The sequence below is a fragment of the Macaca thibetana genome, chromosome 16 (genome assembly GCF_024542745.1).
Source record: "Macaca thibetana thibetana isolate TM-01 chromosome 16, ASM2454274v1, whole genome shotgun sequence".
NCBI lineage: Eukaryota > Metazoa > Chordata > Mammalia > Primates > Cercopithecidae > Macaca > Macaca thibetana.
In genome coordinates, this window is record NC_065593.1 from 65216481 (window position 1) to 65287191 (window position 70711).

The following is a 70711-nucleotide window of genomic DNA, read 5'->3' on the forward strand; positions in this document are numbered from 1 at the left end:
ACACATTCACACACATACACAAACTACACACACCACCCCACACACCACATACATACACAATGCACAGACACACACACACACACACACACACACCACACACACACACACACCCCTACACATGCACACACACCACCCCACACACCACATACATACACAATGCACAGACACACACACACCACACCACACACAGCACACCCCTACACATGCACACATAGACACACACTACACACACCACCCCACACACCACACATACATCACTCATGGACACACACACACCACACACACTCCCACCCCCACACATGCACACACATACACTACACACACCACCTCACACACCACACACATACACCATGCATGGACACACACCCCACACACCCCACACCCACACATGCACACACATACACACACTACACACACAATGCATGAACACACACACACACCACAGACACGACACCCCCACATGTGCACACATATACACACGCTACACACATCACCTCACACACCACACACATACACCACTCATGGACACACACACACCACACACACTCCCACCCCCACACATGCACACATATACATACACTACACACACCACCCCACACACCATACACACCACATGTACACACATACACATTACACACATCTCACACACACCATGCACTCTACACACATCCTACCCCACATACCGTACATATGCACCACGTGTACACACATCTCACACCACACACATGCACATACACACACTACACACACACCACCTGTGCACACACACCACACATGCAAACATACACACTACACGCACCCCACCCCACACATCACACACATACACCACATGTACACACATACACACTACACACATCCCACACACACCAGTCACACACACACACACCACTCACATCACACACACACTACACACACACCACCCCCCCACACATGCACACCCATACACTACACACACGACCCCAAACACCACACACATATACACACACTACACACATCTCACACACACCACTCACACCTCACACACCACACACACCACTCACACACTACTCACACCACACACACCACACACACCACTCACACCACACACACCACACACACCACACACACCACACACACCACACACACCACTCACACCACACACACCACACACACCACACACACCACTCACACCACTCACACACACACACACCACTCACACCACACACACCACTCACACACACACACCACTCACACCACACACAACACACACACCATCCCCCCACACATGCACACACATACACTACACACCTGACCCCAAACACCACACACATATACACACACTATACACATCTCACACACACCACACACCACACATACACACACTACACACACACCATCCCACACACCATGCACATACATCACATGTACCTACATACACACATAGCACACATACTACACACACTACACACACCACACACACTACACACATATCCCACATACCACACACATATACACACACATGCACACACACAGAAATATGAGGACTCCGAATGCAGAAAAAAAATGAACAAGCAGGAAATACATTTACTGAAACACCAAAGTAAGAGGAGACGTTTGATAACAGAATGCCAGGGTTTTAGAGTTTCCTAGTTCCAGGAATCTAAGTCCCTGGATGAGGCATTCTGAGGCTGTGCTTGCATTTATAAATCCTCCACAGCCATTCTGTGTATATCGGGCACACTTCTGGCCAGGTTCCCGGAGTTAGCTCTTGATATATTGGAACTGTTATATGTGGTCATCTTGGGCGACAAAAAGAGCCACGCAGGTCAAAAGCAAGGCTTATAGATGGTCCACCAAGCTCTGCGTGGTGCCAGGTCTGTGGAAACGGTCAGGCACTTGACCAAGACAAGGACCTCTGGGGTCTGCTGAGGTCAGAGCAAGACCAAGGGGTTAAGAGGTCAGAGGCTCTGAGGTTGCACCCAGCCTATCTGTACCACCAAGGATCAGAGATAGACCAGCGGGCATTGTGGGTGTGCCCCTATCCCGTGCAGTCTCACAGGCCCCGCTCTTAGAAGGGTCCCACGTTTAATGCTTGGTTGTCACCATCTTGAAATTCTTAATAATTTTGGAACCCTATGTTTCATTTTACACTAGGCTCTGCAAATAGCTGGTCTCATCCGGTGAATGCTGAGCCATACCCTGGGGCGGCTCATGCTGGCCACAGAAAACTGGCCATTCACAGAGGGGAAGACCTGCCCAGAAAATCCAGATGGCAGCTGGCCCAGTCTCACTGGTCCTGGGCCGTGCTGTGATTTGGAGAAGGGCAGGCCTGTCAGCTGTGGGTAGTGGGAGGGACGCGTTGTCTTTACTGGGAACAGAAAGGGGAACAGCAAATGCAAACATATTTTATTAGGAAGAACTTCGTCCAAGTTCTCGAAACTGTTTCACCTAACCACATAGCGCCCCGTGGCCCCAGCTTCCTCCATCCTGGCACCAGCTCTGAGAACCAAACCCAGAAGAGGCCGGAGAAGGAAACAAAGAGGCCGGAGAAGGAAAGGAGAAGTGTCCAGAGCAGCAGAAGAGGGGACAGAAGAGTGGACAGACGAGGGGACAGACGAGCTGACCTTCTGCGACTGGGCTCCAGCCTCAGACCCTGCTGCCACGAGGGACGTCCATGCTGGTGAGATGACCCAGAGGGCTGGGGCTGCCCTGCTGCCGTCAGCTCTGCTCCTTCTCTGTGTCCCAGGTGAGCAGGGCAGGTCCTGGGTGCAGGGGGGTCTGCTCTGGCGGGTCAGGGTGAGGCGGGCATGAGAAAAGGCTGGCAAGGGGCAAGAGGAAGAAATGATATCAAGAAAGAGGGAGTGGGGTGTGCATAGAAGCTTCTCAAATCTTCTCATCGGGATAGGGTGGGGATTAAACGGTAAACTGCTTCCCACACAGTAAGCCCTAAGTAGATTTGGCAACTTTAATCATTATTACCGTCATTATTAAGATCAGGAATGCCTCCACGATCCATCAAAAAGAAGGGGAAATAGGGGGCAGAAAACCAGTACTTACTAGTCTAATCACTGTAATACATGTCTTGTTTCCCATTACCTAATTTAATTCTCATTGCAGTCCTGATGAAAACAGGAGACTGAGGCTCGCTTATAGAGGTGCAAATAATTTAGATTAAACAGTTTATAAAAGGCACAGTCAAGGTCCAAACCTACATACTTTTATTTCCAAGATCATTGTTCCTTCTATAATTCAATGTCAGTTCCTGCTGCGCCTCCTTGTAAAGCTTCACTTACCTATCTGGAGGCACTGCTGCATCCCTGTGTGGGAACCCTGGGTGTCCCCACAGGTCTGGGCTGGCCCCAGGGCTGCTACATAATGGGCCCCCAGAAGGGTGAGACAGCTGGGAACTTGTGGTCAGCCCTGGTCCAAGAATTTCCGTAAATGATGGTGGAGGGAGAAAGTGAGTTTCTTTGCAGGGCTGGGTAGGCGGGGAGTTTGCTGGGTGGCAGCGGGGTCGGGGTGGAGGTGGAGGGGGCTGCCCATGTTGGCTCAGGGTCAGGGTCTGGACTGAATATCCAAGGGGAGGGAGACTCTGTGGTGGGATTCAGTGTGTGCCCCACAGTGTTTTTCCTCCCAGATCTGTGCAATCAGTCCCAAATCATCAAGAGAGAAATTTAAGGACCTGAAAGAGCAGGCTAACAGCGCCCCCAGAGCCTGAGCTGAGAGCAGCAGCAATAGCAGGAGAGGACAGGGGGTGCCCACCCCTTCCTTGCCCCCAAGCCTGTGCCTAGGAGGCAGTTAGCTCCCTGGAAAAGGCTCCTGGACCTCAACACTGTGGACATTTGGGGCTGCATTATTCTGTGTGTTGGGGGCTGTCCTGTGCATTGTAGGATGTTTAGCAGCATCCCTGGCCTCTACCCACCAGATGCCAGCAGCAATTCCCCACTCTAAGTTGGGACAACCAAAAATATCTGTAGTCATTGCCAAATGTTGCCGCCGCCCTCCAACCCAGGTGAGAATCACTGCTTCAGAGAGGCAGACAGCGTTCTAATGCAGAATAGGTCAGTGGGCCACCTGAGCCTGCTTTCTGGGAAATACGGTGAGAAAACGTGAGACAAGAAAATGAAGATGCAAAAGATACAGTTTTTCTGCTTTTTTTCCTTCCTTCCTTCCCTCCCTCCCTCCCTCCCTCCTTCCTTCCTTCCTTCCTTCCTTCCTTCCTTCCTTCCTTCCTTCCTTCCTTCCTTCCTTCCTTCCTTCTTCTTTCTTTCTTTCCTTCTTTCCTTCTTTCTTTCTTCTTTTTGACAATCTCATTCTGTCGCCCAGGCTGGAGTGCAGTGGTGCGATCTTGGCTCACTGCAACCTCCACCTCCTGGGTTCAAGTGATTCTCCTGCCTCAGCCTCCTGAGTAGCTGGATTACAGGCGCCCACCACCACATCCAGCTAATTTGTTTGTCTTTTCAGTAGAGACAGGGTTTCATTGTGTTGGTCAGGCTGGTCTCAAACCCCTGACCTCAGGTGATCCACCCGCCTCGGCCTCCCAAAGTGCTGTGATTATAGGTGTGAGTCACCACTCCCGGCCAGATTTTTCTTTTAATTCACAATAAAACATAGCAAAGCCTCGCTATCACTGGATGGCAATATATTACCTAGATGGATGGGTGGGTAGATGAAAGATGGATGGATGGATGGATAGATAGATGATAGGCAGACAGATTACATCCACAATTCCTTTTCAGGAGCTTGGTATTTTGCCAAAACCATTTCTCAATAGCGTTTTGCCCTTTGTTAACCACCTCCCTGTTAAGAGCAGATGAGACAGCAGCTGTTTAGGACTGGTGAGGCCCCTGAGGCAGGAAGCAGAGAGTTTATGGGGCTGGGTCCTAATCATTTGGACCCAGAGCCTGCAGAGTGGGTGGACAAATGAAAGAGGGGACTGGAAGAGGGGGAGTAATGTCAAAATATTGGAGGGGGCAGAGGATCTGGAGAAGAGGCCCAGGACATGCCAAGGCGGGTGGGTGCTGCAGAGAAGTGGGGATGGGAAGGAAGCTCTGATGGGTGTCAGCGTGGAGCTGAGCTCTACAGATGTCAAGCAATGGCTAGTGTCGCCACAGGATTCTGTCCCGGGGGAAAAATCCAGGCGTAAATGTCCTTGAATCACAAGAACAACCCCTTTCTACATGGTTCCTTGATATCCCCACGGGCAGCCCCCATATTCTTTGTGATCCAGACCTGGAAACAGGAGGTCTAATCTATATGGGCATGGACTGCAAGTATGAGGCCCACAGATGATTTGGGAAGGAGACAGAGCCAGAAGCCCCAGGCTTCCTCTTTGCCCTCCGTACTGGGCTGCTTCTGGTTTTTCCTGGTTCTCAATATTATTTCCTTTCCTATTTCATCCATCCATCCATCCATCCATCTGTCTGTCCATCCATCCATCCATCCATCCATCCGTCCGTCCGTCCGTCCGTCCATCCGTCCATCCATCCATCCATTCATCTCTCCATCCATCCACCCATCCATCCATCCATCTCTCCAACCATCCATTTATTCAGAGTGTACTTAGTGGCTTCATTCAATCTTTGGTGTTCAATGAAGACAGGTGTTTCTTCTCAGGACTGACACTTCTGGGGGACCCAGAACCTGCCTGAGGCCATCGAGGTTAAGCCTCTCCCCTCTCTAAGATGGCTGAGCCCACCCAGGCTGGGCATGGCCTCTGGAGTCTCAGCATCCCACACCGGGCATCTCCTTGGGTGTCCCCCTGCAAATAGCCCATAGCTCCCTGGTTCCTGACTGCTCCCTCCTCCAGCCTCAGGCAACACTGGGTGTGCAAAGGACCTAACACTCAAGGTTCCACTGGTCCAGGCTCTTCCAGGTGAAGATGGGGAAACGGACTTGTGTTTTCCAGGCTGTCTGACTGTGAGTGGCCCCAGCACTGTGATGGGCACCGTGGGGGAGTCCCTGAGCGTTCAGTGTCAGTATGAAGAGAAATACAAGACATTTAACAAATACTGGTGCAGACAACCATGCTTGCCAATTTGGCATGAAATGATGGAGACCAGAGGGTCCGAGGGAATGGTGAGGAGTGATCGAGTGGTCATCACAGACCATCCTGGGGACCTCACCTTCACCGTGACATTGGAGAACCTCACGGCAGACGATGCAGGAAAATACCGATGTGGGATTGCAACAATACTGCAGGAAGATGGCCTGTCTGGCTTCCTGCCTGATCCCTTCTTCCAGGTTCAAGTGCTGGTCTCCTCGGGTAAGAGCCTCTTTTCTCAGGCGTCTGAGGCCATCTCTGCAGAGCAGCCACGGAAATTTTGGCTCAGGAGAGAAGAACTGGGCCTCGTGTGGGGGCCTAGTGTGGTGCATCAGAGCAGGACAGAGTGTGTTGTGTGAATGTGTGTGGGAAATACGTGTGTGAGTGAGTGAGAGAGTGTGTGTTTAAGTGTGTGAATGTGAGTGGTGTGCAAACATGTAAGAGTGAGTGCAGGTGTGAAGGTATGTGTGTGAGCAGGTGTGTGAGCGTGTGTGCAAGACCAGGTGTGTGTGAGTGTGTGTGAGAGTGTGTGAGAGCAGGTGTGTGTGAGTGAGTGAGAGCAGGTGTGTGTGCAAGAGCAGGTGTGTGAGAGCAGGTGTGTGTGTGTGACAGGTGTGTGTGTGTGTGAGAGTGTGTGCAAGACCAGGTGTGTGTGTGCAAGAGCAGGTGTGTGAGTGAGTGTGTGAGAGTGTGTGCGAGAGCAGGTGTGTGTGAGTGAGTGTGTGTGAGAGCAGATGTGTGTGTGTGCAAGAGCAGGTGTGTGAGTGTGTGAGAGTGTGTGAGAGCAGGTGTATGTGAGAGTGTGTGTGAGTGTGTGCAGGAGTAGGTGTGTGTGAGTGTGTGAGAGCAGGTGTGTGTGAGAGTGTGAGAGCAGGTGTGTGTGTGAGTGAGAGTGTGTGTGACAGCAGGTGTGTGTGAATGTGTGTGAGAGCAGATCTTTGTGAGTGCGTGAGAGTGTGTGAGAGAGCAGGTGTGTGTGAGTGAGTGTGTGAGAAAGCAGGTGTGTGTGAGTGTGTGCGAGAGCAGGTGTATGAGTAAGTGTGTGAGAGTGTGTGAGAGCAGCTCTCACGCAATGAGAGCACATTGCGTGAGTGCACATGTGAGAGTGTGTGTGCAGGTGTGAGAATGTGTGTGTGAGAGACAGTGTGCACTGGAGGGTAGTGGCGGTGTGTGGATACACTGGCAAGGATGGGGGGTTTTGGAACCTAAGCCTAACTGACCTTCAGCACGTCGATTTTCAACGAGATGGGGGACGCCAACATGGGAGAAGTTGGTCATCCTCTGGTCTGAGTTTATAAAATGCCCACCTGGCCCCAGAGCGGGGCAAGGCATCCACTGGGACGGGTTGGAGGGGGATGCTCTGTGACTCTAGCCGGGCTTCGGTCTGCCTATGGGGAGATGATGGTCCTAGAACATCTGTCCAGCTGCCTCCTTGAGCGTCCTATGCTTTATGAAGTCAGAACGGCAGGTACTCAGCTGGGAAGAGTCAGGCATAGGACACTGAGCCTCTGTTCTTTATCTTCAGCCTCCAGTACTGAGAACTCTGTGAAGACACCTGGATCTCCCACCAGGCCCAGCCAATGCGAAGGGTAAAATGCACGTGTCCCATTGTCTTTTGCCATGTGTGTAGCTTCTTTCGTAGGGTGGGGCTTCCTAGACACAGGTTTCCTTGATTATTCACCCACTCAACAGGTATTTATTTGTTATGTGCCAGAAACTGGTGGAGATTCTGGAGATGCAGCAGTGAATAAAGGGGCAAGATTGTGCTCTTGAGGAAATTGCAAATAGGTAGATTCAGACAGTGGCCAGATAGATAAATAGATAGATAGATAGACAGGCAGACAGACAGACGGACGGACGGACAGATAGATAGACAGACAGACAGACAGGCAGACAGATAGATAGGCAGATGATAGAGATAGAGATATGATATGACAGATGATAGAGATGGCTGACTGGCTGGCTGAATAGACAGATGGAGATGATCGCTGGTAGAGAGAGATATGTAATAGAGACAGATAGATAGATGATAGATCAAGGAAATATGTCAACTAATGATAATAACTATGGAGGAAAATAAAGCAGATGTAAAGAGATAGGGTGCCAGGGTGTGTGGGAAGCTGGTGGGGCATGATTTGGGCTATCAAGGAAATACAAGATGTTCCACAGAAACGAAGAACAAAGGGACTGTCTTAGTTTGGGTTTCCTCCAAATCAGGTCCTGAGACAGGGACTTAGGAGCAATTTGTTTATTGAGAGGTAATCTCAGGAAGTACATTGAGAGAGCAGAAAATGAGACCAGGAAAGGGAAAGGGAAATGAAATGCACTGTAATGAAGGGGTTAACACTGTAGTAACTGGACACACTGGAGCTTAGTCCCTCTGGGCACCCTCTGAGAGATTGTGTAGAAAGTTCCTCAGAACTGGAGACAGAATATTCCAGGCAGAAGGCACTCCTGGGGGCATGAATTCTGTGGCCCATCTGGCCTGCTCTGCACAGGAAAATGTGTGCACTCCTGTAGATAACCTCAGGCAGAGAAGGGGAGCCTGAACTGGGAAATCTTTGGTGGGGCCAAGACTGCCTGCAGCTGCCAGGAGCTCAAGTGGGCAAAGGGGATATGGGGCAGGGCGCCAACAGGGTTTGTTACAGGGGCTCGTCTTAGAGAGGATCGGGGAGGGCGTCAGACAAGTCCTACAGGTGGAGGGCTGGGAAGGTGGAGAGATGGCACAACGGCCCATTTTGGGGAGAAAATGCAGCATTTGAGAAGTTGGAATGGGGGCAGTGTAGTGGGACCCAAGGGATGGGAGGATTGGCCATGGGCTGAGCTCGGAGAGGTCACTCCTTGGGGTTGAGATGGTTAAGCAGTTTAAGCGAAAGAGCTTTCTTGTGATCATATTTAATTTGAGTGAAGGTGGTTGTAAAGCAATATTTCATCCTTGAGGTTGTTCCCAGCAAGAGCAGAGATCCTGCAGGCGTCAGTGGCTGAGGGATCTGTTCTGGAAGTTGTTTCTGGGAGCCAGTTCCTGCCTGGGTTCCCATATCTCTCTTCTGCTCTATCCCTCACCTTCCGGCATCTGTTGGGTCCTAACACTCAAGGTTAATTCTGAGCTGAATGAAGGTCAGGAGCCTGTGACCCTCAGCATGGAGCTGCCTGACCCTGGTACCCACCAGGCTTGATGCTGACATTGGGTTTGAGGGCATAGGACCAGACGTCGAGGGAAGGAGGGGTGAGGCAGAGCCTGGGACTCCCCAGAGGAGGCAGCTTACTACTGGTCACTCTCTCCGTCTCACAGGTCCCTGCCCAGCTGCGCCTACTTCCTGCTTCTCCCACTCCTGAAGGTGCCTCTGCTCCTGAGCATACTCGGTGCTATCCTCTGGGTGAACAGGCCTTGGAGGACTCCTTAGACAGAGTCCATGAACAGGAGAACTTGCCACACCCCATGCCCACTGGAACCCTGTCCAGAGACACAGCCCTTCTGACTGCAAAAAGACTTCTGACCCTGACCCTATCGCTGGATACTCTTTAAAAGTTAAAAAAAATGTAGGCCAGGTGCGGTGGCTTACACCTGTAATCCCGGCACTTTGGGAGGACACTTAACATGAGATCGACGTGATCTCTTAACAAATTTTAAGTGTACAATACAGCGTTGTTGACTACAGGGACGGTAGTCAAGGGGCCAGGAACCAGGGCCCAAGGTGCAACCTGGGTGTGGAGACCTGTGGGGAGTTCTGAGCAGAGCAAGTTTCATCCCTAAAGACAAGTGCCCAGGTCAGGGGGTGGAACCAGGCAGGAGAAAGGAGGACACATTGGATCCTGGTCCATGGCTTCTGCTGTGTTGAGAAGCAGCACACACATTGCACGTTGAAGTTCTTAGTTTTGGGAGAGAAAGAGACACCCAGTGTCCCTACTGAACATGTTCACCTAGACTGGAACTTGGTTTGGTGACAATCTTCAATGCTTCTTATTTGTGAACAAGGGAAGCAGTCTTTGAAGCACTAACTATAATCAGTGCCAGGAAAGGTCTGAGGGAAGGCAGCTGTGGGGATAAGAAACAAGGAGAAAGGGGTACAGGGGCAGGAAGTGGGTGGAGTGGCTGGGTCTATCGTGCAGGGTGGGGAAGCTCCCTAGGGTCGTTTGGCCCTGGCTTAGCATCTCCTAACATGATGGGCTTAGGATCACTTTCCCCTGGAAAAGGCAGGAAGGTAGGACCAGGGACTACTTCATGTCTCTCTTGGATGTGCCACAGTTTCCCAACCTTGCCATGCACAAACTTGGTCTATTGACTTTCCCCCACATCTTTGTCTCTGTCCCACAAATCTGTTATTTTTCCACGCTTTCTTTCCATGATAGTTGCTGCAACCCAAGTCCTTTAATCTCTTATTCCTCTCTCCTTTATCTCTCGTCAATCCTTATATAAATCTCTCCAATATTCCCATTCCCTCGCTTTCCCTGATGCCACCATAGTCCTCTATCCTCTCAATACTACGGTGACTTCCCACTTTCTTCCCAATCCCTCTTGCCACCTTTTCTCTTTCTTCTACATAATGCAACAAGAGAGCACCTTGACACGGTTCTGCAATAGTCATGTCACCTCTTGTTCCATGTTCTTCAAATGAAACCCACTGTATTAGTCTGTTCTCATGCTGCTAATAAAGACATACGTGAGGCTGAGCGTGGTGGCTCACGTCTGTAATCCCAGTACTTTGGGAGGCTGAGGCAGGCGGATCACCTGAGATCAGGAGTTCGAGACCAGCCTGGCCAACGTGGTGAAACCGCCTCTACTAAAAGTACAAAAATCAGCCAGACGTGGTGGCAGGTGCCTGTAATCCCAGCTACTCAGGAGGCTGAGGCAGGAGAATTACTTAAACCTGGGGGTTGCAGCGAGCTGAGATCGTGCTACTACACACCAGCCTGGGTGACAAGAGCAAGACTCCGTCCCCACTCCACCAAAAAAAGACATAACTGAGACTGCGTAATTTATAAAGGAAAGAAGTGTAATTGACCACAGTTCTACGTGACTGGGGAGGCCTCACAATCATGGTGGAAGGCAAAGGAGGAGCAAAGTCATGTCTTACATGGTGGCAAGCAAGAGAGAGAGAGCATGTGCAGGGCGGGGGACCTCCCCTTTGTAAAACCATCAGATCTTGTGAGACTTATTCACTATCATGAGAACAACATAAGACCTTCCCCCATGACTTATTTACCTCCCACCAGGTCCCTCCCACGACACGTGGGAACTATGAGAGCTATAATTTGAGATTGGAGGGAGGACACAGCCAAATCATAGCACCCACTCTCATTGGTTGGCCTACTTGATCTGAGGGGACCCAGCCACTGGTTGGTTCTTCCATTTCATCTTGTTGCCCTGTCCCCATGTGGTCTTTATGTTCTAGCCACAGTGTGCATCCCTCCCCAGGGCCTTAGCACCTGCTGTTCCTCCCCTTGAATCCCTTCCCCCAGATCTTCTTACCTCTGGTTCTTTCTTATCCTTTTGGTTTCACCTCTGACGTTGCCTCCTCTGAAAGGCCTCTGTGATCATCCTTCGAGGGATCACCCCGATTGTCTTGATTATGGGTCCCTGTTTATTTCCTCCACAGTTTGCCAAATGCTGTTAATGTGTTTCCTTTGGGTGGTTTCTATCCATCTCCCTTTACATCACAGCAGCATTTGGGCCAGCTTCGTTCACCACGAATGCCCCAGCGTCCAGCTACAGAGTATGGTGACGTAATGGTTGGCATAAAAAAAAAATACTTGCTGAGTGAGTAAACGAATAAGGATTGGATGTGGCTGCAGAGGTTGGCCCTGGGCAAATGTGGCCCAACTATATTAGATATCTGTTGATGCATAACAAATTCCCCCATGACTTCACGGCCAAAAACAGCAAATGTTCATTATCTCATGGTTTTGAGAGTCATGAATCTGGGAGTTGCTTAGGTGGGTGGTGCTGGCTCAAGATCTGTCTTTCATTAAGTTCTAGTCAAGATGTTGGCCGGGGCTGCAGTCATCTGAAGACTGGACTGCGGCTGGAGGATCTGCTTCCAACGTCATGCATTCACGTGGCTGGTGGTGGGAGGCCTCAGCTCCTTGCTCAAAAGAGCTGCTTGTGTGTCTTCTAGACACAGCCACCAGCTTTCCCCAGAGAAAGTGATCCAAGAGAGAGCAAGGCACAGCACCTTTGGCTTATCCTTAGTGAGGACAGAGAGAGAGACCCTCTCATATTGCTTTATATTGTTTTATACTCAGTACCTGTTTTAAGAAAAAAACAAGACAGGCAGCCCGGTACCCAAAACCAGACCTTGGCCTGTCTGACCTAAACCCGGTAGTTAAAAATCAACCCATAACGTAGAAACCGATATTATTCATAGATTCCAGGCATTGTATAAAAGAACGTAGTGAAACTCCCAGCCCTGTTTTGTTTCTCTCTGACCACCGGTGCATGCAGCCCCTGTCACGTACCCACTGCTTGCTCAAATCAATCACAACGCTTTCATGTGAAATCTTTAGTGTTGTGAGCCCTTAAAAGGGACAGAAATTGTGCACTCTGGGAGCCCGGATTTTAAGGCAGTAGCTTGCCGATGCTCCCAGCTGAATAAAGCCCTTCCTTCTACAACTCGGTGTCTGAGAGGTTTTGTCTGCAGCTCCTCCTGCTGCATTAGAAGTCATAGCCCATGGCCCATATCTATGGATCACAGAAGCCCGCCCAATACCATACGGAAGGAGACTCGACAAGGCCGTGGGTGTCTGATCTGGGTGGCTGTTAGGCAAGGATAGTCATTTCCTCAAATTTTGCTGAACTGTACATCTATGATTTGCATTATTTTGTTTGTATGTTATACTTCCATCAGAGAATTAAAAAACCAAAACCTGAAATTATACCTCTGAAAGTTTGCTTGACTTTCTTTTTTGGTTATAGTTTATTGATATTTTTTCTACCTAAGGAAAAGTTTACATATATTAATCTCTCCTCCTTCCAGCTGCCTCACCAACAGCTCTGAGAGAGTAAAAAATCTGACCAAAAGCATACAGTATAAGTGATGGTGTCAGCATTTCTCTGGCACTGATGCCCTAGAGTCTCTTCACTGGACCAGGACACTGAAGAGGACAGAGTGGCCCAGGGATGGCAAAAGGGAAAAGCAGAATCCTCAGACCCAGGAAACAGAACGAGAAGGGTGTGTTAGGCAGAGGGGCCAAGGTGACCGAAACTGAGAAACTCCAGGGAGTCACTGTTTTCGAAGTCCTTCCACCCTTCACTCTCCCTCCCCTCTCACTTCCCCAGTGCCTTTTGCTTTTCAGAAAACACTTCACAATTGAAAGCAGCCTGTGCTGGTCCCTGGCTGTGCTGACAGATTGAAATTTGCATCAGGGAACCAGTGCAAAGGCAATGGTGATTTGAGAGTGCACATTTGGCTTTAGGTTTGAGTATGTGTGTATGTGACCCTGTGGGAATTTCATTCTTTTCTTTTTTTCTTTCTTTTTTTTGAGACAGACTCTTGTTCTGTCTCCCAGGCTGGAGTGCAGTGGCTCGATCTTGGCTCACTGCAACCTCTGCCTCCCGGGTTCGAGCAATTCTTGTGCCTCAACTACAGGCGCATGCCACCATGCCAGCTAATTTTTGTATTTTTTGGTAGAGACAGGGTTTTGCCACGTTGGCCAGGCTGGTCTCGAATTTCTGGCCTCAAGTGATCCACCCTTTTCAGCCTTACAGTACTTTGTAATCCTAGTTTTTGTTTTTTTAGTAGAAATAGAGTTTCACAATGTTGGCCAGGCTGGTCTCAAACTTCTGGCCTCAAGTGATCTGCCTGCCTCAGCCTCCCAAAATGCTGGGATTACAGGCGTGAGCCACCGTGCCCTGAGGGAATTTCTTTCTTCGACTCTCAAGCCTGTACATGAGGACCTGATTCAGGAAGATCCACATAGAAACTCAGGAAGACTCTGGCCAGGGAGGCTCTCCTCTCACCTGCAGAGTGACTTCCCCACAGACATTGCCTGGCGTTGATAAACTGTTTGGGTTTCAAGGCCTGCCATAGAGAGACTTAGAGCACAACGCCTAAGGAGTCAACAAGCTGCACATTTAATATCATAGAGCCATCCACTGAGGAAATTGAGTCCCTTTCTTTTTTGCAAAGGAAAAAATAATTAAGCAAAGATAAAAGTTAAAGCCCAAAGTTACTGTCTTTCCTCGGGCTGGAATCAGAAGCATCTACTTTATTCCTCTCTGGCTTTCAGGGCCTCCCTAAGGTCCAGAGAGGCCTGGGCCACTTCTATTTTTGAGAGAGAGAGATATGAAAAAAACAAGGTTACAAAAATTGTGGTATATTTTCAATGAGGGAAGTTCACAGATCAATTTCTTGGTACACAAAAAGCAATAAAGTATCATTAATTGAGCTATAAAAAAGATTGTGGCTGGATGCAGTGACTCATACCTATAATCTCAACAGTTTGGGAGGCTGAGGTGGGAAGATTGCTTGAGTCCAGGAGTTTGAGGTTGCAGGGAGCTATGACTGTGCCACTGAACTCCAGCGTGGGCAGCAAAGCAAGACGCTGTCTGCTGCAGTGGGGGGAAAAAAGGACACGTACAAATGTGTGGGTTCAGCACTTCTGCCAACCAGCCCTGCAGTTTGTGAAAGGAAAATAAATCTCCAGACCCCAAAACCGCCAAGTCAAAGAGAAAAGCCAAGCTGGGAACTGTTTAGAACAAACCTGCCTCCCGTTCTATTGCTAAAAAGATAGCTACTAAGATTAAAAAAAAAAAAAAAAAAGCTATATACCTGTCATGCGTGTCCGTGTGAAGAGACCACCAAACAGGCTTTGTGTGAGCAATAAAGCTTTTTAATCACCTGGGTGCAGGGGGGCTGAGTCTGAAAAGAGAGTCAGCGAAGGGAGATAAGGGTGGGGCCGTTTTATAGGATTTGGGTAGGTAAAGGAAAATTACAGTCAAAGGGGGGTTGTTCTCTGGCGGGCAGGAGTGGGGGTCACAAGGTGCTCAGTGGGGGAGCTTTTTGAGCCAGGATGAGCCAGGAAAAGGACTTTCACAAGGTAATGTCATCACTTAAGGCAAGGACTGGCCATTTTCACTCCTTTTGTGGTGGAATGTCATCAGTTAAGACAGGCAGGGCATTTTCACTTCTTTTGTGATTCTTCAGTTACTTCAGGCCATCTGGGCATATACGTGCAAGTCACAGGGGATGCGATGGCTTGGCTTGGGCTCAGAGGCCTGACAATACCTCTCTCACTGTTTGTTCACAAGGAAATTCCTTGCGGACAAAGGACAGATGTAATTCAATGTCATCCCTTTACTCTCTGAGATAAATGTATATCTGATTGCTTCCTTTGGAAAGGCTAATCAGAAACTCAAAAAAATGCAACTGTTTGTCTCTTATCTACCTGTGACCTGGAAGCCACCTCCCACTTTGAGTTGTTTTGCCTTTCTAGACCGAACCAATGTACATCTTACATATTAGGTTGGTGCAAAAGTAGTTGCGGTTTTTGCCATTAAAAGTAATGTTGCCCAGGCTGGAGTGCATTAAAAGTAATGGCAAAACTGCAATTATTTTTGCACCAACCTAATATACTGATTGATGTCTTATGTCTCCCTAAAATGTATAAAGCCAAGCTGTGCCCTGACCACCTTGGGCACATGTTGTGAGGCCCTCCTGAGGCTGTGTCATGGATGTGCCCTTAACCTTGGCAAAATCAACTTCCAAAATTAATTGAGACTTGTCTCAGATACTCTTGGGTTTACAGGTTGTATAATTTAATTTAGGTCTGGCACTGGTTACAGTTAGTGCTTCAAAGACTGCTTCCCCTGTTCACAAATAAGAAGCATTGAAGATTGTCAGCAAATCAAGTTCCAGCCGAGGTGAACATGTTCAGTAGGGACACTGGGTGTCTCTTCCTCTCCCAGAAGTGAGAAGTTCGACATGCAGTGTGTGCGCTGCTTCTCAGTACAGCGGAAGCCATGGGCCGGAATCAGATGTGTCCTCCTCTTTCGCACCTGGTTCCACCCCCTGCCCTGGGCACTTGTCTTTAGGGATGAACCTTGCTCTGGTCGGAACTGCCCATTGGGCTTCAGACCCAGGTTGCACCTTGGCCCCTGGTCCCCGGCCCTTTGAGTCTGGGGGTGCCTGCACCGGCCCAGGGAGCTTCTCTCCTGAGCTTTCTGCAATCTCCCATCTCCAGCCTCAGACTTGAGACAGAGCTGGACGAGGAAGCAGAGAGGGGAAGAAAGCAGAAGTGGGGCTCAGGCCCTGGGAGAGGGGACTCCACCTTGTCCTACCAGAGCCTGGAGCAGCGACAAGTGACATCTGAGAAATGACCACCAGGGATCGGGCTGCTCGGATACTGGCAGCTCCGTTCCTCCTGAGTGTCTCAGATGGGTGGGTGCGCTCTGGACATGGTAGTAGGGACATGGAGAGAGGGCAGGAGGACAGAGGAGCACCCAGGAGCTATCAGCGGCTGCCTCGCCAGCTGAGCGCCAGGCTCCAGGGCACAGCGCAGGCGAGTCATGTCCTGCTGCATCCTTGACAGAAGTGGCCCTGGGTGAGAGATGCCTGTGATTGTCATTGCCACAGTTATCCAATCCGAAATGCCATCTTGATGCACCACATATACAATCATAGATGCATGCACATGTACACACATGCATGCACACACACAGTGTTTTCCCAGTCCATGCCCTTCCTGTCTCCACGGAAACGCCCCTCCCCATTCCCACCTCTGCAGGGAGGGAGCTACTCACCCCTCAGTTCAGATTCCTGGATGGACAAGGGCTGTCTGCCTGCCACTGTTTCCTCTACAACCCCAGGGTCCAAGAGGCCCTGACCCCAGAGCATCCCTGACCCAGGCCCATCTGAGGAGAAGCTGGGACTTGGGCTTGTGTTTTCCAAGCTGTTTTGCTGTGGGCGGCCCCAGCACCATGACAGACACCGAGGTGGGGATCCCCGAATGTGCAGTGCCAGTATGAGGAGGAATACAAGACTTTCAACAAACACTGGTGCAGACAACCACTTTTTCTACTATGCAACAAGACCGTAAAGGCCGGAGAGTCAGAGGAAGTGAGGAATGGCTGAGTGTCCATCAGGGACCATCCTGCAAACCTCAGCTTCACAGTGACCCTGGAGAGCCTCACAGAGGAGGATGCAGGTGGATACTGGTGTTGGGTCAATAGACTATTGCTCTAAGAATTTCAAGATCTCGTCTCCCAAGACCTCGTCTTCCAAGACCTCGTCTTCCAGGTGGAGGTGTCAGTGTTCCCAGGTGAGCCCCCCTTCACTCAGCACCAGGCCTGTCTGAGTCTAGGGCTGGTTATTCTGTCCCTGAAGAGAGAAATGGGAAGAAGTGTGTGAGGTTGCAGGTCAGTGACTTAGGACATAGTGTGTGTGCGTGCATGGGTTTACGGTGTGTGTGCGCGTGCACAGGTATGAGGTGTATTTGCAGTGCGTGTGTGTGTGCATGCACAGGTGTAGTGTGTGTGCGTGTGCATGCACAGATGTGTGGTGTGTTTGTGTGTGTGCACCCGTGTGTGTGTGTGCTGACATGCACAAAAGCACATTTGCATCTGTTGTTCGAGACTCCTCTGTGTGCCCCACCCTGAAAGCGTCTGGCCTTGTGGGTCCACCGGCCTGGCTGACATTTGGGGTTGAGTGGACTCGGGTCCCATCATTCAGGGAGGACCCCATGGACTGCCTGTCCTTAATCCTAGCCTCACTCCAGCCACTTCCATGCCCAGGCCCCGGGCTCCGCAGTCACTCTGGGTCACGCTTCACAGAGTAAATGTCACCCTTCCCTCCTTGGCTGGGGTGGGGTCAGCATCCAGGTCTTCTTTCCACAGACTCTCATGTTCCCCTAGAGAGCAGGTCGACTCTCGCACCTGAAGGTGCTCACCTGGCTATGAAGTACGTGGGGATAAGGCTAGGAGGGGTCCAGGGCCCTGGTCTGGCCTGGGTGTGGCCATGGAACATGTTGGACTCAGGGCATCTGTCCAGCATGTCCTGAGTGATTGTGTCTGTGGAAATCAGAGCTGAACAGGTGAGGATGAGTGGGAGACTCAAGTGAGGTCACCAAGACTGACCTGTGATGCCCTTGCAGCCCTGACTGAAGCCTCCGGTCCCAGAGCTCCACGGGCACCTCGGGTCCTCCCGTTACCTCCCAGCGTGCACCTGGCCCAGCTCAACCAGACAGGACAGCCCTGATCCCAGCCCACACCCTGGGTAAGGTTCATGCCCCCAGGACTGCCACGTGGGCAGCCTTTCCTGCAGGCTGGGGAGAGATGCGACGGTTGTGTCTCCCTTCCTCTGGTCCCTTCTTTGCTCACCCCTCCCACACCTAATGTAAAGGTCCTACTAAGTGCCAGCGCTCCTGTCGGGATAGGGTCACAGCAGGGAACCACCCAGCCACTGTCCTGCTCTGGTGAAAGTTGGGTTCTACCAGGTGGATTCACACAGTGAACAGATCAGCACAGAGGCCGACAGACAGATACAGCAAAGTCTGATGACTGCTGGGAAGAGGTATTTGTGTCTCGGGTTTGGGGAGCATGTGGGTGGGTGTTGGAGTCTCTATTTCATTGACAATGATCAGAAGAGGGTTTGTGGATTAGAGGACATGAGCGTGGAGACCTGCAGGGTTTGGGAGCAGGGCACTCTGGGGTCTGGAGGAAGAGGGGTCCAGGCGGAGGGAGGAGCGAGGCAAATGTCCTGCAAGGGAGTCTTGGGATCCGGCCAGGCCAGGGCAGGGGGCAGAAGCTCTGGGGTCCGGTGACCCTGGCCCTCTCCTCTGCCTCCCTTGCAGCCCTGGCCAGAGTCTCATACTGTTTGATGAGCCCAATCCTCTGAGGAGCTGAGAGCTGAGCTGACAACAACCATGAATTTTACAGGCTGATGTTTGCAACCAGAGGGCAGGTGCCAGTTACTTGTGAATAACATGAATAGTCCTGACCTTCCTGGGAAATGATGGCCATACGGACATCAAACTACATGACTGATTCCATGCGCCAGTGAATAACCCTAGGATGTAGAGATCTTGTGGGCGTGGTTCTCACCTGATCCCTCCCTGTCCCCATGCACCATTCTCACAGCCATGTGCTTCCTTATAGGCAGTCCTGAGACTCCAGGGACTCTCCAGCTGAAGGTCAGGGACTAACGGCTCCTTTAGAGGAGTTGTCATTTACAGAGCTTGTCCTTACAAGAGTTTGTGCAGCCACAGGACCTGGGTTCACAGACAGGCAGAAGGTGGAGGGCCCCGAGTCTCCCCCGGAGAGGTGACTCACTACCCTTCCCCATGTCCCCACAGTTCCCTGTTCAGCAGCCCCTATGTCCTGCTCCTGGTCCTCCTGGAGCTGCCCCTGCTCCTGAGCATGCTGGGTGCCATCATCTGGGTGAACAGACCTCAGAGAAACTCTAGAAGCAGGCAGAGTTGGCCCGAGGGTGAGAACCAATAGCATCTGCTGTCCATCAAGGCCCTGCACTGCAACAGGGCCCCTCTGTGGGACTGGAATGACCTCCTGACCGCTCCCTCCCGGGCTGCTCTCCCCACATCTCCCGGAATCCTCTGTGAGCCTCCTTCAGCCTTTTCCCTGTGCCCGATCCTCATGTGTCACACGTGAACCTGATGGACACAGATGCCCTGAGCTCCATGTCTCACGTGCACGCTTTGGACAGCTAAGCCTCGGGCGGTCAGCAACAACTCTGAGTGCCTGACGCCCTCCCTGCACCCTTCCATTTCTCCAGGAGCCTGGCATTGCTTCCGCCACTGTTTTTACAGGGAGAGGCAGGGAGAGGCAGGTCCAGGACTCCCCTGCACCTTTGCCACCATAATGGCCCACACTCCCCGGGTCCAGGAGTGCAGAATATGCGGCAGCTTCCATTTGCTGAGTGTGTCGATTCCATGATGCTTTTGAACTTTAAGAAATGACAATACATAGATTCTGGACCTATCATGCCCACTAAGTCAGACCTGGGTGAACACTCCATTGTTCCCTGGTCTCCACAGGCCTTTGCTCAGAATAGTGGACCAAGCCTCATGCTGGGCCTCTCGGGATTGGGGTCCCTGCAGAAGAGGATCCAGGATTCCCCCCAAAATCTGACAATTCCCTTCCTTATGTGGACACGTCCTGGCCAGTGTCTTCTGGTCCCTCTGGGAGGGCTGGTAGGAGATTCTCAGGGTGAATCGTGGCATGGTAGCCAGACCTTTTCTTCCTCCTTCCTCAAGGGGACCTGACCTACCCCTTCATTCCAGGGCTGTGGCTTTTAACTGACTCAAGTATGGAAATGGATTGAGGGCCGTGACTCCTTGATGTGGTAGTTAACTGAGTCTTTTGCTCACTAGTGTAGACCATGTCTGCTTATACAGACAAAGGAAGATGTCATCAGCCGACCATCGTTTAGGTTCCAGGGATGCCACACCCAAGACCCCTATGAGGCAGCTGGTTCCCACGAGTCCTCCTGGTCAAGGAGGGCCATGCCGAGGAGTCCTCACCTACTTTTCCATTCAGCAGATACTTATGGGAGCTTCTGGTGTATCAGACACTGACCTGGCATTGGAGTCCAGCTGTGAACACCAGGCGAGGAGCTCTGTTTACATTGAGCCCATATTCCAGGTGGGGGATAGAAAAGAAAAACAAATGCACAAATACATGAATAAGTTCCAGAAGAAATATAAGAGTCAGAGATGAAAAGAGTCACAGAATAAAATAAGAGAAGTGGGGTGACTGCTTTGCAGGAGCTGAGGGGTCTGTTATGAAGCCCCTCTAATAGGCGCTAAGCAAGCAGGGATCAGGAGAAAGGAGGGGTGAGCACCAGGGTCCCTGGAAGAGGACTCCCTTTTAGGGGTGACTCCCTGAGGCAGAGAGAGGAGCAGGTGCACATGTCCTGCCAGGGGCAGACACCTCCCTGGGTCAGGTGGCTCCAGGGCCTCCAGACAGCATTTCCTGTCTCCTCCCCAGCCTAGGCAGGAAATCATGCACCAACTTTGGATGACTAAGTCCTCTGAGGCAGTGGGACATCAGGACACCATGCCTCCATTCACCCATTCATCCGTTCAACAGCCAGTTTGTTAAATTGCATTTGGCAGACCCTGGAATAATAGCGGGCGCAGCAGTGAATGAGACAAGAGGCTGCCCCTGCTCTCAAGGGGTGGCCGGTCTAGATGGGAGCAGACATTGACCCGCCAACAGAAAGACTGAGGAAGACAAGAGGGAAGTGTGAAATGGGTCATGAGGACCCCTAAAAGGGGAGCCACCATAACCCAGGAAGGTCAAGGAACACGCAGGCAAACCTGTCAGCTGGAGCCAGGCAGAGGAGTGGGAGGTTGAGGGTCTGGACAAAGGTCCGAGTCGGGAGGACGGCAGCACCACGGTGAACCGGGATCCAGGAGGCTGGAGACACCTACCAGGCGCTGGGGGCTGCCAGGACCTGTGTGCCGAGGTCAGGTCAGGTGGGTGCCATCCTGTGACAGCAGGAGCCATTGGGAATTGAGTAGCACCTCCCCAGGGCCATGTGTGTGTGTGTGTGTGTGTGTGTCAGGGATCACACTGCTGATTCTGGGGAGAACGGAAGGGCTGGGCATGAGCAGAAGGGGAGACCAGGTCAGCTCATGGCGGAGCCGGGATACTTCAAAGCCAGGCCCAGGCCAGATCTGAACACTGGGCGAATTGGAAGCCCTGGGATTGCACTGGGCTGACGACAGTCCCGTGATGTGAGTCTGGGGGCATCAGCACCAATGACCCCAGTGCACACTGTGTCCCTGAGAGTGTAATTGGAGGGAGGACAGGGCAGGTCGAGGGTTCAGGGACCCCTTCATGGTGCCAGGTACACCCAGACTCCCCTGTCACTCTCCACTCAGCCTTATGGCTGTGTGCACATACTGGTGCTATTGACTCCGATAGGAAGGAAGGAACGGAAATCTGTAGGAGGGTTGGGAGAGTCAAGGAATATGCTTAAAGCATGAGAAGGTGTAGAAGGGGTGATGCCCTCCAGGACAAACAGGAGGCAAACTCTGCACCTGACCTGCCTTTCTGCCCTTTCCAGGGTAGACACCCTAAGTCCATCATGTCAGGAGAACCAGCCATGCTGAGTGTGGACAGACCTGGGTCTCCGCCTCCTGGGAAGGCCTGTCCCCCATGTCTGCTCCCTGGGGAGGCCCCTGGCCGTCACGGTAGACCCAGGATAGACACCAGCAGCCGCTGCTCATGACAAGCTGTCCTCTCAGTCACCAAACCGCCCTCTGTGTGCCCTGGGGTGTGTGCTGGCTCAGTCGCAGCCTCATATTGACCACAAAGTCCCACTTCAGCATCTTCATGCGTCTGAACTCTCTGTCTCTCTCTTCTCAGTTCTCTGCCCTGATTCTCACTGGGGCGTGGATTTCGGCAAGAAGACAAGATGGAAAAGGAGAGTCTCGGGTGGGTGATGCCGCTCTGTGTCTAGGTCTGGGGCAGGAGCACAAGAAGAAAACTCCCCAAGCCTGTGGGATTTTAACCTACTTGGGGACTCAGCACCAAAAAGGGACATGCAGATGGTGTCTGGGTTCATAGTGCTAACTTCTGAGGCCAGAAGAAGAGCTGGGGGTCTTAGGGGCAGAGCTCTCGGCGGGGACCTAGCTGAAGATTAAGGGACACAACCTCTCTCTGGTCACCTCCAAGACTAAAGAAGATGGCAGATTTAGCTTCCAACCACAAGATTGTCCATCCTGACCAGGAAGTGACATGTCACGGAGGGTGGAGCAGCCCCTGTGGTAGGAAATGGCCCGGCTTGGCTCTGCCTTCTGCTGTGTGAGTAACACACTGAAGCCAGAAGCTGTGGGCTGTGGGGAAGTGGCTGCATTTCCATCCAAGGGACCCTGAACTTTGCCAGACTTCGGGGTTGAGAGGAGCCACTAGCACCATCCCAGAGCTGTCAGCACCGGCCTCAGCCCAGGCGGCTCTCTCCCTGAGCTTCCTGCACCCTGACCCTCTCCAGCCTCAGACCTGAGACAGGGCTGGGCAAGGAAGCAGAGAGCAGAAGAAAAGCAGAAGCAAAGCTCAGATCTGCTGGGAGGAGGCTCCATTTTGTCCCCTCCTGGGGTCTTGCACAGTGGCAGGTGACATCCGTGTTACAGGAATGACTGCCAGGGCCTGGGCCTCGTGGAGGCCTTCAGCTCTGCTCCTCCTGCTTGTCCCAGGTGAGTGGGCTGGCTCTGGACTCGGGGAGCTCTGTCCTGAGCGGGAGAGGGCAGGGCGGGGTGCAGGCAGTGGAGTAGCGGTCACAGAGGGGAGCAGGGGCGGGGAGAGGGGAGGAGGGCAGAGGAGCACCCAAGAGCAGTCAGCAGCTGCCTCCCCAGGGGACAGCAGGCCGCAGGGCACAGCGCGGGGGAAGCCTGTTTCTCTGTGCCTGAGACAGGATGCCCTGGTGGGAGGTGACGCTGTGACTGTCATTGCCAAAGTTATCAAATCACAAATTTTATCCGGGACGATCACACATGCAGTCGCACTCACACATACAGTCACACACACACACAGTCACACACACATGCAGTCACACTCACACAGCCACACTCACATGCACACACAGCCACACTCACATGCACACACAACCACACACACACAGTCACACTCACATGCACACACAGCCACACACACACAGTCACACTCACATGCACACACAACCACACACACACACAGTCACACTCACATGCACACACAGGCCTGCACACATCCAGTGTTTCCCTAGCCTAGCCTTTCCAGTCTCCATGGAAACTTCCTACGCCCTTCCCACCTCTGCACAGAGGGAGCCTCTGACCCTCAGTCCCTGCTCCTGGGTGGACAAAGCCTGCCTGCCTGCCATTGGCTTCTCCACACTCCCAGGGTCCATGAGGGTCTGACACTGGGCACCCCGGACCAGGCCCCTCTGGTAAGGAGACGGGACTCTCTGGCTTGTGTTTTTCAGGCTGTTTTGCTCTGAGAGGTTTTGCTCTGAGAGGCCCCAGCACCGTGGACGGCCCCGTGGGGGGATCCCTGAGCGTGCAGTGTTGGTATGAGGAGGAACACAAGACTCTCAACAAATACTGGTGCAGACCACCACTGGTTCTCCAATGTGACAAGATTGTGGAGACCAAAGGGCCAGCAGGAGAAATGAATGGCCGAGTGTCCATCAGGGACAGTCCTGAAAACCTCAGCTTCACAGTGACCTTGGAGAACCTCACAGAGGAGGACACAGGCACATACTGGTGTGGGGTGGATACACCGTGGCACAAAGAACTTCGTGATCCCTATGTCCAGGTTGAGGTGTCCGTGTTCCCAGGTGAGCCCCTCCTTCCCTCAGCGTCTAAATAGGCTCAGGTTGGAATTGTTGGGGCAGGAATCAGATCAGAGACGTGAAGCCGACTGTGTGTGTGTGTGTGTGTGTATGTGTGTGTGTGTGTAAGAGAGAGAGAGGTGGAGCCCAGGGGAACACAGTCAGGGCGTCTCTCCTGGAGCAGCTGACATGTCTGCCCAGTATTGAAGAAGGGGAGGGTCCGGTGACGGGGGGCTGAGAGAGCGTTGCCTGTGAAGGAGCCAGGAGCGCACCTGTGGCTCAGCCCCACGGAAGTGCAGCTGTGTGGGGGAAGGGTGGGGCTGCACAGAGAGGCTGGGGGGCCAGATGGGAAGCTGCTGCCCTCAGGGGGAGCCTTAGCACAAGACAGGTCAGATTTGCAGTGTAGACAGACTCCTCTGCAGCAGGGAGGCTTGCAGACCTGGACCCTCATCAGCAGGATGGAAAATCAGGACCATTGGGAGTGGCACCTGCGTCCTGTTCAGAAATGCCCAGTTGGCCCAGGAGGGTCATAGTCCAGGTTGAGGTGTCCGTGTTCCCAGGTGAGCCCCTACTTTTCTTAGCACCAGGCCTGCCTGAGTCTAGGGCTGGTCATTCTGTCCCTGAGGAAAGAAGTGGAACAGGAGTGTGTGAGCCTGGGGGTCAGTGACTCAGGACACTGTGTGCCGCTGTGTGTGGATGAGTGAGAGTGTGTCTTTGTGTGTGGTGTCTGCATAGGAGTGTGGTGTGGTTTGTGTGTGTGTGTGTGTGCACTTGCATGTGTGTATTGGGAGGGTGGGCACCCACAAAAGCCCCCTGGCCCTGTGGCTGGAGACCTCCCCGCTGTGTGCCCTCCCTCACAGCCTCAGGCCTGAAACTTTCCTGGGTGGGGTCTGTGAGGCCAGGCCTGACTCTGGGGTCCTTGCTATCTCCCTGTGTTGACAAGGGCCGGGTCCACACTGAAGGGCGCCCACTGTCCCGCCTGGGTCTGACTTGCTCTTCCCCATGCAGAATGGAACCCCCTGATCACTGGCTCCCCTCACTCAAGGCTGCCCCTGCCCTGGGAACTGCATGGACGCCGCCCTGTCTGGAGGGTCCTGAGGCCGCAGCCTCACAACCCTGTTCTGGGAGCTCCTGCAGCAGCCACTGGAGGACACAGGAAGGGGCCCCAGAGCCCTGGGTGGGGTTCCCATGCTCCTGGGAACCGCATCCTGCCCCGCAGCTGACCTGTGTGTCCCCCTTATTCTCTGACACCTTTTACCACAGGAGGGAACCCAGGGAAACCCCAGAAATTGCCACCTCAGGCAGAGGGACCTGCGGATGGAAATGAGCTCTGAGGCTGACAGGGACCTGAGGGCCCCTCCCCGTGCCGCAGACCATTCTTCCCTCAAAGCCCCGCTCCTGTCTCACGAGACACAAGCCCAGTGGCCTCAGTGTGGTTGCTTTTCCATCGTTTTCTTCTCCCAATGTCCCGGGTTCCTCTGAGCGTCTTCTTGTTCTCCATTTCCCGGGGGGGACGTGTCCCTCCTGCACCCTTTGTGCCTTCCCATCTAGGAGTGAGGAACTAAGAGCTACGTGAGGGCACCGGGGGCGGGAGGAAAAGGCCCTTATCCAGCTGTCTTCACCGCAGGCCACTGCCCAGGCTCCACCGGGTGTCCCCTCTCCAGATCTTTCTTCCTGGGCATCCCTCTCCCTAAGAGGATGGTCCAATGGCCTTGTGGGGCTGCGGCGTGGCTGCCATTTGGGGCTGAGTGGACTCGGGTCCCGTCGTTCAGGGAGGACCCTGCTGACTTCCTGTCCTCACTTCCAGCCTCGCCGCAGTCACTCTGGGTCACCCTTCGCAGAATAAACATCACCCCATTCCCCCAGGTCACCCTGTCCTTTCCTGGCTGGGGAGGAACCTGGAGGCCCGTGCCTTTGCCACAGACCCTTCCTTCCCGCTGGTGAGCCGGGCAGCTCTCACATCTGAAACGGCGTCCTGGCTCTGCAGCACCTAGGGATGGGGCAACGAGAGGCCCAGGACCCTGGTCAGGCCTGGGTGTGGCCGTGGGGCATGTTGGACGCAGAGCGTCTGTCCAGCACATCATTGGTGACCTTGTCTGTGAAAATCGGAGCGAGAACAGGTGAGAGTAAGTGGGAGACCCATGTGATGTCATCAAGGCTGACCCGTGTTTCACCCACAGCCTCCAGCCCCCAGAGCTCCATGGGCACCTCAGGTCCTCCCCCGAAGCTACCAGTGCACACCTGGCCCAGCGTGACCAGAAAGGACAGCCCCGAACCCAGCCCACACCCTGGGTAAGGTGCCTGTGCACAGGACTGGGCCTCACGCGGGCAGCCTCTCCACTGCGTGTGATGTTTAGGGGACTTGGGTCTCCCTTCATCCAGTCCCTTCTTTGTTCACACCTCCCACACCTAATGTGAAGGTTCTCTGAAGTGTCGGGCTCTTCTTTTGGGATTGAGTCACAGCAGGGAACCATGCAGCCACTGTCCTGCCCTTGTGGAAGTTGAGTTCTACTTCGTGAATTCACGCATTGACCAAGTCACTACAGAGGCTGATGTACAAATACAGCAAAGGGTGATGAATGCTGGGATGAGATGTTTGTCTCTTGGGTTTGGGGAGAGCATGTGTAGGTGTTGGGGTTGCTATTTCACGGACAATGGTCAGAATAGGGTTTGAGGATTTGAGGACGTGAGCATGGAGACCTGAAGGGTTGGGGGCTGGGCACTCTGGGGTCTGGAGGAAGAGGGGTCCAGGCAGAGGGAGGAGCGAGGCAAATGTCCTGCGAGGAGCCTCGGGACCTGGCCAGGCTAGGGCAGGGGACAGATGCTTTGGGGTCCGGTGGTCCCAGTCCCCTCCTCTGCCTCCCTTGCAGCCCTGGTCAGAGTTTCATCCTGTTTGATAAGCCCAGTCCTCTGAGGAGCTGAGAGCTGAGCTGTCCATTCATTCATTCCTTCAGCAAGCACTGAAGTTGTAGGGCAGATTATTGGAGACTCAGGATAGGCACCAGGTACTCACTGCGAATGAAACAAATGGTCCCTGCCCTCCTGGAAACGCTGTGTACAGGAGAGCTGACACCAAACAAATAACCCTTTGTGAATTCCGGGACCCCAGCTGGGTAACCCTCCATGAGGAACACAGAGGTAGACAGCGGCGTCCCGGACACAGACCCTCCCTGGATCCCTGGCGTGACCTCACATCCTCTCACGGTCCTGCCCTTCCTGTGTCACAGTCCTCAGGTCAAGAGCAAATCTGAGGCTGAGGTTAGGGGCCATGATGCTGAGATGGGATGGACTATCCAGTGGGGTTGCTTATGTGGTTGGCTGTGGTCACAGGATTGGGACACAAGGGTCAGGGGATGGTGGAGGACACCTGGGCCTCCCCTGGGGAGGTGACTCACTGCCCATCACCGTCTCCCCACAGCTCCCTGTTCAGCAACGTCCGCTTCCTGCTCCTGGTCCTCCTGGAGCTGCCCCTGCTCCTGAGCATGCTGGGTGCCATCCTCTGGGTGAACAGACCTCAGAGAAGCTCTAGAAGCAGGCAGAGTTGGCCCGAGGGTGAGAACCAGTAGCATCTGCTGTCCATCAAGGCCCTGCGCTGCGACAGAGCCCTGCTGCGGGACTGGAATGACCTCCTGACCGCTCCCTCCCGGGCTGCTCTCCCCACATCTCCTGGAATCCTCTGTGAGCCTCCTTCAGCCTTTTCCCTGTGCCCGATCCTCATGTGTCACACTGAACCTGATGGACATGGACACCCTGAGCTGTGACTCCACGTCTCACGTACATGCCCTGGACAGCTAAGCCTCAAGCTGTCAGCAACACATTTGAGTGCCCGTATGCCCTCCCTGCATCCTTCCTTTTTCCCAGGAGCCTGGCATTGCTTCCTCCACCGTTTTTACAGGGAGAGGCAGGTCCAGGACTCCCTGCACCTTTGCCACCATAATCGCCCACACTCCCTGGGTCCAGGAGTGCAGAATATGTGGCTGCTTCCATTTACTGAGTGTGTCGATTCCATGATGCCTTCAAACTTTAAGAAATGACAATGTGTAGGTTTGGGATGTATCAGGCCTACTAAGTCAGACCTGAGTGAGAAATCCATTGTTCCCTGATCTCCACAGGCCTTTGCCGAGAATAGTGGACCAAGCCCCATGTTAGGCCTCTCAGAATGGGGAGTCCCTGCAGAAAAGGATCCAGGATTTCCCCCAAAGCCTGACTATTCCCTCCTTCAGGTAGATGCATCCTGGCCAGTGTCTCTAGGTCCCTCTGGGAGAGCTGGTGGAAGATTCTCCGTGTGAACTGTGGTAGCATAGCCAGGCCTACCCTTTCTCCTTCTTCAAGGGGACCTGACCCCTCCTTCATTCCAGGCTGTGGGTTTTAACTGGTGCAAATTTGGAAATGGACTGAGGGCTGCGACTCCTTGATGTGGTAGTTAACTGAGTCTTTTGCTCAGTAGTGTAGACCATGTCTGCCTATACAGATGAAAGAAGATGTTATCATTTGCCCACCATTTCTGTTCCAGGGTTGCACCATGATGACCTGGCCAACACCTGTGAGGCAGATGGTTCTCATGAGTCCTCCTGGTCAAGGAGGGCCTCTCCTGGGGTTCTTACCTTTTTTTCCGTTCAGCAGATACTTATGGGAGCTTCTGGTGTATCAGACCATGATACACCAGGCAAAGAACTCCGTTTACATTGAGCCCATATTCCAGGTGGGGGATAGAAATGATAAACACATGCAAAAATACACGAATAAGTTCTAGAGGTAAATGTAAAAGACAGAGGTGAGAAGAGCCACGGAGTAAAATAAGAGAAGTGGGGTGACTGCTTTGCAGGAGCAGAGGGGTCCGTTATGAAGCCCCTCTAATAGGCGATGAGCAAGCAGGGATCAGGAGAAAGGAGGGGGTGAGCGCCAGGATCCCTGGAGGAGGAGCCCTGAGGCAGAGAGAGCAGCAGGTGCACGTGTCCTGCCAGGGGACATCTTAGACCTGGATCTGGAAAACACAAGAGGCAGATCTCTCTCTGGATCCAGTGGCTGCAGGGCCTGCAGATAGCATTCTCTGTCTCCTCCCCAGCCTGAGTCGGATATGGCACACCAGCATCAGACATTAAGTTTTCTGAAGGCAGTAAGACTCGGGAGTCATGCATGCATTCATTCAACAGGCAGTTTGTTGACTTGCCTTTGGCAGACCCTAGGATGATAGCAAGTCACAGCTGTGACCAAGACAAGATACTGCCCTGGTTCTCCATGAGCTACCAGTCCAGATGAAACCCACGAACAGAGCAGTGATGAACACAAGAGGGAAGTGTGAAATGGGTCATGAGGACCCCTAAAAAGGGAGCCACCATAACCCAGGAAGGTCAAGGAACACGCAGGCAAACCTGTCAGCTGGAGCCAGGCAGAGTGGGAGGTTGAGGGTCTGGACAAAGGCCCGAGTGGAGAGGGCGGCAGCACCGAGATGAACCTGGAGCCAGGAGGTGGGAGCCACTTGCCGGGCACTGGGGGCTGCCAGGACCTGTGTGCCGAGGCCAGGTCAGGTGGGTGCCATCCTGTGACAGCAGGAGCCATTGGGAGTTGAGCAGCGCCTCCCCAGGGCCACGTGTGTGTGTCAGGGATCACGCTGCTGATTCTGGGGAGAATGGAATGAGCAGAAGAGGAGACCAGGTCAGGTCCTCATGGCAGGGCTGGCTACTGCCAAGCTGAGCCAAAGCCAGACCTGAACACTGGGCAGGTGGGAGGGCCTGGGATTGCACTGGGCTGACGACAATCCCATGATGTGAGTCTGGGGGCATCAGCACCAATGACCCTAGTGCACGCTGTGTTCCTGAGAGTGTAAGTGGAGGGAGGACAGGGCAGGACAAGGGTGCAGTCACCCCTTCATGGTGCCAGCTCCACCCAGATTCCCCTGTCACTCTCCACTCGGCTTCATGGCTGTGTGCACATACTGGTGCTATTGGGCATGATAGGAAGAAAGGAACAGAAATCTGCAGGAGGGTTGGGAGAGTCGAGGAATATGCTTAAGGCATAAGAATGTGGAGAAGGGGTGATGCCCTCCAGGACAAACAGGAGGCAAACCCTGCACCTGACTAGCCTCCTTGCCCTTTCCAGGGTAAAGACACCCTGAGCCCATCATGTCAGGAGAACCAGCCATGCTAAGTGTGGACAGACCTGGGTCCCCGCCTCCTGGGAAGGCCTGTCCACCATGTCTGCTCCCTGGGGAGGCACGTGACCATCACAGTGGACCCAGGACAGACACTAGTAGCCACTGCTCAACAACCACGAATTTTACAGACTGATGTTTGCAGCCACAGGGCAGGTGCCAGTTTCTCTGTGAAGAGGACAAGACAGGGCTCCTGCCTTTGTGGGAAATGCCATCTGGAGAGGAGCAGGCATTCAACAGATATCCGGGTTATTGATTTCTGCACCTCTGAAGGGTGTGCTCCTGCACACGAAGGGCTTTGGTAGAGATTCTTGTGGATTCAGGTCCTACCAGGTCCCTGAGTGTCCCCTCAGATTGCTGCCATGGCCCTGCCCTGCCTCAGCCCACAGCCCTGAGTCTCAAGGCAATTCTTAGGGTGATAATTAAAGGGCATTGGTTTTATGTGTCTGGCTGCTATGTCCAGGTTAGTTCTTGATTTTTGTGGCCACAGTACTTTGGCACTGGGTATAGGGGCAAGGTGGAGGACACCAGGGCCTCCCCTGTGGAGGTGACTCACTGCCTATCAATGTCTCCCCACAAGTCCCTGCTCAGCAGCCTCCACATCCTGCTCCTGACCCTCCTGGAGCTGCCCCTGCTCCTAAACATGATGGGGGCTGTCCTGTGGGTGAACGGGGCTCAGAGGAGCTCGGTAGGGAGGCAGAGTCAGCTGGATTGTGAGAAACAGTAACTCTGATGCCCATCAATACCCTGCCAAGCAACATACTCCCTCTTACGTATGGGAATGGCCTTCTGACCAACAAATCCATGTTTCTATCAGAAGATTTGGAAGCTTTTTTCTCGTGATGTATCAGACACACAAAAGAATACATGCACTTTCAACCAAGAATACTCTTTAACCCGTGTGTGCCCCCATCCAGTTTAAGTCATAGAACATCATTCATACTCATGAAGCCCCAAACCGCTTTCTGATCTTATGCAATTTCTTTTCTATCCTCCTCTCAGAAAACCACATCCTACATTTTATTTTATTATTATTTTTTATAAAGATGGGTCTTACTATGTTACCCAGGCTGGATTTGAACTCCTGGGCTCCAGCAATGGTCCCGTCTCAGCCTCTGGAGAGCTGGGACTACAGGCATGCACCGCAGCACCCAGCTCACATTCCGATTTTTATGTTCATCATCATCTTGTTTTAAGGGATTTGCCTTATATATGCATGTGGATTTCCAAAGAGTATATTGTTTAGCTTTATTTTTGAACTTTCTGTGAATAGTATTAGGCATTTTTATTTCTAAGCAATCGGATTTTATCATTCAACTTTTTTTTTTTTTTTTTTTTTTTATAGAGTCTCGCTCTTTCACCCAGGTTGGAGTGCAGTGGTTAGATCTCGGCTCACTGCAACCTCTGCCTCCCAGGTTCAAGTGATTCTCCTGCCTCTGCCTACTGAGTAGCTGGGACTACAGGTGTGTGCCACCATACCTGGCTCATTTTTTGTATTTTTAGTAGAGACGGGTTTCACCGTCTCTGGACCTCGTGATCCACCTGCCTCGGCCTCCCAAAGTGCTGGGATTACAGGCGTGAGCCACAGTGCCTGGACCATTCAACACTTTACTTTTGAGATTCATCCATGTTGATGTGTTGATGCATTGATGTGTCACTTCTTTGTACTGGTCTACATTCTGTTGTACGAACATACCACAACTCGCACATCCTCTTGCTTGAACGAGTGTTTAGCTTGTTTCTTTTCTTTCTCTTTTTTATGCTCTTCTTGTTTTCCTCCTTCTCTTTCTCCATCCTTTCTCTGTCCTCTTCTCCTTCCTCTTCCTCCTCCTCTTCTCCCTCCTCTTTCTCCTCCTCCTACTCTTTTCTGCCTCCTCTTCCCGCCTACTTCTCCTCCTCCTCCTTTTCTTCTTTTTTCTTTTCCTCCTTTTCTTCCTCCTCTTCCTCCTGCTCTTCCTCCTCTTCTTTTTTCTCTTCCTCCTCCTCCTTTTCTTCTTTCTCCTCTTCTTTTTTTGTTGCCGTTACTTATAATGTTATTGTGAACATATATCCTATTTTATCTGTCCAAAAGTGTCTCCTAGAGTAGAGTTCTCAGCAAATAATTGCTAGGTTTTGCTGCATGTGTGTAATCAGCTCTACTAGGCAATTGCAAATTATTTTCCAAAGTAACTACACCAACTTTTGCACCTCATCAGCAGTGCTCCTGCTTGAATCTTAGACTTTCTAAGTTTCTTCAAGTTAATGGATATGAAATGATATCTCATTGTTTTAATTTGAATTTATCTGATTACTAATATTAAACTCATTCTCATGTGTTTTTTGGTTATTTTAATTTTGTCTTTTGAGAAAAGCCTCTTCTAATCTTCATCTACTTTCTGTTGTTTGTGTTTTTTTTTTTTTTTTTGAGACAGAGTCTCACTCTGTCACCCAGGCTGGAGTGCAGTGGCGTGATCTTGGCTCACTGCAACCTCTGCCTCCTGGGTTGATGCCATTCTCCTGCCTCAGCCTCCCAAGTAGCTGGGACTACAGGCGCCCACCACAGCCCGGCTAATTTTTTGTATTTTTAGTAGAGACGGGGTTTCACCATGTTAGCCAGGATGGTCTCGATCTCCTGATCTCGTAACCCGATTGGTAGAAGTTCTTTGCAAGTCTTTTGTTAGTTACCGTGCTCCACATATCCTTTCCTGGTTTATTGGCTTTATGATATCTTTTGAGAAACAGGATTTTCAATTTAATGTACAAAGTCTTCATTTTCCTTAATGGTTTATACTTTCATCTTGTTTAACCAATTATGGATACTCCCAAATTTTAAAAAAAATCTCCTATATTTTCTTCTAAAAATTTTTAAATATTCCCTTTCACAGGTAAGTCCTTGACCCATTTCTAAATGATTTTGTTTCTAGGCTGAGATAATAATCCATTTTTCTGTCTTCCATTTGGATAAACATTATCCACATTTCCCCAGCAATCTGCAAAGAAACCCCTGGCATGTATTTATTTCTATATATGCTTGGACCTTTTTCTAACCACTCTATTATGTTGAATTTGCCTAATTGCCTATTTTGGAACCCAGACAACATTGTTTTAATTACTATAGCTGTGTTAAAATGTCTTGTTATCTGGTAAGGCATGTCACTATACATTGTTCTTTGATATCAGGAATGTCTTTGCAAATATTGGTCATTTCCTCTTCTGCAGAAATTTTAGAATTAACCAGTCAATGTTCTAAAAAAGAAAAAAAAACTCTGTTGAGACTTTAAATGTAAATGTATAAAATTTATCTCTATGATAATTTCTCTATGAACATGGCATGTAATTCTAATTATTTATGAGCTTTTAAAATGTCTTTTAATAGCATTCTATTTTTTTTCACATCTGCAACAGATTTTTTAAAGGAATGGATTTTGAGAGAAAACAACATGGGCAGAAGCATGGAATAGAAAATAATTACAAATGTAGGCTATTCTGCTAATTGTTTTATAACCACAACAAACTAGTACAGAGAATGCCCTGTACAAAACACAACAAAGGTTCAAACATTGAGGTGTTCCCTTAGCAAGGCTGAAAATTTCAGTCTTTGGTATTTGGAATTTAGGCTGCAGTCCTATGAGGACTCATACAGGTATGAGGAGGTGGCTCATACCTGTAATTCTAGCACTTTGGGAGGCCGAGGTGGGTGGATCACCTGAAATCAGGAGTTCGAGACCAGCCTGGCCAACATGGTGAAACCCTGTCTCTACTAAAAATACAAAAATTAGCTACACATGATAGCGGGCGCCTGTAATTCCAGCAACTTGGGAGGATGAGGCAGGAGAATCACTTGAACCCGGGAGGTAGAGGTTGCAGTAAGCTGAGATCGTACCACTGCACTCCAGCCTGGGTGACAAGAGCAAGACTCCATCTCAAAAAAAAAAAAAAAAAAAAAAAAAAACTACATAATTGGGCAAGGCCTCTTTAAGAGAAGGCGCATGCTCGATTGAACTTTATATCTTGCTATTATTATGGCCTGTGCTAAAGAATTTACCCTTAGAGGCCGGGCGCGGTGGCTCAAGCCTGTAATCCCAGCACTTTGGGAGGCCGAGGCGGGTGGATCACGAGGTCAGGAGATCGAGACTATCCTGGCTAACATGGTGAAACCCCGTCTCTACTAAAAATACAAAAAAAAAAAAAAAAAAAACTAGCCGGGCGTGGTGGCGGGCACCTGTAGTCTCAGCTACTTGGGAGACTGAGGCGGGAGAATGGCGTGAACCCGGGAGGCGGAGCTTGCAGTGAGCCGAGATCACGCCACTGCACTCCAGCCTGGGAGACACAGCGAGACTCCGTCTCAAAAAAAAAAAAAAGAATTTACCCTTAGAAAAATGGTTCTGGTTAACTTCTAGACTTAAAAACCCCCTTACTAATTAAGTACCATCTTAATCGGAAACAGAATAGGTGATTTAAAGGAATGTAGGAACCGAATGGCCATTTTTCTGCCAGTGGGACAATTCTGAGACTAAAATTTGGCTATGGAAGACATCTTAACTCCTAAAAGCTAAAGGCAGAACTTTCAGAAGAGGCCTAGAGCCTGATTTCTTTTCTTTCTTTTTTTTTTTTTTTTTTTTTTTTTTTTTTTTTTGGTGATGGAGTGTCGCTCTTGTTGCCCAGGCTGGAGTGCAGTGGCATGATCTCGGCTCACTGCAAGCTCCGCCTCCCGGGTTCAAGCGATTCTCCTGCCTCAGCCTCCTGAGTAGCTGGGACTACAGGCCCCCGCCACCACGCCCGGCTAATTGTTTGTATTTTTAGTAGAGACGTACGGGGTTTCACTGTTTTAGCCACGATGGTCTCGATCTCCTGACCTCATGATCTGCCCGCCTCGGCCTCCCAAAGTGCTGGGATTACAGGCGTGAGCCACTGCGCCTGGCCCAGCCTGATTTCTGATCATGCAAAAAGAAGCTGCGGTTTGCCATGAAAAAAAATATGCTTTATGTAGAGGATTTCTATTTCTACTAGGTGGCACTGTTGACTTAGAAATACTATGTGCCCAACAGAGACGTGGTAGGGAGAAAGGGGAGAACTCTGTTCCTAGAAGAATGCAACCGCATCTTCCTGATTTTTGCCTAACAGGATTACTTTCCTAGGCTGTAAAAATCGCTACACGTTTCACACAGAGAAAGTGAAAGAGACCGCAGATAGAGAAGGAAGGAGAGTTTTGTGACAAGATTGAGGATTCTTTGCCAACACCCAGAATGGGCCACCATAGGCTGGGTCCAGTCCAGGGGCGTTTGATTCATGCCAGGGTGTGCTCTGCCCAGAAATTCTTAGTTGCCTTAGAACTTTTCCCAGCCTCGCACAATGGCGAGGTCTTCCTGTGAAAAGAAGCTGATTTGAAACATGGCCAACATTCCCAATGACCCAGGGGTATTGGGGGGTTCTCCGTGTTCTCACCAGCAAGCCTCACATTCGAGTCTTTAGTATGGCAGCCAACACTAAGTGTATGTACCCGGCTGACGGATGCCCACTGACTTATTTTATTTTATTTTATTTTATTTTAAAATAGAGGCTAAGAGTGCCTTGGAATGACAGAACAGCTTTTAAGCTCACTCCCATACTTACCACTCCGATGAATGCTGGATTTCCGGCCAATGCACCAAAATGATATGGCTCTGATGACTGGAGGAACACCAGGTTCCTTGGTCTCCTGCTGTTTTTAATAAAACAACATGCACACATGTGGAGTGGTTTTAAGGAGTGGAGAATTTAATAGACAAGAAAGAAGGAAGGAAGAGGCTCCCCCTGTACAGAGACTGAAGGAGGCGGGCTCCAAGCTGAAACAGGGAACCTCAAGTGTGGTGCAAAACAGCCAGTTATATGAGGAGGCTGGAGGAGGCGGTACCTGATTTGCATAGGGCCCAGGGGATTGGTTTGACCAGGTATGTCATTCAAGTAGTCCACGAAAAAACTAGCCCTGCTACCCTAGCCTTTTAATATGCAAATACAGGCGCCATGATGTTCTACACACATGGGGATTTGTAGGGGCGGCCATGTTGCCAGGCACATGTGGGGACAAGAAGAAGACTGCAGGAGTCTCCCTGTTTGGGTGGACCCAGTTTCTGATGGCCTGTATTTGCATATCAAAGCTTGCCTGCCCAGCTGTAAGAGCCAGGGCTTTTCTGCTAGACAAGAAACATTTACGGAGCTGCTTTAAAAGAAAAAAAAAATCTTCCCAAGGACCCCTTTTCCTCTCTATCTACTTAAAATAATTTCTCAATAACTCCTATAACAACAACAAACATTATGAGCTCAATTAATAGATGCAATAACTGAGGCACAGAGATGTTGACTGCATTATCCACAGTCACACAGCTTGTAGGTGGTGCTCGTGGGGTTAGAGCCAGGTCTATCTGAGCCAACAGTCTGCGTGTTTATGCACTTGGCTGTTACACCTGAACAAACGAATCTTCAGGTGTGTCCAGCATGGCCCACCTGACATCTGAGTTGGGTGTTCCTTGCTGCTGGGACCCGTCACTGTGGTGTAGAACAGTTCTGAAATTGACTCCCAGAGTGTTATACCCCTTGGACCCAAGGCCTGCTAGGCCAGATGCCCCCCCACCCCACCCCTTTTCCCCCTCCCCTCCTGACCCTGCACAGTCCCCTCCCTCCTCTTTTTTACATAGTGACAGTGCTCAATCCCTGTGGCCCAGTCCTGCCTCTTTCATTGAATAATTAAAAGCAGGAACTACCCACTCTATAAAAGGAAGTGAATGATTAAGAAAGTCAAAGGCGGTCTAGATGCACAGAAGGTGCAAGACTGAGCTCAGGCAGAACTTCCAGAGTGCATCTGGGATCCGCATTTGCCACTGGTTGCAGATCAGGTGGACGAGGAGCCGAGAAGGCAGAGCCATGTGGCTGTCCCCCGCTCTGCTCCTTCTCAGCCTCTCAGGTGAGTGGGGCTGGGGCCTTGGGCCCTTGGTATGACAAGGCCAGGGCAGGAGGCAGAGGGCATTTGTCCTTCCACATCCAGGGAAATGAGAGGTGGCTTTGTGAAGTCATTCAACAAAGGTGCACTGGGGACTGACATTGTGTGCTTCGGGGCCTGAGGACATCAAGAAAAAAGAGGAGGAGAACTGGCCATTAAAGAAGACTCCAAGCTTGAGGCCGTGGCTCATACCTGTAATCCTAACACTTTGGGAGGCCAAGGTGGGAGGATTGCTTGAGTCCAGGCATTTAAGACCAGCTTGGGCAACATAGTGAGACCTCGTCTCTAAAGAAAATGAACAAAAATTAGCTGAGCGTAGTGACACATGCCTGTAGTCCCAGCTACTTGGGAGGCTGAAGCTGGAGGATCCCTTGAGCTCAGGTATTCAATTCTGCAGAGTTGTGATCGCACCACTGCACTCCAGCCTGCGTGACAGAGTGAGACCTTGTCTCAAAAAAAAAAAAAAAAAAAGAAAAGTAAAAAGACTCCAGCTGGCTTAGTGAGTGAGACATACACATAAACAATGAGCAGTTGCAGGACACAATAAGGCATTGGTTGGAGGTGTGTGCGGAGGATGAAGCAGTTCTCTCTGGTGACTAGAGAAAGATGAAGATGTGCACTTGATGTGCCCTGTAGAACGAAGGTCAGACACTCTAGAGAGTTGGGTGTGTATGTGGCTGTGTGTGTTGGGGGACCTGTGCAGAGAGATGGAGGCTTAGAAAGAATGGTGGATACATGCAGAGGGAGCTATCAGTGTGCAGGACATCTTGTGGGTGGCGAGTTGGATATGAGATTGGAAACACAAAAGACAAGATTATGAAGGCCTTCCACGCCATGCTCAGGAGCTGAGACTTTCAAAGAAAAAACTTCTCAAGAACCCAGGTGGAAAGTGGGAAGGGCTAGATGATCTTCTCCATGGCAAACCTTGGTGGATACCTAGAGGGCATTAGGGGACAATCCAGAATTTTACACATGGTATACAGTATGTGTGGGCCACACAGTTCTCTCCTGGAGCCTCGGGACTGACCATCTGGCACAGATAGAGCAGTCCACAGAGGTACAACAGGAAAGAGCACAGCTGGAGAGTTCTGAGACCCAACTCCAGTCCTGGCTGGACTTCAGCCCTTCGACCAGTTCAACAGGGCTCTGCTCCAAGCTGACGGCTGCCCTGTCATTTCCATCCCTATCGTTCCTCATACCAACTCTTGACAACACATAGAAGCCTGATTAATAGTTCCAGCCATCATATTCTGTGGTTAGAGAAACCCCCACATATATTTTTAAATGGGCCTAATTACATTGTGAGCCCTTTACAGTTTGAATGACTGAAGCTAGGATTCATGACACTTTGTTCAAGGCAGCAGCATCTCTTTTCTGCTGTTAGTGATTGCTGACAAATCCAATTTATGTTTTTGGGTATATTGTTATTGTTTTTGTTTTTTGTTTTTGAGACGGAGTTTCACTCTGTCGCCCAGGTTGGAGTGCAGTGGCACAATCTTGGCTCACTGCAACCTCTGCCTTCCGGGTTCAAGTGATTCTCCTGCCTCAGCCTCCCAAGAGGCTGGGATTAAGGCACCTGCCACCATGCCTGGCTAATTTTTGTATTTTTAGTAGAGACAGAATTTCGCCATGTTGGCCAGGTTGGTCTTGAACTCCTGACCTCAAATGATCCACCCACCTTAGCCTCTTAAAGTGCTGGGATTACAGGCATGAGCCACCGTGCCTGGCCTCTAAAAGATTTTTAGATGCTCAGGGCAAGTGCAGCTGACGATGAGGAGGAGACAGTGTCAGTACCCAACTCAGGCAGTGGTATGGAGAGGAGAGCAGAGGGAGCTGTCAGTGTGCAGGACAGCTTGGGGGTGGCGATTTGGATATGAGATTGGAAACACAAAAGACAAGAGTATGAAGGCCATAATCCTCAGGAGGGGAGAGTTGGGGAGGATGCTGCTGGGACTGGGAAGACCTCTCCAGATGCCACCGCCATGATCTAGGCACAGATGAGGTCCTGACCTGTTGATGAGCTGTCACTGATGGAGCAAACCCCAAATGTCTGGTATTGGACTATATCCAAGTCTTCTTTTAAATTTAAAAGTAAATAATTTTTGAAGACAATGCCTCACTGTCACCCAAGCTGAAGTGCAGTGGTGGGTGATTGTAACTCACTGCAGCCTTAAACTCTCAGGCTCAAGCGATCCTCCTACCTCAGCCCCCCAAGCAGCTGGGACCACAGGCATGCACCATCACTCCCAGCTAATCTTTTACTTTTGCAGACACAGGGTTTCACCATGTTGCCCGGGTTAGTCTGGAACTCCTGGGCTCAAGCGATCCTCCTGCCTCAGCCTCCCACAGCTTTGCAATTACAGGCGTGAGCCACCTTGCCCAGCCTATACACATCCAAGTCCTATTACCACCTTCAAAGTAGAGTGTAGCGTGACTGTCTTATGAATAAGGAAGCAAGACTTGCAGAGGTTAAGCAACTCTGCCAGGGTTTCCCAACTAGTTCAGCATCAAGTCTTTCTGCATTTAAAGCTCACAGTTGCCCTGCTGCCATGCTGTCCTGGGGGCTGTGATGACAGAGATTGAAAGATGAAAAAAACCTGAGGAGCATCTCTAGGATAGAGCTAACTAAACTGGCTACCAATCAGCTCTTGGGGCTGAAGGAGAGGACAGCATGAAAGAAGATGCCAAGCTCTTCTGGAAGGCTGGGTGGTGGAGCTGCTGGTTTGAAGAGAATCAAGTTGGTTCTGCTGATTGAATGCTATGTTAATTTCCAGTGGCTGCTGTAACAAATTAACATGAACTCTATGGCTTAGAACTGCACAATTTCATCATCTCATTGATGCTTCTGAAGACCAGAGCCTGGCATGGTCTTACTGGTTAAAATTGAGGTGTAGGTAGGGTTGGGTTTCTTTAGAGCAGTGGTCCCCAACCTTTTTGGCATCAGGATCTAGTTTCATGGAAGACAATTTTTCCACACCAGGAGTGGGGTGAGGATGGTTTGGGATGATTCAAACACATTGCACTTATTGTATGCTTTATATTATCATTATATTGTAATATATAATGAAATAATTATACACTGCACCATAATGTAGCATCTGTGGGAGCCCTGAGCTTGTTTACCTGCAACTAGACGGTCCCATCTGGGAGTAATGGGAGGCAGTAACAGATCATCAGGCATTACATTCTCATAAAGTGTGCAGTCTAGATCCCTCACATGTGCAGTTCACAATAGGGTTCGCACTTCTATAGGACTCTAATGCCGCCGCTGATCTGACGGGAGGCGGAGGACAGGTGGTAATTCGGACAACAGGGAGTGGCTGTAAACACAGATGAAGCTTCACTTGGTTGCCCACTGCTCACCTCCTGCTGTAAGGCTCAGTTCCTAACAGGCCATGGGCTGTTACCCATCTGTGGTCCCGGGGTTGGGAACCCTCTTCTAGAGGCTCTTAGGGGGAATCTGTTTCCCTGCATTTTCCAGCTTCTAGAAGCCATCTGCTTTTCTTGGCCGGTGGCCTCTTCCTCCACTTCAAAGCCAGCAACAGAGCATCTTCCAATCGGACTCTCCCTCAACCCTGTTTCACTTAGAATATCCGTGGAGATTATTCAGGATACTCTTCTTGTCTCAAGGTCCCTAACTTCATCACATCTGCAGAGTCCCTCTGGCCACGTCAGGGGACGTATTCACAGGTTCTGTGTATGAGGATGCCAACACCTATGGGGGACATTATTCTACCAACCACAAATGCAAAGTTCAAGAAAACTAAAACAGCTTCAGGGAGAAGGCCCAAGCTGTGAGGACGCGGCACCTGCCTGGGAAATAGACCCGGCTCTCTCCACCCTGCAGAGACCCCCGGCCTGGGCCTGAAGCTCTGAGGCCACGAGACAGTCAAGGGAGGCTACCTTTGTGATTCTCTGCCCCTTTATCCACTTCTGAGTGATCAAGAAACCCGTGTCATTGCCAAGGAAAGAGCCTATCTGCACACAGCCTAACTGGAGTCAATCAGTGGAGGCACAGGCAGCCGTTTGATGATGCTCACCTCTAATCTGCTTAGCTTTCACCAGGCCTTTGTTACTCTGTCACATCCAAAGCCTCACTAGAAAAAAATACCAAAGGAGAGTAGTTCAGGATGGGAGAGGAAGTGCATTCCATTCTGCAACATAGGAATTTGGGGTGGAGACATCCAGCGTGTGTTTGTAAATGGTGGACTTGCTAAGGGGAGTCTGAGCTGCAAATATGGATTTGAGAACCATCAGGAAACAGGTAATCATTAAAGCCATGGAAATGGAGAGACTCCCTCCATGGAGGCTTGTCAGGGGAGACAAGACGAAGGCTGGAGAGGAAACCCTGGGTACCCCCACAGGGTGCTGGGTCTGGCTCACAGGAGCTGGCTTGGGACACCTTTTCCCAGTTCTGTGTCCAGTGACATCACATGGATTACCTGACATTTGCCACTGTGGGAGTAGTTACACTACGGAATTTGGCAAATATTAAAACCAGAGATTTTTTTCTTTTCTTTTCTTTTTTTCCTAGACAAGAGCCTCACTCTGTTGTCCAGGCTGGAGTGCAGTGGTATGATCTCAGCTCACTGCAACCTCTGCCTCCCGGGTTCAAGCGATTCTCGTGCTTCAGCCTCCCACGTAGCTGAGACTACAGGTGATTGCCAGCACGCTCAGCTAATTTTTGTATTTTTGGTAGAGACCGGGTTTCACCATGTTGGCCATGCTGGTCTGGAACTCCTGACCTCAGGTGATCTGCCCACCTTGGCTTCCCAAAGTGCTGGGATTACAGGTGTGAGCCACCGTGCCCAGCTCCTAAACCAGGGATTTTTTTCTCCCAGAGGGCTGGTAGTTAAATATTTGGCTCCGATGAGAACAGCATTGAGAGGACAAGGAAAGAAGGTGGTAGGAGACCATGGTGTCACATGCTAAGCAGGTGTAGAAGCTGGTGGGGGGCTGGACTGAGGGGGAGATGGGGATGAGGAATTGGGTGTGTTAGAGACACACTCGGGACTCTTAAACACCAAACTGGCTCAGGCAACAGGAGTTGTATCTTGGGATTCTGTTTTGCAGGCTGTTTCTCCATCCGAGGTCCAGTGTCCGTGAGAGGTCCAGAGAAGGGGTCCGTGAAGGTGCAGTGCCACTATAAGCGAGGATGGGAGACCCACGTCAAGTGGTGGTGCCGAGGGGCGCGCTGGGTCTCATGCGAGATCCTCATTCAAACCAGAGGGTCGGAGCAAGAAGAGAAGAAGGACCTTGTGTCCATCAAGGACAGTCATACAGACTGCACATTCACTGTGACCATGGAGGGGCTCAGGCAAAATGACTCAAACATTTACTGGTGTGGGATTCAGAGACTAGGACCTGACCTTGGGACTCAAGTGCAACTGACTGTTGACCCAGGTAAGAACTTTCTCATCTACACAACGAGGCCCTGGAGCTCAGGGCTGGGAAAGTCAATGCTCTGACCTGCTCCTCCCCAAGGCTGAAGGGGAATGACGGTGAGCCTAAGAGAGACAGCGAGAGAGAGAGACAGACAGACAGACGGACTGGGAGGGAGGTGAGAGAAACTAAGGGAGAGTGGCGGCCAGCATTGCTCTGCCATCTCAGTCCCTGAGGTCTCTCCAAGGAATCCAGGTGGGGCTTGGGATGGGGGTGAGAATGGGGACTTCAGTTTTGGTGACTGGTGGCCCAGCCCTGCTCATGACATGGCAGAGAGGGAACCTAGAGCGGCCCAGGGAGTCCTAGTGTTGAGTCCCAGTAACTGCACCAACCCAGAGTAGCTCTGGGCATCTTACAGTACCCTCCTTTCTAGGTCCCCAGCCACCTGCTCTGCTACTTTATCTGGCTGTGTAAGATGAGCACGGGGTAAGAAAGTCCCAGGGAGATGCATGGGTGACAGTGGACGCTTTAAAGTGAAAGGATGGCTTCAATCACGGGCAATGTCAGGGACCTCTCTGGTTGCCCTGGCATCTCCTCCATGCCTTGGACTCCACTGACAGACTCTGGGGTCGTCCTGCTGCTGTTGCTGGAGTCTGGGAAGCAGCCCCCAACCTCCACTTCCACCCACACACCCGTACTCAGTACTTCATCAGCTCAGTGTCCACTTGGATCCATTTGGTGGTGATGTGGAAATAGACAATGCCGGCCCTAGAACAAGCCTGTATACTGTTGGGGTTGGTACCAAAGAGGCACATGGACACAGTGGCTACAGCTGGGTAAAGAGGAGTCCAGAAAGGGTCAAGCAAGACTTCCCCAGGGCTGCCAAGTAGGGGAAGCCCAGAATATCTATGGGGGCAGAGAGGGGATTGAGCAAGACATGCAGGTGGTACAAAGAGACAAAAAGCCACGGCCAGTGTGGCGCTTTAGGGAGAGAGATGTTCTGGAGTGTTGGGTGGGGGACCTACAGGGGTACCAGCCTGTAAGACGATCAGGGGCTTCATAGGAACTGTTGTGACTAGAGTTACCTGCAGCTTAGACAGGAGCCTACCTAGCGTGGCCCCAGCCTGGGCCTTTTTTGTTTGATTTTGTTTTGTTTTTTGAGATAGGGTTTCTCTCTGTAGCCCAGGCTGGAGTGCAGTGGGGCGACCTTGACTCACTGCAGCCTCGACCTCTTGGGCTCAATTGATCCTTCCACTTCAGCTTCCTGAGTAGCTGGGACTATAGGGGCACATGACCACACCTGGTTCATTTTGTATTTTTTTGTAGAGACAGGGTTTCACCATGTTGCCCAGGCTGTTTTCGAACTCCTGGGCTCAAGCGATCTGCCTCCCTTGGTCTTCCAAAGTGCTGGGATTACAGGCGTGAACCACTGCCCCTGACAGCCTGAGACCATTGAGAAGAATTTGCTGGGGCCGAGGACTGAAATAAAAGATCACTGTTGGGTCATGGATACTCAGTGCCGGGCTGGGCTCAGGGGCCCCCCCACCAGACTGCCCCCAACAAATTGCCTGTATAGTTGCTCCTAAAAATGTTCCGTTCCTCATAGTTGTGTTCTCTATTTAACTGGAGTGTGCCCTTTTCTTCATGAGCCTTCTGGAGCCCCCTTTCCCTTTTTCTGGACTACCCCAATTTCTGGACAGCCCATTTTCAGCATCTTATCTCCTTAAGCCCTGCTCAGGCATCACTCCAGAGGAAAAGACCAGAAATTTATTTCCCCATCCAATAGTCCCACTTACAAGATAGGTGGAAAGAAAGTATGAAAAAACCTCTCTCTCTCCCCATAATAGAATACGGTGCCTACTCCTATTTATTTTTTAATTTTTCTTGCCACACCTGAAAATGATGGGAAAAAATGTCTGTGTATTGAGATTGAGGTGACTCAGTAGAAGCACGAGGGGCTGTAGCAGGAGAGAAAAATCCTCCTACTCCAGGGGAAAGGGTCTTCTGGTGAAGGCTGGCAGGGTCGGGTGGCTTTGTGACCCATGCACGAGCTCCCACCTGTGCTAATAACCCATGGCTGACTTTGCCTGTGTCTAGAGGGAGCAGCTTCCGCACCAGCAGGCTCATCTGTCAACAGCAATATCAGGGTGTCCATCAGCACCCACAAGAGGTGAGTCATGTGGTTCTTTCTCCTGTCCCTACCTGGGGTCCCTCCTAAGGGGAAGCCAAGCCTGAGAACTCCTGCCTGTCACCAAACACCAACACCTGTTCTAGCCAGAGTCGAGGCCCCAAGCCCACCCTCCATCTCTCTCCTGCCCCCGTCACTGCAATCCACCATCTCCCCACTCTAGCTCTCACCAGAAAACCACTCTGCAGAACTCTTCTCAGTGAGCATCATCCGCCCAGTCAATCGGTCAACCTTGTATTGGTGGCCTCATGGGTGCCAGGGGGAGATAAGATACCACCCTCTGTGGTGCAAGACATCAAGGGACACAGAGCAGGAAGGGTGATTTACCAGTCTGGAGCTGGCATTAGCAGGAACAGAGGCAGGAAACACAACCTGTATTTGGTGACCTCTGGTGCTTCTGTTGAGCTGAGATGTACTTTGAGCAAAAAGGGTCCCAAAAGGTAACATTAGAAAGGAAGACGGGCCCCGTGCGAAACCAGCCAAGGTGACTGTTGGAGGAGCCCTTGAGGTTGAACCAAGGAGGAGGTTTACAGGGATCTTCAGAGTGGGGTTGCCCAGCCCAGGGTCACAGGCTTTGACTGATGGCTCACAGGGTTAGGGGATGGGAGTGACATGGCCTGGGGGTGCCCAGGGCTCTGAGCACTGTGTCCTCTTCCCCAGGAACCACTACATGCTCCTGGTATTTGTGAAGGTGCCCATCTTGCTCATCTTGGTTGGTGCCATCCTCTGGTTGAAGGGGTCTCAGAGGGTCCCCGAGGAGCCAGGGGACCAGCCTATCTACATGAACTTCTCTGAACTTCTGACTAAAGACATGGCCGCTTAGAGAGATGGATCTGCAGAGCCTTCCTGCCTTGGACCACGTTTCCAGAAGAGACTTGGGCTGTGGAAGGAACATCTCTGAGTCCTCGGGATGCGGCAACCAAGGTAGGGGCCCTGGCCTCTGCCCTGGCCTTGGAGCTGGTGGGCACCTCCCTGCCCACCAGGGCCGGGGCCTCTCCCAAGCCACTATCACCTCCTGGGGTGCCAGCACCTGTTCTCTTGGTCAGGAGCTGCAGAGATGGAGCTCAAGCCTGGATGACTGTGTCCCCACTGCTGGAATAACTCTGGCACAGAGCATGGGACCAAAGTACAGGAGAAGTTGGGGGAGACCCCCCAGCTCTAGACTTCCATCATCCCGGAGACCAACTCAACACTGTATTTGCCTTAGAGCCTGATATATCCATTTTTTAAAAATATTTTTTTCTGGCAAAGTTGGGTTTTAATAACTTGTGTTCATAAGAAACCTATCTGATCCCACACACAAGGAGAGTGATTCTGGGATGAGTTCCTGATTCTAGGGCATGAGGAGCTGGATGGACCCTTTCCCCAGGGAGGACATGGCTCTGAGTCCACAGGGTTGAGGAGGAATCTCCCCCTCCCACATCCTCCTCCTCCTGGCTCCCCAAGCTCCCTGCCCACTCCCCCACCTCTGGGGGGCTGCAGCTTGGGAGCCTCCTCAGCGTGACAGCTCAGGTCTCCTCCCCAAAAGAGCCTGTTGGGCCTCAAGAACCACCTCCAGGTGGGGAGGGCAATAACAAAAACCATCGCAGGAAATGGCACCCTCCCTTTTCAGTAATGTTGAAATCATGTTACTCATGAAAACTGTCCTAGGGAAGTGCTGCTGTCTCCTCACATGCCTCACCAACGGCGATGAGGCCCTCAAATGTGGTCACTTTGTGCTGTATAGGTGAGGGACCTCACACCAAAGGGACCTTCACTTCTTGTGAGGAGAACCAGCCCCATGTGAGACACTCTCCCTCCCCAACCTGCACACGCAAACACACCACACATGTTCAGCATGTTGCCCTTTGAACACCCATGAGGACGCCTCCCTCCTGCTCTTGGTTCTAACAGGGAGCTCTGACTGTCAGCAGTGGATAAAGGAGAGGGGGCCCTCTGGTCCCTAACATGGCAACCGGAGCCTCCCCTTTCCACTGTGACTCTTTAACCCCCTCTTGTTGTCCTTCAGCCAAAGAGAAACTTTCTCTGACTTTCATCTGAATTTAGGGCTCTGGCCAATGATGGGCCTGAAAATTCCATAATGGCCAGAAAGGAGAGTTCGAGCCGGGCTAACACCCCCTGAGTCATTCTGTGGGGGACCAAGACCCACAGTCCACCACCCCCAGGGCCCTGCTTCCTGGAATGCTTTCCTGGATCCAGCCTCCCAAAGATCTGCCAGACCCAGGGAGGACCGCACTGCTCCACGAGAGGGAAAACCAAAGCACGATGCTTCGCCAGCTGGACTCAAAGGGGCGAGGGGCCACTGGCGCTTGTCAAGGTGATGTCATTCTTTTCCCACCGGTTCTTCCTGTTGATATTCAATGAATCCCTCAATCTCTCTGGAGCTAGTGTGGCTGGGTTGTTATTCTTGTGGCTCCATCGAGGAGAATCCACCAGAGTAAAGTAGGTGTCTATTGTCTGTCTGCCCACCCAGCACACACGCCCTTACACCACTACCCACGTACACATTTCTAGGAAATACCTAGAAGCCTGCCTAATACACCCATTCTCTGGGATAGAGAGAAAGACGGAAAGTCAATAAATGAGCCAGTAGTGCTGGCATTGCATTTTACAGCAAATGTGTTTCAACTGGGAGCTTGGAGCCAAAGCCCTCATGCCCTGTAATAGCCACAGACCATGAGGATTTGTCATAAACTGATTTTCACCCTTAATGGAACCAAAAGTTAGTGACGTGCTGGGCATGGTGGCTCCCACCTGTAATCCCAGACTTTGGCAGGCTGAGGCAGGTGGATCACCTGAGGTCAGGAGTTCAAGCCCAGCCTGGCCAACATGACGAAACTGCTGTGTCTACTAAAAATACAACAATTAGCTGGGTGTGGTGGTGTACACCTGTAGTCCCAGCTACTCGGGAGGCTGAGGCAGGAGGATATCTTGAACCCGGGAAGTGGAGGTTGCAGTGAGCCGAGATTGTGCCATTGTGCCATTTGTGTCTGGGCGACAGAGGACACAGCAAAACTCTGTCAAAAAAAAAAAAAAAAAAAAAAAAAAAAAAGGTGGGCAGGTATGGCTCTTACTCTTTTTTTTTTTTTTTTTTTTTTTTTTTTTGAGAGAAAAGCACAACTTCTCCTTCCCACAGGCTTTTGCTTCTGAACAACTGCACAACCACAGAGGAAGTTCAGAGCTGAAGGCAGCTGGCCAGGGGCAGTAAAGAGACAGCAGTGGGAAGGGCCCTCACCAGGGCCGGGGGCATGGGTTCCTTCTTCCCCTTTTTAAAAATTGTGGTAACAAATGAACAAACAAAAAACACCTAACACGAAATCTGCCCTCTTAACAAACTCTTAGGTGTGCAGTACACTATTCTTAATTATATGCACATTGCTCTACAGCAGAGTTCTAAAACTTTTTCACCTTGCATGACTATATCACGCCCATTGAATAGCAACTCCCCCTTTCCACTCCTCCACCAGCCCCTGGCTGCCACTGTTTTACTTTTTGCTTCTATGAGTGTGACTAGTTTAGCTACCTCATGTAAGCAGAACCATGCAGGCTTTAACCTTCTGTGACTGTCTTATTTTAGTTAGCATAATGTCCTCAAGATCCATCCATGCTGTTGAATATGGTAGGATTTCCTTCTTTGTTAAGGCTGAATAAAATTATATTCCATCGTAAGATAAAGAATATGTAGCATATATACATAATGGAATACTGTTTAGACATAAGAAAGAACAAAATTTGACTGGGTGTGGTGGCTCATGCCTGTAATCCCAGCACTTTCGGAGGCTGCGACAGGCGGATCACTAGGTCAAAAGATAGAGACTATCCTGGCCAACATGGTGAAACCCCGTCTCTACTAAAAATACAAAAATTAGCTGGGCATGGTAGTGTGTGCCTGTGGTCCCAGCTACTCGGGAGGCTGAGGCAGGAGAATTGCTTGAATCCGGGAGGTGGAGGTTGCAGTGAGCCAAGATTGTGCCACTGCACTCCAGCCTGGAGACAGAGCAAGACTCCGTTTCAAAAAAAAAAATTCTATAGCTTGTGGTAACATGGGTGAGCTTGGACGGCGTTATGTGAATGAAATAAGTCAGGCACGAAAGAGAAATACTGTTCTCAAGTTGATCTCAAGACATAGAAAGTAGAACAAGACATAGAAAGTAGAACAGTGGTTATTAAAGGTGGGGAAGTGTGTTGGGGGTTAGGGGATAACCAGAGATTTATTAACAGATACAAAAGTACAGCTGGATAGGTGGATAGCACTAGAGGGTGTCTATAATTGTCAACAATTTATTGTATATTTTCAAATAACTAGAAGAGTAGATTTTGAATGTTTCCAACACAAAGAAAAGTGAGGTGAGTGATATGTGAATTACCCTTACTTGATCATTACACATTATGTGTACATATCAAAATATCACGATGTGCCCCATAAATATGTCTGATTGTGTATCAATTAAAAATAGTAATAATTTTTAAAAATAAAAGAAATAGAAGAATAAACCATGTTCTCAACCTACTTTCAAGCACACTATAAAATATTTTTCTCTCATCTCCTGCTAAAATATGATTCCATTGTGTATTAGCTTGTTTTTATGCTGCTGATAAAGACATACCTGAGACATGGCAATTTACAAAAGAAAGAGGTTTATTGCACTTACAGTTCCACATGGCTGGAGAGGTCTTACAATCATGGTGAAAGGCAAGGAGGAGCAAGTCACATCTTACATGGATGGCAGCAGGCAAAGAGAGAGCGTCTGCAGGGAGACTCCCGTTTATAAAACCATTAGATCTCGTGAGACCCATTCACTATCACCAGAACAGCATGGAAAAGCCCCGCCCCCATGATTCAATCATCTCCCACCAGGTTCCTCCTACAACATGTGGGAATTATGGGAGCTACAAGATGAGATTTGAGTGGGGACACAGAGCCAAACCATATTACATTGTATGTACATATCACACTTTCTTTATCCATTCATCCACTGATGGACATTTAGGTTGTTTCCATCTCTTGGTTATTGTGAATAATGCTGTTTCCAATGAACATGGGCATGCAGATATCACTTTGTGATCCTGTTTTCAGTTCTCCTGGATAAATACCCAGAAGTGGGACTTCTGAATCATTTGATAGTTCTATTTTTAGTTTTTTGAGTAACCTCTATACTATTTTCCATAACAGCAGTTGCACCATTTTACCTCCCCACCAATAATGTACACAGGTTCTAGTGTCTCCACATTCTCCCCAGCATTTGTTGTTTTCTGTTGTTTCATACATGTTGTTTTATACATGTTGTTTTATACATATATATACACATTCTCACTAGCATTTGCTGTTTTCTGTTGTTTTATACATGCTGTTTTATACATATATATACACATTCTCCCTAGCATTTGTTGTTTTCTGTTTTATACATGTTGTTTTATACATATATACACACATTCTCACTAGCATTTGTTGTTTTCTGTTGTTTTATATATGTTGTTTTTATACATATATATGTATATATAGACACATACACACACACACAATGACTATTCTAACAAGTATGAAGTGATATCCCATTGTGGCTTTAATTTGCATTTTCCCGATAATGAGTGGTGTTGAGCATCTTTTCATGTATTTATGGCCATTTGTAGATTTCTTTTGGAGAAATGTCAAGTCCTTTGTCCATTTATTCAGGCTTTTTTTTTTTTTTTGTAGAGTTTTAGGAGTTCTCTCTATAGTTGGGATATAATTATTTATCAGATATGTAATTTGCAAATGTTTTATCCCATTGTGTGAGTTGCCTTTTTATTCTGTTGATATTGTCATTTGGTGCACAAATCTTGAAATTTTAGCCAGGCATGGTGGTTTGCACCTGTAATCCTGGCTACTCAGGAGGAAGAGGTGAGAGGATCACTTGGACTCAGGAGTTCGAGACTGCGGTGCACCATGATCATGCCTGTAAATAGCCACTGCATTTCAGCCTGGGCAGCATAGCAAGATCCCCATCTCTAAAAAAAAAAAAAAAAAAAAAAAAAAAGAGATATGAGTCAAAAATACGTAATTTAAATTTTCATGAAGTTCTATTTGTCTGTTTTGTTGTTGTTGCCTGTGCCCTCAGCATCATGTCTATGAAATCACTGGCAAATCCAGTGCTGTGAAACTTTTGCCTTGTGTTTTCTTCTAAGAGTTTTGTGGTTTTAGGTCTTACATTTAGGTCTTTGATCCATTTGAGTTAATTTTTGTCTGTGGTATTAGGGAAGGTTCCAACGTCATTCTTTTGCATATGAATTTCCAGTTTTTCAATTATTACTATTTTTTAAAAAATCATTTCCCTTACTCACAAGTAGGTAGTTTCTATTCCAAGATTTTATCTGGGAGGTAGTGCCTTTGAGTATTCTGATTGTTAAGTGGAGTCTCTGACACAGCGCCCATTTTGGGTGGTCTAAGCCTATTGCTCCCCCAAGCCCTGCAGTTCATCCCCTAAATACTAGCCTCTCTCTAAGGTCAGCCACTGATCAGGGCAGCCACTGCTTCCTCTCTGGTTTCACTGTCAGTTACTCATTTGGGGCTTTTGGTTATTTGTTTGGCCTTGTTGGTGTCCTTGGGATTGGTTGATGCAAGTTCCTTCTCGCTCTCTGGTCACGGCCTCAGTGCTGTCTTCATTCTAAGGCCGGTTCTCTTCCTGGCTCTCAAGAAGTAGGCAGCAGAGAGAGTTCAACCCTGACACCAGACACAAGGACTTCTGAGGCAAAAACCAGACCACTGCTCCCAGAAGTTTCCCAGAGCCCCCATCCCCATTACATCCCCTCGACGTCTCATTGGTTGCTTCAGACTCTGGTGACCACCCTTAGCTTAATCACTGACAAGGTGATTGGGACCACTTTCCAGCTGGGACTATCCTCCCCTGGTTCACATGTGGAAGGGTGGATGGCCAGACCTGGTGATGGCTCCATCCTGCAGTGGAGTTGGGTAGAAGGTGACCAAAACACCTGCTGCAGAAGTCTTGCTGGACCCCCGCTCTGTTCTGAGCCTCCCTCCGGGTCTTTCTGGACGCCTGTGCCTCCGTCTTTGTGAACACGACAAGCTCCTGCCCTCACACCCTCTCCTGAGGCAGGTTGGAGGAGTCTCTGAGGGGTGCAGCATCAGGAACTTGACCCTTTCTCCCCCTCCTCAGCTTCTCAGCTCCATCTCCTCCAGGGCCACGGCAACTTTCTTTCTGCAAACAGAAGGCTTTGTGAGGGCACAGGCTCCTCACAGCTGAAGTCCTGTGCAAGCCAGCATCCCTCACCATCATCTTTTTGTCTTGGGACAAACCCAGGCAACTGTGCCACTGGTCAAAAAAAAAAAAAATGTACTTTGATGGTTAATACTGAGTATCAACTTGATCAGATTGAAGGATGTAAAGTATTGTTACTGGGTGTGTCTGTGAGGGTGTTGCCAAAGGAGATTAATGTTTTAGTCAGTGAACTGGGAAAGGCAGACCCACCCTCAATCTGAGTGAGCACCATCCAATCGGCTGCCAGCGGGGCCAGAACAAAAGCAGGCAGAAGAACATGGAAAGACTAGACTGGCTGAGTCTTCTGGCCTCCATCTTTCTCCTGTGCTGGATGCTTCCCGCCCTTGAACATCGGACTCCAGGTTCTTCAGCTTCTGGTCTCTTACATCGATGGACTTACATCGGTGATTTGCCAGGGGTTCTTGGGCCTTCAGCCACATACTGAAGGTTGCTCTGTCAGCTTCCCTACTTTTGAGGTTTTAGTACTCGGACTGGCTTCCTGGCTCCTCAGCTTGCAGACGGCCTATTGTGGGACTTTACCTTGTGATTTTGTGAGTTCATTTTCCTAATAAACTCACCTTCATATATATATATATATATATAAAAAAAATATGCTATTAGTTCTGTCCCTCTAGAGAACCCTGACTAATACAAGTACTAAACTTTATTTAGCTGCCAATTTCTGTTCTAAATCTATGTTTGTCAGGGAACAACTGGACCGCAAATGCTAATGACTTTACCTTGGCTCTCCTCCCTTACTTACTCAGAAGCAGGTCGTTTCTGGTCCACCATTTTACCTGGGAGGTAGTGCCTTTGAGTATTCGGGCCCTAAGTAGAGTCTCAGACACAGCTCCACACTTTGGGTGGCCTCAAGAATACAGCCAGGGAGGGAGTGTTCTAACCTCAGGACATCCTCGGGGGCATCAATCAAAGACAGATGGGGCCACAAGCCTGAGAGCAGGAAGCTGCAGAATTCTCCAAGGCACTGCTCAGAGTCCTCAGTCAGGAGGTTCCCAGTGTGTGGGTGTAGAATCTAGTGTGACCCTTTGACAGAGATGCCTCGTTGAGCCTTTGTGTCAGAGACACCGCTTTTCATTCATTAATGATTGGCCTTTTATCATGATGCAAGAGGAGGCAGAGAAAAGAGGGGGTTCCAGCAAGGCCAGAGCAGCCAGAGATGGTGAACGATGTCACCCAACATCTGGCTCCCAAGTTTATGCAGGAAGAAGGGGATGTTTTGTGTCTTACGGGGTCTCCTTTGGCGATGTGTCCTTGTGGTGGCCCTTGGTGTGCTATGATAAGCCACCTGCAGCAGTCAGCACTAGGAAGCCCCAGTAGAGATTGCGTTACCAGCATGGCAGAGAACTGACAGCTTCTCCCCTATTTGGTGAACAGTTGTTCCCCCTGGAATCATGACATTGATCACCCATCACATGATCACCCATCATGTGACAGCACCCATAACATGACATCACCCATCACATGACATTGCCCATCACATGACATCACCCATCAAATGACCACCCATCACATGCCATCACTAATCACATGACCAACCATCACATGACATCACCCATCACATGACATCACCCATCACATGACATCACCTATCACATGATCACCTGTCACATGACATCACCCATCACATGACCACCCATCACATGACATCACCCAACACATGACATCACCATCACATGACATCACTCATCACATGACCACCCATCACATGACACCACCCATTACATGATCACCCATCACATGACATCACCCATCACATGACCACCCATCATATGACATCATGTGTCACATGATCACCTGTCACATGATATCACCCATCACATGACATCACCTGTCACATGATCACCTGTCATATGACATCACTCATCACATGACATAACCCATCACATGACCACCCATCACATGATACCACCCATCACATGACATCACCCATCACATGCCATCACCTGTCACATGACATCACCCATCACATGACATCGTCCATCACATGACATCACCCATCACATGACATCACCCATCACATGATGTCAATGTCCCAAAGATAAGCGGAGCACTAAATTGATTCTGTAGAGTGAATATGGGAAGGAAAAAATCCAACTTTTATCATACCCTACTCACCAAGCAGGAAAGACATGCATAAGCTTCTCCTGAAAGTCTTATTTTAGGGCATTGTCCTGACCATGAAGAGAAAAAACAAGGGCCTTGGAGAGGACGGGCAGCTGGCCAGAGGCAGGAGGGAGCTGTGGCCCGGAGTCGGGAGCAATGGTGGGACATACAGGGGGAGAAGGGGGACATTCTGTGGTTTATACGTGTATTCTGCCAATTATGGAATCAAGATAGAGCTCACAGTCCTATCCCCATCACTCAGCCAGACTCTAAACATTTTCTGCCACCATTACCTCTCCTAATACTTGAAATTAAGACCTAGCGGGAGAGGTGAGGGGAAAAGGTAGACAAAAGAGAACAACAAAGGAGACCCAGGCTGGAGATAGAAGGGCTTCGTCACAAGCATCCAGACTGAGGTGGTGGCCACAAGCCACATGTGGCTCTTGAGTGCCTGAACACATGGCTAGCCTGTGTCAAGATGTGCTGTAAGTGTCAAATACACACTAGGTTTTGAAGACATTATCAAAAAAATAAGTTAATTTAAAATATCTCCATCATCATTGAAAGGATATTATTTTGAATGCTTTGGGTTAAATGAAATCTACAATGGAAATTCATGTGGCTACTAGAAAATTTAAAATTACACACATGGTTGGTATTATATTTCCATTGGACTATGCTGGGCCATAGACCACGTGGCATCAGGATTTTGCAGGAGCTGGAGGGAGATTCACGAGGCTGCCCCCAATCCTACTCCCTTCCAGCCTCCTGGAACTGGATGGTGAGGGTGGAAGGGTGGTGGGTTCTGTTCCCAAGTGGGAACATTTGGAAAGAAATGACAGTGACACAGCGACTCATGGCTGAGCACAGGCAGACTGGATGTCCACTGTGTGCTAGACACTGAGCTGTGCTCTGGGGGCAAAACATCATTCCCACACTCAAAAAGCCCACACCACAAGTCATCCTCTTTCAAGGGACAAGTGCCCTAAGCGTGTAATGCACAGGATGCCCCGAGGTGGTTGCCGAGAGGTGACAGCCATCTGATTCCATGGTGACCAACAGAGACTTCAGAGGGCAGAACATGTCACCAGGGCGTGGAAGGATAAGCAGGAGACCCCCTGGTGGAGAAGAAGGAAGAGGCTTTCCAGACAGGGGGGTATGTACACCTTGCAAGGACAAGACAGAGCTTCGAGAAAGGGGTGACTTCTCAGGATGGCAGGAGGTGGCGACGTAGGGCTAGATGAACAGGTTGGGTCCAGTCAAAAGCATCAGATGCCATCCCAAGAAAAAGACCAAGAGCTTCTGAGAATAAAATCAGGAGGGGTGCTGGAGCATCTTCTAGTCTTTTCTCTCCTGGGCAACTCTTTTGAGTCCTTTTGGGCTTCAAAATAATTGTGTTTTTTTTTTTTGTTTTTTTTTTTTTTTTTTTTTTTTTGAGGTAGAGTCTTGCTCTGTTACCCAGGCCGGAGTGCATTGGCACAATCTCTGCTCACTGCAACCTCCACCTCCCGGGTTCAAGTGATTCTTGCTCCTCAGCCTCCCAAGTAGCTGGGATTACAGTCACCCACCACCACACCTGGCTAATTTTTGTATTTTTAGTAGAGACGGGGTTTCACCATGTTGGCCAGGCTGGCCTTGAACTCCTGACCTCAGGTGATCCTCCCACCTCAGCCTCCCAAAGTACTGGGATTATAGGCGTGAGCCACCACGCCTGGCCTAAAAAAAAAACTTTTAACGACTTCTAAATTGTTTACAAAATGAAATTGAAGCCTGTCAGTGAAGCTGATGTTCTGTGAGCTGGCCTTTCCCTCCGCCTCATTTCCCACCACTCAGGCCTCCCCTTTCTGCTCCAACAGGAAGGAGTGGCCAGCTCTTCCTCCCCAGGCCCTGCCTCATGCAAACCTCTTGCCACGCACTTTCCTTTAGAGGCACCTGCCTTGCTTATCTTGTAAGACTCCATCCACCATCCAAGAACCATTTTCAGGAAGCCACACAGGTGCCTACTTGCCCTCCACCACAGTGGGATGTGCCTGTCCTGCCTGGTCCCAGCACTCCTTGACTTTCTCTATCATTGCAGTTCAGGACATTTTGTAGTAACATTTTGACACTTAATGTTATCAGGCTCCCCAGCTGGTATCCGAGCTCCTTCTAGACTGTGTCCCCATATAGTAAAAACATCATACATATTCGTTACTGGATGGATGGATGGATGGATGACTTAGTTCTTCTAACCACTATTCCTGGTCCTGGCTTCCTGATAGTGACCACATGATTAGTTGGGTCCTCCCAACTCTGGTTCAAAATGTCTAAATAGGTTATTTACTCATAAGCTTTTAAAAAATCAGAATGGGCCGGGTGCAGTGGCTCACGCCTGTAATCCCAGCACTTTGGGAGGCCGAAGAGGGCAGATCATGAGGTGAGGAGATTGAGGAGACCATCCTGGCTAACACGGTGAAACCCTACCTCTACTAAAAATACAAAAAAATTAGCAGGGCGTGGTGGCGGGCACCTGTAGTCCCAGCTACTCGGGAGGCTGAGGTAGGAGAATGGCGTGAACCCAGGAGGCAGAGTGTACAGTGAGCCGAGATCACGCCACTGCACTCCAGCCTGGGCGACAGAGCAAGACTCCGTCTCAAAATAAATAAATAAATAAATAAAATAAAATAAAATAAAATAAAATAAAATAAAAAATCAGAATGGGGTCAGGTGCAGTGACTCACACCCGTAATCCCAGCAATTTGGGAGGCTGAGGTGGGAGGATTGCTTAAACCCAAGAGATCAAGACTAGCCTGGGCAACATAGTGAGATCCTGTCTGTACAAAAAACAAACAAACAAACAAAAACCACATACACACACACAACAAAAGCAAAAAAAATTAGCTGGGCATGGTGGTACGTGCCTGTAGTCCCAGCTACTTGGGAGGCTGAGGTGGGAGAATTGCTTGAGCCCGGGAGGTTGAGGTCGCAGGAGCTATGATTGCACCACTGCACTCACGCTTGAGTAACAGAGTAAAAATCTGTCTCAAAAAACAAAAATTTTAAAGTTGAAGAAAATCAGAATGGGAATTAGTTGAGAAGATTCAAAGCAACACTCTACATAAATTCCATGTAAGACTGCCAAATAAAGAGGCAGACATTAGATTCTCCTAAGGGAAATGGTAAATCCGGAGGCTAAGGAGAAAGTTCCAGTCGTCACCGTGTTGATTATGGAGTTTCAGCTCTCTCGTCGTGAAGCTCCCCCTCCTCCCCGCACACTGCAAGGTTTTCCTGAGGCTCTGAAAGGCCAGCTACAGTCTCAGTGGGGACCAAGCTGCTTCTACTTCATGTGGTGAGTGAAAATGGCCCAAAAGTCCCATTTCCCAGAGCTCTTTGTCAGACACTTGTAGAGAATCTTATGCAGAACTTTCTCCTGACCCCGTGTCAGCTGATGGCCCGTGAGACTGATAATCTAACAAGTTTGGACATTCGTGACACTCCTGCTAACCCAGGTATGCAAAGCTCAGACAGGCAGTCTTCCGATCCTGTTCTGCTTCTGTGGAAGGCAGAGCAGCTTAGCCCATTGATGTTCTGCAGGTGACTTTGATCTTGAATTCAGTTCACTGAGTGTCAGGTGATTATCCACCCCTATCAGTCAAAGCTCCCTGCTCCTTCCTCACAACTCATCATCCCTTTTGTTCCCTGGCATTCCAGATTCTTCCACTGCACACATTAACTCACAGACAGATGCCAGCATCGTGCTTCACTTTTTTTTTTTTTTTTTTTTTTTGGTGAGATAGAGTCTCACTCTGTCGCCCAGGCTGGAGTTCAGTGGTGCAATCTCGGCTCACTAAAACCCCCACCTCCCAGGTTCAGGCGATTCTCCTGCCTCAGCCTCCCAAGTAGCTGGGATTACAGGTGCTCACCACCACACCCAGCTAATTTTTGTATCTTCAGTAGAGACAGGGTTTCGCATCTTGGCCGGGCTGGTCTCGAACTCCTGACCTCAGGTGATCCACCCGCCTCGGCCTCCCAAAGTGCTGGGATTACAGGCATGAGCCACTGTGTCTGGTTGGTACGGCTGCCACCCTTACAGATTGTTCTATTATGTTTCTACTAAACATTTGCCCCCACAGCTTACACAGGCAACTGAGGTCACTCATCATCTGCGATCAGCCACATCTGCTGTTGGGTTTTACTAGGAAAAGAGTGGCTAGTTACGCTTTAATAGTTTATTAAGAAGGTCATTGTGCTTTATAGAATGGCTTAACAATTACTGAGAAGAGAGAAAGAAAGAAGGCAAGAAACAAAGAGGAAAGGAGGAAGAAAGGGAGGTAATTCATATGCAGAGAGAACATTTTGGGATCAAGGACTCTACTCAGTGCTTTCCCGTAACTCTCAACACTCCTGGAAGGTAGAGCCTGCTGTTCCCATTTCCCACTTTCCTTCCCAGACACATGGGAACCCAGGGCTTGCCCTCAGCCTGGGCTTCAGGATTAGGTCACGGGCTGCAATGCACCATGTGGCCCAGATTTGCAGAATGTAGGTCAAAGGGAAGAGTCCAAAGGTCAAATTCAAAGGACCTGAGAATAGCAGCAAAGGAAAGAATTGACAGCAAAGAAATTTTGGACAGTGAGGATGCAGGTCAGGGGTGCTTAGAAAGAGTCCCAGAGGTGACGAAACAGCATAGGGGGCCCAGGGAGAGAGTGGCAGGGCCTTTTGTTAAAAGCTTGCCTCAGCTGCATATGGTGGGTCACACTGCAGTCCCAGCCAGTCAGGAGGCTGAGACAGGAGCCTTTCTTGAGCCCAGGAGGTTAAGCCCAACTGGGACCACATAGTGAGACACCATTTGTATAAATAAATAAGAGTGGCCAGGCGTGGTGGCTTACATCTGTAATCCCAGCACTTTGGGATGCCCAGGTGAGCGAATCACCTGAGGTCAGGGGTTCGAGACCAGCCTGGGTAACATGGTGAAACCCTATCTCTACTAAAACACAAAAATTAACCTGTTGTGGTGGCAGGCGCCTGTAATCCCACCTACTTGGGAGCCTGAGGCAGGAGAATTACATGAACCCAGGAGGTGGAGGTTGTGGTGAGCCTAGATTACACCACTGCACTCCAACCTGGGTGACAGAGTGAGACTCCCTCTGAAAACAGAAATAAATAAATGAGAGCTTGCTTCAGAGCCTGGTGAGGGTGAACGCACTGGAGGGGCACTGGATCATTGCTGGAACAAATGAGGAAACTGAGACCCAGAGGGCCTTGAATGGCAGCCCCAGACCATGTAGGTCACAAGGGCAGAGGTGGGATTTAAGGCCTGTTCTATCTGACCCCAAACCCAAGACACCAACCACAGGTGGGGTGGCTGCCCTTGCCTTTGACACACTGCAGTTGGGGTGGGAAAATCTAGGAACTGGGAAGGGGCAATTGCACATGAAATAAAGAAACTCGCCGGGCGCGGTGGCTCACGCCTGTAATCCCAGCACTTTGGGAGGCCGAGGCGGGCGGATCACAAGGTCAGGAGATCGAGACCACGGTGAAACCCCGTCTCTACTAAAAATACAAAAAATTAGCCAGGCGCGGTTGTGGGCGCCTGTAGTCCCAGCTACTCGGGAGGCTGAGGCAGGAGAATGGCGTGAACCCGGGAGGCGGAGCTTGCAGTGAGCCAAGATCGCGCCACTGCACTCCAGCCTGGGCTGGGCGACAGAGCGAGACTCCGTCTCAAAAAAAAAAAAAAAAAAAAAAAAAAAAAAAGAAACTCAAGGTTAGAGAGGAGTTGAGTTTTCTTGTTTTTGTTTTGTTTCTTCTTTTCTTTTTCTTTCTTTCTTTCTTTCTTTTTTTTTTTTTTTTTTTTTTTTTTTTTTGAGATGGAGTCTCACTCTGTCGCCCAAGCTGAGGTGCAATGGCACAATCTCTGCTCACTGCAACCTCCGCCTCCCAAATTCAAGCGATTCTCCTGCCTCAGCCTCCCAAGTAGCTGGGGTTACAGGCGCCTGCCACCACACCCGGCTAATTTTTCTATTTTTAGTAGAGATGGGGTTTCGCCATGTTGGCCAGGCTGTTCTTGAACTCCTGGCCTCAAGTGATCCACCTGCTTCAGCCTCCTAAAGTGCTAGAATTACAGACGTGAGGCACCGTGCCCGGCCAAAGAGTTGAGTTTTCTTTCAGCACAAAACATCCAAGGACTGGGCATGTAGAGAGGCTGAAAAGCCATGAAGGAGTTTTCTGTCTGTTCCCCTGTTTCAAGCCCTCCCCCTTCTCAGCTGCTGTGACCCAGAAAGTACAGAATTCCTTTGGCGTTGACAGACAAACACCAACGAATTCAGCAGGCTTGGGATCCAGGGATGTGTGATTCCCCGCAGGGCCACAGGGTGGAGCCACGTGGCTATCAAATCTCTATGTTTTGGTTCCCAGGCAGAGTCAGGTCTAACAAACCAGGGCTGATGTTTGACCAAACAGTAAACTTTAGAAACAAAGAAACATAATCGTGAGGTCATTTTCTAAACCATGGATAATTCAGCCCTAAAAGGCTTGGGCTAATTAAAAAATGTCTTTCACCTTCTTGGACCAATATGTGAACATATTGATGATTAACTTAACATTATTTAATTCTCCAAATATCTATCATGTTGGCATTCTGTGCCAAGCAAGGTGCTGTATTTTGAAGGCAAACCTGGACTGTAAAACAAAGACAAGGCACAACTACGGGAGGGCTTTACCAGCTACTTTCAGAAAACACCGCAGTGGCACCTTTGTGTACCCGGCTCATGCAAACAGAAACAGTGTCAGCAACCTGTTCTCAGATGGTTCTGGGGAAAAATGCTTAGATAGAAACACAGTAACAAAAAAGTGGCAAATTAAAAAAAAAAAAAGATAAATCTGGGAAAATGACATATGGGAGTTCTTTGTACCTTTCCATAATTTTTCTTTAAGTTTGAAAATATTTTGTTTCAAAATACAAGAGTTTTTGTTGCTGCTGCTGTTGTTGTTGTTGTTTTTAATGCTACGATCCAGAAGTCCTGGATTCAAGGTTCAGATTTTATTACCCAATGGAGTGGCATTTGCCATTTCGGGTAGCCTCTCTGGTCCGTGGCTCTTCTGTAAAATAAAGAAGGTGGCCAGACGTGGTGACTCATGCCTGTAATCCCAGCACTTTGGGAGATCGAGGCAAGAGGATCACTTGAGGCCAGAAGTTCGATACCAGCCTAGCCAACATGATGAAACCCTGTCTCTACTAAAAGTACAAAAAAATTAGCCAGGCGTGGTGGCATGTGCCTGTAATCCCAGTTACTGGAGAGGCTGAGGCAGAAGAGTCACTTGAACCCAAGAAGCAAAGGTTGTAGTGAGCCAAGATCACACCACTGGACTCCAGCCTGGGCGACAGAGCAATACCCTGTCTCGAATAAAATAAAATAAAATAAAATAAAATAAAATTAAATTAAATTAAAAAGGTAATCTGTTGTCACTGCTGTAAAGCATTCTGTTGTGTGAATAAACCCCTCAGCAAACCCATTCCCTGAAAAAAACAAAAAGAATCAAGTGGAATGTTCTCTCTGCATATGAATTACCTCCCTCTCTTCCTCTCTTTTTCTTTCTTTCCTTCTTTCTTTCTCTCTTCTCAGTAATTGTTAAGCCGTTCTATAAAGTACTGTGACCTTTTAAATAAATTATACAAGGAGGCTGGGCACGGTGGCTCATGCCTGTAATCCCAGCACTTTGGAAGGCTGAGGCGAGTGGATCACCTGAGTCAGGAGTTTGAGACCAGCCTCGCCAACATGGTGAAACCCCATCTCTACTAAAAATACAAAAATTAGTTGGGCATGGAGGCACGTGCCTATAATTTCAGCTATTCGGGAGGCTGAGATGGGAGAATCGCTAGAACCCAGGAGGCAGAAGCTGCAGTGAGCCAAGATCGCGTCATTGCACTCCAACCTGGGCAGCAGAGCGAGACTCCATCTCAAAAAGAAAAAAATTAAAATTAAAAAAGAGGAGCGTAATTAGTCACTCTTTTCCTGGTAAAACCCAACAGCACATGTGGCTGATTACAGAATGATAAGGTGACCGAGTGACCTCAGCTGCCTATGCAAGTTGCCATAGCAAGTGTTCAGTAATAACGTATTAGAACCATCTGTAAGGGTGGTGGCTGTACCAACCAGACTCATAGCTGTTTAATAGGTAAAGCACGATGTTGGCATCTGTCTGTTAATGTGTGTGGTGGATGAGTCTAGAATGCCAGTGAATAGAAGGGAACAGGGAGCTTGGATTTACAGGGGTCCATAATCTAATGCTCAATTAACTGAATTCAAGATCAAAGTCACCTTTGATATTTGAATAATCAATAATCATTTTGATTAAACATCACATAATCAATTTGGATAACTGATATTTGAAATAATATTTTTTTTATTTACTCTAATATTTATTTCCCCCCAAAATATTATCAGGCTGGGTGCAGTGGCTCACACCTGTAATCTTTAACCTTTTGGGAGGCCGACGGGGGAGGATGGCTTGAGCCCAGTAGTTTGAGGCCATTGTGGGCAACAAAGTGAGATTCCATCGCTACAAAAAATCAAAAAAATTAGCCAGGCATGGTGGCACATGCCTGTGGTCCCAGCTACTCGGGAGGCTGAGGCAGGAGGATCACTTGAGTCTAGGAGTTCAAAGGGTCAGTGAGCCATGACCATGCTGCTGCACTCCAGCCTGGGACTCTGTCTCAAAAAAAAGCGTTATGTATACACACACACACACACACACACACACACACACACACACACACATCGGTCCATCAGTCCAACAGGTACTCATTGTGTTAAGTTATCAATGAGATATTTGACATCCTGTCATTTGCAGTAAGTCTTAGACTCAAAGCCCATCTCAGTTTGGACCGGCAGGTCCCGAGGGCTCCATGCTCGCCTGTGGCTGCTGTGCTGGGCAACACTGTCTCCTGCAGGTTCTCTTGGCAACTCTAGGTCCGCCCAGCCCTGGGTCCCACCAGCTCGCGCTCTCTCCCCTCCCCATCTCTGCTTCAGGCCACTCCCACCCCTTTTCTAGTCTGAGACTGGACAGTTTCCTCTGGCTCCTCGTCATTTCCTCAAATCTATGGCCTATGCACACTCCTACCTCTTTCAACAAAGACTTGAAAGTTTTGAAACTACCTGGTCTCCTCTGCTTTCTGCTGTCTCATCCTTTCCTGGAATCAGTGGAGGGGTGGAGTAGATCAGAAGGAACCACGGGAACTACAGAAATGCATCAGCTAAGCTGGGCGCAGTGGCTCATGCTTGTAATCCCAGCACTTTGGGAGGCCAAGGCAGGTGGATCACCTGAGGTCAGGAGTTTGAGACCAGCCTGGCCAATATGGCAAAACCCTGCCTCTACTAAACATACAACAAATTAGCTGGTCATGGTAGCGAGCATCTGTAGTCCCAGCTACTCAGGAGGCTGAGGCCGGAGAATTGCTTGAAACTGGGAGGTGGAGGCTGCAGTAAGCCGAGATTGCACCACTGTACTCCAGCCTGGGTGACAGAGCAAGACTCTGTCTCAAAAAAACAAACAAAAAAAAAAAAAGAAGGAAACGCATCAGCTAGCATTTCGAAACTATTTTCCCACCATAAAGGTTTTAAAAAAAATTTTGCTGTGTGTGTGCGTGATGGGGTGGGGAAGAGAAGTGCTGGGGAGCTCACTAATGGAGAAAGGACACCCCCAACCCCTACATCCCCCCGTAGGCAGGAATCCGGGGCTGGCTGATTCCTTTCTTCAGGTGAGGACTCAGATTATGCAACGTCTTCCTCTTCAGTGCTTTAGTGTAAGAGCAGTGAGCAGAGGCCAGCTCAGGAGATGGCGGTTTTGATAGGAGGACAGAGGAGTAAAGGGCAACAGGGAAACAGGCTGTGCCTTCTCGGTGGGCAGGGGTTGAATTTTATAACAACTATGTTCATTCTTGTGTTATGTACTTGTAGTACTTTGCTACGATTTTATCCTCACCACAAACATAGAAAGAATTAGAGAGTTATTTTTCCATTTTGTAGAAAGAAAAAAAAAAACCTAAAGGTCAGGTAACCTGTGACTAGCTCTGTTTCCTTTCATTCATAAAAAGCAGAAAATCAAAGTCAGGCGTTGTGGCTTACACCTGTAATCCCAACATTTTGGGAGGCTGAGGCGGGAGGATTGCTTGAGCCCAGGACTTTGAGACCAGCCAGCCTGGGCAACATGGTGAAACCCAGTCTCTACAAAAAATACAAAACTTAGCCAGGTGTGGTGGCGCACATCTATAGTCCCAGCTCCTTAGGAGGCTGAGATGGAAGGATCTACTGAGCCTGGGAGGCAGAGGTTGCAATGAGCTGAGATTGCACCACTGCACTCCAGCCTGGGCAACAGAGCGAGATCCCAAAAGTGCCTCCCGAGAAACCAAGGAAAAGGCTTCTGCTCACATTGCAAAGAAACTGCGTGCAGGTGGGACTGATCCCAACTGTCCTGAAATCCCCAGTCCCACCTCCCACAGCGCCTGGCCTGTGGCTTCCTGCATTTAAGAATTTAAAGTAAGGAAATGAAATCCTGTTTACATGTTCTCATATGTCTTTTTTCTTGTGTGTATGTGTTTTTATGTATGTACACACACCCCCCCCCACACACACACAAACAGAGCAAGTTTTTAGAAAATGACAACGTGCCAAGTGGAGCTACTTCATAAAATCTTATTTATTTCGTATGCTCGTTTCTGTGAACTGACATTGTGCACATAACGTGTCTTTTTTTTAGTCCTCTGCCTCTAAGTCACAGATCTTTTCCTTTTTTTCTTTTTTCTTTCTGAAGCAGACTCTCGCCCTGTTGCCCAGGCTGGAGTGCAGTGGCATGATCTTGGCTCACCACAACCTCCGCCTCCCGGGTTCAAGTGATTCTCCTGCCTCAGCCTCCCAAGTAGCTCAGATTACAAGCACGCATCACCACTCCAGGCTAATTTTTTTTTTTTTTTTTTTTTTTTTTTTTTTTTGTATTTTTAGTAGAGATGGGGTTTCACCATGTTGGCCAGGCTGGTCTCAAACTCTTGACCTCAAATCTGCCCACCTCAGCCTCCCACAGTGCTGGGATTACAGGTGTGAGCCACCACGTCCGGCTGACACAGATCATTTTGTGTTTCACATCTAAGTCTTTAATCCACTAGAATCTACCTCTATATACGCAGTTAGGTAGAGATTCAGGTTGTTTTTCTGCACAGAGGAAGCTGGTTTTCCCAGCTTCATCCACTAAGCAATCTATCCTCTCTCTGATGACCTGTGGGATTACCTTTATTATTATACTTTACGTTCCCATATATGACCTAAATGAAATGCAGTTCGTATACGGTATTATCAGTGGCATGTGAACCAGAACAACTCCATCTTAAATAGGATCTGGATAAAATGAGGCTAAAACCTACTGGGCTGCGTTCCCAGACAGTTAAGGCATTCTAAGTCACAGGATGAAATAGGAGGTCGGCACAAAACACAGGCCATAAAGACCTTGCTAATAAAACATGTTGTAGTAAAGGAGCTGGCCAAGACCCACCAAAACTAAAATGGTGACGAGAGTGACCTCTGGTTGTCCTCACTGCTACACTCCCACCAGCGCCATGACAGTTTACAAATGCCATGGCAATGTCAGGCAGTTACCCTATATGGTCTAAACAGGGGAGGCTTGAATAATCCATCCCTTGTTTAGCATATCATCAAGAAATAACCATAAAAATGGGCAACCAGCAGCCCTCGGGGCTGCTCTGTCTCCGGAGTAGCCATTCTTTTATTCCTTTACTTCCTTTTTTTTGGAGACAGAGTCTCCCTCTGTCGCCCAGGCTGGAGTACAGTGGCACAATCTCGGCTCACTGCAAGCTCCGCCTCCCAGATTCACGCCATTCTCCTGCATCAGCCTCCCAAGTAGCTGGGACTACAGGTGCCTGCCACCGCACCCGGCTTTTTTTTTTTTTTTTTTTTTTTTAATTAGAGATGGGGTTTCACCATGTTAGCCAGGATGGTCTCGAACTCCTGACCTCGTGATCCACCCGCCTTGACCTCCCAAAGTGCTGAGATTACAGGCATGAGCCACCATGCCCGGCCTATTCCTTTACTTTCTTAATAAACTTGCTTTCACTTTGCACTGTGGACTCACCCCGAATTTTCTTGTGCAAGATCCAAGAACCCTCTCTTGGGGTCTGGATTGGGACCCCTTTCCTGTAACATATTTCTCTGACCTGTAACAGCATGAACCGTATGGTTTGCTCATACACTGGTTGAACTAAATGGAATGCAATGATCTGTCCTTGATCTTTCTGTTTGCCACTGATCTGTCTGTTTGATCTCGTGCCAGTGATACCACATCATTTTTATTCCTACGTCTTTGTCCTTGTGGTGTGTCTTAGCATCTAGCAGGACAATTTCCTTCTTTTTAACTGTTTTGAAAGGTTGAATTAGCTATTTGTAGACCTTTATTCCACTGAATGCATTTTAAAATAAGTTTATTATGTTCCTCAAAAAAATTTCAGCTGGACTTTTTATTGGGAGTGTATTGAATGTACTGATTAATTTGGGAAGACTCGACATCTTTGTGTCATTAAGTCACCTGAAGTAAGAGCCTAAAAGACCTCTCCATTTATTCAGATCATCTTCTGTAACCCTTATTGGAATTTTATTGTTCTCTCCATAAGATCTCATATAGTCTCGGTGATATGGTTTGGCTCTGTGTCCCCACCCAAATCTCATCTTGTAGCTCCCATAATTCCCACGTGTTGTGGGAGGGACCTGGTGGGAGATGATTGAATCATGGGGGTGGGTCTTTCCTGTGCTGTTCCTGCGATGGTGAATGGGTCTCATGAGATCTGATGGTTTTAAAAATGGGAGTTTCTCTGCACAAGCTCTCTCTTTGCCCGCTGCCATCCACGCAAGACATGACTTGCTCCTCCTTTGCCTTCTGCCATGATTGTGGGGCCTCCCCAGCCACGTGGAACTGTAAGTCTGTTAAAACTCTTTCTTTTGTAAATTGCCCGGTCTCAGGTATGTATTTATCAGCATCGTGAAAATGAACCAATACAGTAAATTGGTACCAGTAGAGTGGGGCGCTGCTGTAGATATCCGAAAATGTGGAAGTGACTTTGGAATTGGGCCACAGGCAGGGGTTGGAACAGTTTGGAGGGCTCAGAAGGAGACAGGAAAATGTGGGTAAGTTTGGAACTTCCTAGAGACTTGTTGAATGGCTTTGACCAAAATGCTGATAATGATATGGGCAATAAATTCAGGCTGAGGTGGTCTCAGACTGAGATGAAGAGCTTGTTGGGAACTGTAGTAAAGGTGACCGTTGTTATGTTTTAGCAGAGACTGGCGGCCTTTTGTCCCTGCCCTAGAGATTCATGGAGCTTTGAACTTGAGAGAGATGATTTAGGGTATCTGGCAGAAGAAATTTCTAAGCAGCAAAGCATTCAAGAGGTGACTTGGGTGCTGTTAAAGGCATTCGGTTTTATAAGGGAAGCAGAGCATAAAAGTTTAGAAAATTTGCAGCCTGACAATGTGATAGAAAAGAAAATCCCATTTTCTGAGGAGAAATTCAAGCTGGCTGCAGATATTTGTGTAAGTAACAAGGAGCCAAATGTTAATCCCCAAGACAATGGGGAAAATGTCTCCAGGGCATGTCAGAGGTCTTCACGGCAGTCCCTCCCATCACAGGCTCAGAGACCCAGGAGGAAAAAGTGGTTTCGTGGGCCAGGCCCAGGGTTCCCCTGCTCTGTGCAGCCTAGGGACTTGGTGCTCTGCATCCCAGCCACTCCAGCCATGGCTGAAAGGGGCCAATGTAGAGCTCGGGCCATGGCTTCAGAGGGTGCCAGCCCCAAACCTTGGCAGCTTCCTTGTGGCAGCTTCCTTGTGAGGCTGAGGCAGGAGAATGGTGTGAACCTGGGAGGCAGAACTTGCAGTGAGCCAAGATCGTGCCACTGCACTCCAGCCTGGGCAACAGAGTGAGACTCTGTCTCAAAAAAAAAAAAAAAAAAAAAAAGTACACAGTACAAGTACACAGAAGTCAAGAATTGGGGTTTGGGAACCTCCACCTAGATTTCAGAGGATGTATGGAAACACCTGGATGTCCAGGCAGAAGCTTGCTGCAGCAGCAGGGCCCTCATGGAGAACCTCTGCTAGGGCAGTGTGGAAGGGAAACATGGGGTTAGAGCTCCCACACAGAGTCCTTACTGAGGCACTGCCTAGTAGAGCTGTGAGTAGAGGGCCACTGTCCTCCAGACCCCAGAATGGTAAATCCACTGACAGCTTGCACCGTGCACCTGGAAAAGCTGCAGACACTCAACGCTAGCCCGTGAAAGCAGCTGGGAGGGAGGCTGTACCCTGAAAAGCCACAGGGGCAGAGCCGTCCAAGACCATGGGAACCCACCTGTTGCATCAACGTGACCGGGATGTGAGACATGGAGTCAAAGGAGATCATTTTGGAAATTTAAGATTTGACTGCCCTGCTGGATTTTGGACTTCCACGGGACCTGTAGCCCCTTTGTTTTGGCCAATTTATCCCATTTGGAATGGCTGTATTGACCTAATGCCTATACCCCCATTGTATCTAGGAAGTAACTAAACTTCTTTTGATTTTACAGGCTCATAGGTGAAAGGGACTTGCCTAGTCTCAGAAGAGATGTTGGACTGTGGACTTTTGAGTTAATACTGAAATGAGTTAAGGCTTTGGGCAACTGTTGGGAAGGTATGATTGGTTTTGAAATGTGAAGATATGAGATTTGGGAGAGGTCAGGGGTGAAATGATATGGTTTGGCTCTGTGTCCCCACCCATATCTCATCTTATAGCTCAAAATTCCTATGTGTTGTGGGAGGGACCTGGTGGAAGATGATTGAATCACAGGGGCGGGTCTTTCCCTTGCTGTTCTTATGATAGTGAATGGGTCTCATGAGATCTCATGATTTTAAAAATGGAATTTTCTCTGCAGAAGCTCTCTCTTTGCCTGCCACCATTGATGTAAGATGTGACTTGCTCCTTCTTGTCTTCTGCCATGATTGTGAGGCCTCCCCAGCCATGTGGAACTGTGAGTCCAATTAAACATCTTTCTTTTGTAAATTGCCCAGTCTTGGGTATGTCTTTATCAGCAGCGTGAAAACAGACTAATACACTTGGTAAAAATTAATATGTCAGTTTTGGGTGTAGAGGGATGGTAAGGTGGAAATTAAAGATTGCTATTTCAAGCTGGACTTGGTAGCTCACACCTGTAATCCCCACACTTTGGGAGGCTGAGGCAGGAGGATCACTTGAGCCCAGGAGTTCAAGACCAAACAGGCAACCTAGTGAGACCTCATCTCTACAAAAAAATAAACAAAGTTAGCCAGTCATGGTGGCGTGAGCCTGTAGTCCTAGCTGCTCCAGAGGCTGAGGTGGGAGAATTGCTTGAGTCTAGGAGGTGGAGGCTACAGTGAGCCATATCCAAGCCACTGCACTCTGTCAGTGTACTCTGCCTGAGTGACAGAGCAAGATCTGTCTCAAAAAATAAATACATAAATAAAATGATTGCTATTTTTTTTCTTTTTCTTTTTCTTTCTTTTTTCTTTTTTTTTCTTTTCTTTTTTTTTTTTTTTTGAGACGGAGTCTTGCTCTGTTGCCCAGGCTGGAGTACAATGGCATGATCTCGGCTCACCACTACCTCCACCTCACAGGTTCAAGCAATTCTCCTGCTTCAGCCTCCCGAGTACCTGAGATTACAGGTGCATGCCACTGCACCCAGCTAATTTTTGTGTTTTTAGTAGAGATGGGGTTTCACCATGTTGGCCAGGCTGGTCTCGAACTCTTGACCTCGAATGACCCACCTGCCTCGGCCTCCCAAAGTGCTGGGATTACAGGTGTGAGCCACCATGCCCGGCCAAAGATTGCCATTTAAAGATGCCGTACACTTGGCAATATCTATCAAAATTGCAAGTGCACAGACTTTGAATTTCTCCAACTTTACCCTTCAGCTGTCTATGAAAATGTGCAAAATGGCATGCATATGTCATGGCACAAACAATGGAATGTTATGGGATGTTCTGCAGCATTTACAGAAGAAGGTAAAATAATCTCCAAGATGGTTGTGACATGAAAATACTACTGTGCAGGAATGGTGGGAATGGGGAGGATATCCCCATATATGGGAATGGGGATGAGCTGCTACATGTAGGCTGTATATACATGTATATATGTGCAAGATGATTAACTATCTCAGGGGAGAAACATAAGAAACTATTAACCTTATTTATCTCTGGATTCCTGGTGACAGAAATAATAAAGGGACTGACTTTTCACTGTATATTCTCCTGTAAATTTTGAGTTTGGCCAGGGCATGGTAGCTCATGCCTAGAATCCCAGCACTTTGGGATGCTGAAGTAGGTGGACTGCTAGAG

The 70711-nt window shown here is 49.4% G+C and overlaps 3 protein-coding genes across 3 annotated transcripts; all 3 read left to right on the top strand.

Annotated features, from left to right (window-relative positions):
* The first annotated feature begins 2401 nt into the window (after window positions 1–2401).
* On the top strand, window positions 2402–12880 carry CD300H (CD300H molecule). Its single transcript, XM_050764491.1, has 4 exons — window positions 2402–2725; window positions 5888–6244; window positions 7548–7611; window positions 9315–12880. Exons 1-4 carry the CDS (start codon window positions 2665–2667, stop codon window positions 9424–9426), a joined length of 594 nt encoding a protein of 197 aa, XP_050620448.1. The 5' UTR covers window positions 2402–2664; the 3' UTR covers window positions 9427–12880.
* A 9860-nt stretch (window positions 12881–22740) lies between these two features.
* CD300C (CD300c molecule) lies at window positions 22741–28373 on the top strand. The gene is made up of 4 exons (XM_050764441.1): window positions 22741–23173; window positions 23938–24291; window positions 26466–26577; window positions 27704–28373. The coding sequence occupies exons 1-4, from the start codon at window positions 23113–23115 to the stop codon at window positions 27849–27851; spliced, it is 675 nt and encodes a 224-aa protein (XP_050620398.1). The 5' UTR covers window positions 22741–23112; the 3' UTR covers window positions 27852–28373.
* An 8818-nt stretch (window positions 28374–37191) lies between these two features.
* On the top strand, window positions 37192–46175 carry LOC126939246 (CMRF35-like molecule 7). Its single transcript, XM_050764437.1, has 4 exons — window positions 37192–37355; window positions 42465–42794; window positions 44871–44943; window positions 45622–46175. Exons 1-4 carry the CDS (start codon window positions 37205–37207, stop codon window positions 45782–45784), a joined length of 717 nt encoding a protein of 238 aa, XP_050620394.1. The 5' UTR covers window positions 37192–37204; the 3' UTR covers window positions 45785–46175.
* Window positions 46176–70711: the final 24536 nt, after the last annotated feature.

Bases quoted from the DNA above. Each gene is read 5' to 3' on its own strand.
- CD300H (XM_050764491.1), top strand. From the start codon at position 2,665: ATGACCCAGAGGGCTGGGGCTGCCCTGCTGCCGTCAGCTCTGCTCCTT. The intron at 2,726-5,887 runs GTGAGCAGGGCA...TGTGTTTTCCAG, and splicing joins GCTCCTTCTCTGTGTCCCAG to GCTGTCTGACTGTGAGTGGC. The intron at 7,612-9,314 runs GTAAAATGCACG...TCCGTCTCACAG, and splicing joins AGGCCCAGCCAATGCGAAGG to GTCCCTGCCCAGCTGCGCCT.
- CD300C (XM_050764441.1), top strand. From the start codon at position 23,113: ATGACTGCCAGGGCCTGGGCCTCGTGGAGGCCTTCAGCTCTGCTCCTC. The intron at 24,292-26,465 runs GTGAGCCCCTCC...TTTCACCCACAG, and splicing joins TGAGGTGTCCGTGTTCCCAG to CCTCCAGCCCCCAGAGCTCC. The intron at 26,578-27,703 runs GTAAGGTGCCTG...GTCTCCCCACAG, and splicing joins GAACCCAGCCCACACCCTGG to CTCCCTGTTCAGCAACGTCC.
- LOC126939246 (XM_050764437.1), top strand. From the start codon at position 37,205: ATGCACAGAAGGTGCAAGACTGAGCTCAGGCAGAACTTCCAGAGTGCA. The intron at 42,795-44,870 runs GTAAGAACTTTC...GCCTGTGTCTAG, and splicing joins GCAACTGACTGTTGACCCAG to AGGGAGCAGCTTCCGCACCA. The intron at 44,944-45,621 runs GTGAGTCATGTG...CCTCTTCCCCAG, and splicing joins TCCATCAGCACCCACAAGAG to GAACCACTACATGCTCCTGG.